Here is a 68,711-nt window from a genome sequence, read left to right as displayed (position 1 = left end):
GCCTGCCTCCCAGCCTGTGTGTGCACCCCTCTCACCATGCCCCCATCCCCACCCCCAGGCCCTCAGAGGCGAACACCAGCCTGGTGGAAGGCTGCTTCTGTCCGGAGGGCACCACGAGCTATGCCCCGGGATACGATGTCTGCGTGGAGCTGTGTGGTACGCTGCCCGCCCACACGGCCCCCCCAAAACCCACCCCAGTCCTGCGGCACCAGGACTCCGCTAACAGGACTGCTTTTCTCTCCCTTCCCAGGCTGTGTGGGACCTGACGATGTGCCTAGAAAGGTAGGCCCTGTCCCTTGGTGCTGGGGTGGGGTTCCCCCATGAACCTGGAGATTTTGGGGTTACAGTGGGATGCTCACGAGAATCCAGGAGTCTCAAACCCTGAGTCATGTTGTTTGAGTCCCAGGAGGCTGAGCCAGCAGGGGTGTCCCCTTCCTTCCCCCTTCCTCTTTCTTTCCTTCCTCCTACCCACCCACACCCACACCCTTTGTTTGTTCAACTGTCTATCTGTCCATCCACCCACTGATCCAAACGTCCATCCACCCCCTTCATGCCACCCACCCATCAGTCATCTGATGCTCTGTCTAAACCCAAGATGACACCTTGGCCGCTGCCGTGTTGTCTGTGTCTCTGTTGCCGCGGGCCAGGCCGTGGAGGCGAATGCTGGGAGCCGGTCACGGCTGTGTGACCAGCGACGTGGCCTGAGCGAGCCTGCCCTGAGGACTGGGAGGCGGGGAGGGCACAGGTCTCCCACGGGACCCCCGCTGTGCTGCCCACGGCGGCGCCTCCTCCGCCTGCGCCCCCTGCCCACCCACCTCCTCCCTGCAGTTTGGAGAGCACTTCGAGTTCGACTGCAAGGACTGTGTGTGCCTGGAGGGCGGGCGCGGCATCGTCTGCGAGCCCAAGGAGTGTCGCCAGGAGCCCCTCGAGTGCACGGAGGACGGCACCTACCCGCTCACGGAGGTCAACCCCGCGGACCCGTGCTGCAACATCACGTCCTGCAGTAAGGCCGCCCCGGGGCAGGGGCTGGGCTGGCACTGGGGGGCCCCGGGGTCAGAGCGGGCCTGGGGGCCTGGGCGTCAGGGGGGCTGCCGCCCACAGGCCCTGCCTGACCTACTGGGTCTCCTCCCTCCCTCCAGAGTGCAACACCAGCCTGTGCCAGGAGACGCCGCCCAAGTGCCCACTGGGATTCGAAGTGAAGAGCGAGACCAGACCCGGGAAGTGCTGCCCGTCCTACTCCTGTGGTAAGTGGGGCCCGAGGGCCCACGGTGTCCGGTGGCTGGGCGTCAGCCGCAGGGCCAGCCTGACCCATGTCCCCACTCTCTCTTCCAGTGCCCAAGGGGGTGTGCGTCCACGGGAATGCCGAGTACCAGGTGAGCCCTGGGCCGGGGGGTGGTGGGTGCCCGCCCTGGGGGCTCCGGGGCAGGGGCCAGCCCTCCTGTGGGTGGGTGGGAGGCGTGGGAGATGCCTTGCCTCACTCACTGTCTGTCCTCAGCCGGGTTCCCCAGTTTACTCGTCCAAGTGCCAGGACTGTGTCTGTACCACCAAGAGAAACAGCACCTCGCAGCTCAACATCATCTCCTGCTCCCACGTGCCCTGCAACAACTCCTGCAACCCCGTAAGCCACACCCCACCCCGGGAGCACGGGCTGCCCCCCACCCGCCCCCAGGGCACCTCTCCTTCCCGCCAACCCAAGTGGTGCGTGTCCTGCAGGGCTTCGAGCTGGTTGAGGTTCCCAAGGAGTGCTGTGGGAAGTGTGTGCAGACCCACTGCATCATCAAGAGGCCAGATAAGAACATCATCCTAAAGGTAGGTGAGGCGTCCCACCTGCTGACATCCTGTCTCTTGACACGGGAGGAGCTGGCTGGGAGCCATGGGCAACACCTGGCTGGCTCTCCTCAGCTCTGGGCACGGCTGTTCAAGTGTCCTGGGGTGGTTATGACAAGTGAGAACAGACTAGGGCTGGAAACACCAGGAGCCCTCAGAGCCAGAGTCCAAGATCCGGGTGTCACAGGGTTCTGGGGGATCCTCTTGCCTCCTCAGCTCCTGGGGCTCCAGGCGGTGCTGTGCTTGTGTCACCCATCCACTCTGTGCCTCATCTTCCCTGGGTCCCTCCCCTCTATGGGCCTGTGTGGATTTAGGACTCTTGTCGTTGGATTTAGGGCCACCTGTGTGATCCAGGATGGTCTTATCTCTAGATCTTTAACGTAATCACATCTATAAACATCTGCAGGTGCCGGGGTTGGGTGTAGGCATGTCTGTGCACTAGGGGCTGATGGCTGTCTCTGCGTCACCTGCCCAGGGCTCTGGGCCCACAGGCTGGACCTCCTGTCTGAGAAGCTGCCCTCAGCTGGTGGTGGGAAGCCTTCCAGGCGGTTCCGGTGTCTTGCCGGCCGGGCCTCCTGCTGGGCCTCACCAGACTGTCCTGTGCCCTGCAGCCTGGGGACATACATTCTGACCCCAAGAATAACTGCACCTTCTTCAGCTGTGTGAAAATACACAACCAGCTCATCTCCTCTGTCTCTAACATCACCTGCCCCGACTTTGACCCCAGCATCTGCATCCCGGTGAGTGGGGGTCCCCAGGACTGGGACCTGTCCCTTCCCACTCCGTGGCAGGTGGGGGTTGTTCATGGTTGGGGGGCACCCAGGGGCTCCCAGGCTCATTCTCCTTCTTTCCAGGGCTCCATCACACTCATGCCCAATGGATGCTGCAAAAAATGTGAGTATAAGCTGGTGGGAGGCTGGCTCCTGGGCACCAGGTGCGGCTGGGCAGGGGATCTCCATCTGGGGCCCTCAAGGGGAAGAGACACAGGGAATGGTGTCATGGGGATCCTGTGCCCTCTGTGCCACTCTCAGCCAGATGTTAAATTTGAGGGTGTCACCTGGGGGATGGCCGAGGCCAGGCCCGCTGGGGGAGGGAGAAGAAGCCACCGGGGAAGGACCTGTGGGCCCCGTGTGAAGGTGTGGAGTCCCCACCCCAGAGCTCCCGCCCCCTCTTGCCAGGCATCCCTCGCAATGAGACCAGGATCTATTGCTCCACCATCCCCGTCACCAAGGAAATTTCTTATGACGGCTGCTCCAACAACATCACAATGAATTACTGCTCTGGGTCCTGTGGGACCTTTGCCATGTGAGTCCGAGGCCCCGAGTGTGCCCTGAGTGGGGGGGGTGCCCAGGGAGCAGCTCCTCACTCCCACCCTCCCCCAGGTACTCGGCCGAGGCCCAGGGCCTGGACCACAGCTGCTCCTGCTGTAAGGAGGAGCGCACCAGCCAGCGGCAGGTGGTGCTGCAGTGCCCTCAGGGCGGCTCGAAGACCTACACCTACACCCACATCGAGAGCTGCCAGTGCCAGGACACCGTGTGTGGGCTCCCGCAGACTCAGCGCAGTGTCCCCCGCCGTGCCAGGCGCGCCAGTCCCCGGGGCCTGTAACCAGAGAGGGACTGAGCCGGTCCAGCATCCAGTGCCCCCTGCCCCCGAGCGCCCTCCGCGCACCCACCTCCCGCTGACCCTCTCAGCCTCCTCGCCTAAGCGGACTTCCTCTCTGCAGATATTTATTTTCTGAGTCTTTGTTTGATTTCTTTGCTTTCCAAAATAAACTTGGGCAGACGCTGTGCCGGTGTGTTCAGTTGTTGCCAAGGGTCTGGGTGGTCGCTGTGCACGGGTGGGGAAGGGCCCCTCCAGCCCGTGTGCGGCCTGACCCCGGCCTCTGCACTGGGACGCAGAGATGCCTGGCATGCATGCCTGGCCTGGCCTCCCCAACCTTGCTGGGCACGGTGCAATCCCCAGGGGCCACCTTCTCCAGGGCTCCCTCCCCAAGGCCCCGTCCAGCGCTGTCCTGCCCTCGGCGTGTGTAAAGCCCTGTCTGGGCCTTCACGAGGCAGGTGCCCTGCCCCTCCGGTTGGACTTTCAGCTCTGAGTTTGCAAAAAGGGATCCTTGGGTGGCTTTCCTCAACTTTCCCCTTGGTGAGGGTTTTGTCCTGCCCCATGGGGCTCGACAGCTCAGCACGTGTGTGCACCTGGATGTGTGCACGTGTGTGCACGTGCAGCTTGAGTGTGAATGCACACACGTTTGCGTGTATGTGTCTGAAATATGCCTCACCCTGGTTCTCTCCACTGGCAAAAAGAACGTTCGTAGTCCACGGGTCAGGAGCAGCAAGCCAGCTCCTGCTGCAAGGGTGACCTGATGGATCCTTCCTGTCTGTGATGTGCCCGCAGGGCCAGCAGATGCTCAGACCCACTGGCAGAAGTTCTGGTTGGTCCTGTGGCCCCGGATGGGAGGCCAGCACTGTGTGTGCGTGTGTGTTGGTGTACAGGCATGTGTCTATCTACCTGTCTACCTGCCTGTGTGTATTTGGGGAGCTGATGCATGAGCAGAGCCACCCCGATGAGAATTTTAGGGAAAGGACTGGACTCCTCTAGTCCTTTTATGACACAGATTGCCAGGCCGGTGGTCTCCATCTGGGTGGCCATGGGGCCTGCTGGACAAGAGCTGGAGCTCACAAGAGGGGTGAGGAGCCAGGTGTCTGTTCTGAGGCAGCACAGCCCCAGCCTGACCAGCTGGCAAGGGGGTGGGAGCCCTGGGTCCCTGGCCTGAGGACCCCTGAGTGCAGGCACCCTACCTGTGAGCATCCTCAGAAGCCTGAGGGGAGGGTGCTGATGGCTGCCCCAGGGATCCCAGCTTGTCCTTGCCCAAGATTCTCCACTACATTTTACACTTGATCGAATGGGGGCTCTCAGGGAGGGTGGTACCCACACCAGGCTCTGAAATGCTGGGATCCAGCGAGGGCTTGCACCAGTGGGGACTGTAACCCCTCTTCCTCGTATTCGCTGTCTCCCAAGGGACTGAGGGCTCGGCTGTCCCTCAGCTGAGCCTGCCCCAACCTGCCCCCATCTGACAGCAGGGAGGGCACTGATGGCCAGTCAGGACCATCAGCACCACCCTGGGACCCAGTGCCTGGGGTCTAGCCAATGCCGTCCTGGCCTGGGAGGACTGCATAGCCTGCATAGCCCCCTCCGGCAATCTCAGGAGCCCACAGTGTCCCTGGCAAAGACCGGTGGACTTTCTAGATGGTCTGTTGGCCTGGACTGGCCTTGGATCCCCCAGATGACCTCCTAGAGCAGAAGATTTGCTGAGGGGATGGGGGGCTCACAGCCTCTGCCATGTGGTCTGGTGGGGGTTCTGGGTGCTTCAGAGCCAGCCTTTCTGTAAGAACGTCAATGTGCCTACCCCATGACCCTCAACTATTCTGATGCCACCCTCCCTGGCCACGGAGGCCTTGAACCCCAGAAGTTCTGAGTGTGTGGTGTGTTTCATTGACGTGGAGCTGAGCTCCTGGCCCATCCTGGCAATAGGTCACTTCTGCTCCACCTGCCTGTGCCTTTGATGGGGCAGCCCCAGCCCAGGCCAGGTCACCTACAAGACAGGAATGGGGGGGAGGCTCGAGAGGGGTCAGCCTTGGGCCGGTGTTCTCATCTGCCTCCTGGCCCTGAAGCTGTGAGGTGGGGGCTCAGGGGCACCAGGGGTGAGGGTGCAGCTGGGCCCTGCTTGCTTATCTGGGCGGTGCCCCGATCCCCACCTGAAGCAGCATAGCCAGGGTTTCCTGTTTGACACAGGGCGGTTTCCATGAGGCTTTGTTTGGAAAGAGGTTTTTGGCTTAAAAATCACTTGATGACCATTGTCAGATGGTTGCTGAGATGGCCCCCACCACTACCCCCCACTAGATGAAGCAGAGGGGGCTCCCCAGACCCCTCAACTCTCTGGAGGGACGAGTGAGTGATCCAGCGCTCTGCACCAGCCCCACCTGGCCCAGAGGCTGTTATGTATGGGGGCCCCTCCACTTCTTACAGGCCACCTGTCCCACGCCCACTGTTTACATGGGGCCTGCTAGGGACACCCGTGCAGTGGGCAGCCACCCTGCCCTTCTGCCCGGAGGCAGTGGCCTGGCTGCACCCCTCCCCACCTCTCCCCTCTGCCCATTTCCAGCCTCCGCTCCCCAAAAAGTGGGTTGGGTCTGGAGGACAGCCCACTGGCCCAGTGTCTGCTCCGTAGGGGTCCCTCCCCTGCCCAGGTAGGCCTGCTTTCTAGCTAAGGAGAGGTCCCCGTGGACACCCCAGGGTGGAGGCCACACTGCCAGGGGGTGCAAAGCCAGAATGACAAGGCAGATGCCTGCTTTCTGGGCTGGGGCGCCCCCACCATGGTCCCCAGTCTGGGCTGAGCACCAGCCCAGCACTGACATCCATGGGGCTGGTTGGGATGCTGACTGCCCTCCAACCCCAGGCAGAGCAGTGCCCCCTTGTTTCCACAGCTGTTGCCCGGGAGCAGCTGATGACAGGGTCAGGCCTCAGATATTCTCGATCATGTGCAGCAGGGGCTTCTCAGGGAGGGCTCAGCAGAGCAGGTGCCCCCTTCCCCAACAGACCCCACCCTGTCGGCCCAGCCAGGACTGTCTTCTCAGGTTCTCTCTGCCCAGAGCCAGACAGCCAAGTGCCAGAGTGTCATCTCGGTGCAGGTGGAGGAGGTTGTGGGGCAGTGAGGGAGGAGGTCCGGTCACGATGCAGACCACTTTCACGTCCAGCTCTCTCCTCTTCCTCATCTGGCCCACATCTCTGAACTGTGTTGTCTGGGACTCATGGGCATACAGGACCTGGGAGGGGGGTCAGATGGGCAGCTGCCCCTGTAAGCTCAGATGCTGGGCCATATGGTCCCTGCTGCCATCTGAGGGTACTCTGGGGAACGGGGACAGGCCACCCAGGGCCCGACAGGATGCCCAGAGGTTGTGGCCTGTCTTGGCCATGCTGGCCTACCTTGTCTTTCATATAGCATCCTCTAGATTAGACACGTGCCTCACGGTTCTGCTACATCTGGGTCCTGTGGCTGCCACCACACACCGAGTGTCTGGGTCAGTGGGCACCTGTGCTCTCAGGAGCTGGGCCTTGTGGGCTAGGTGTGGCCTCCAGGGGTCAGTCTGGCTCAGAATCTGGCTATGCTGGCAGGTTCGGGCTGCCAAGGGCCTGAGACACCCTCCTGCCCTTGCCTCGAAGCCAGATCGTGACCAGAACAACAAATGGACAGTGGCCAGCCTGCTGCCTACTGGGCTTCCCGGAGGCTATGCTCATTCTTCATGACAGGGGAAGGTGGCAGAGCCAGGACGCCCACCTGGGCCCAGAGAGGGAAGGGGCCTTGGGGTTGCCCTGCTGTGATGTCAGGTCCAGTCCAGACCCTGGTGCTACTCCCTCTGGGCTGTGCAGGGCACCACAGGCTAGGTGAACCCTGGGTCCCACCGTCTCACCCTCAATCATGGGGTCTCCATGAGCAGCGGCTTTGGGGAGGCAGGGCGGGGGTTGAGAGGGTCCACCAACTGTCTCCCCACCTGCTTTTCCTTGGGGAGCACTTGTGTGGTATCAAAGGCGAGTCCACCATCCAAGGGGTGAAAATCCATCTACAGGGAACACGAGCTGATCCTGGCTTACACAGCACGGATGAATCTAGAAAGCACTAGGACACCCATCAGTGTACAGACACACAGGACTGCACGAGTCCATACCGTGGATTCTGGAAATGACAAAGCAAGGGAGCAGAAAGCAGAGCCGTAGTTTCCTGGGACCACGGGCTGCCACCAGCTGCCGCGATGTGCACGTCCACAGATTTCAGGAGAAAACCCGTGAACTTCTTAGTAGATGCACAAACAGCAAGTGATGAAAGTAAACAACTAAGCAGGGCACTTGATGGGATGAGCCCTGGGTGTTATACCAAGTGTTGGCAAATTGAGTTGAAATTTAAAAAATTAAAAAAAAAAGTAAACAGCTGGTCTTGATTGTTTAAAAAAATAAAACCAAGATCACAAGCAACATTCTTACCATGTTCAGGTGTATCTGACAAGAAATGGTGGCAAGCATCCGACTTAGTGCTGGGATTTTCAGATCATTCCTATGGAAGTCGGGGAAATGGGACTGTCCCGTGCTTCTGCTCCCCATCTGCGGGCTTCTGGAGGCTCTTGCCAAATCGATAAAATAAGAAAAAGAAATAAAAATACTAGGATGAGAAAGAGATTAGCCTGCCCTGATTTGAAGATGCCATGACCACCGAGATGAGGCAAGCCGAGAGAGCACGCTGCTCCGTCCGGGGCCAGAGGGCTCAGTAACATTGTTGGGTACAAGGTTGATGAAGAAAAAATACACAAAACTAAGCAGCAAAAGTAATAGAAGATTATCTCACTCATAGCAGCCTCAGAACCTGTGCAGATTCCTGAGAGCAAATCTAACGACACGTCCCTGGCCTTGACGAGACAATGGAACTGCTCTGTGGACGGACAAACAGGTGGATCCTTGTATGTGGAGACACGTACGTCACGCTCACGAGTGGTAAGATTGGGTTTTGAAAAACAAAGTCGATTCTTGGCCAATAGCTGTATGAATCCAGCGGCCTGATCCATATGACCGGGGTCCCTACGGAGGAGTCAGGGCACAGACATGCAGAGGGATGGCCCCGTGAGGACCCAGGGAGAGCCTGGCCGTCCACACACACGCTCAGGTCCTCAGGACGACCCCACCTGCCCGCGCCTGGACCCCTGGCCTCGGGCTCCAGGAACGGGAGAGAATCCGTGTCTGTAGTGTGCGCTGTATCACAGCCACCCTGGGATCAACCCCACGACTACACAGTGACGGAGGAGCCAGGCAGGCTGGATGGAAAGCTCAGAGAGGGCCAGCGGTTTGCCACCAAAAACCTTGTCCTGAAGAGCCACGAGGGGTAAAGGGAGTGAGCACAAACTCAGCGCCCTGTGCCGAGGGCAAAACCACTTAATCCATGTGGCAATCATGGGTGGGTGGGTGGGGGTCGGCCCTCACCTTCACTTCACACACTGGCTGGAACGGCTGGTGACCGGGGGTCACACACCGGGTCAGCAGCATCCCCCTACCACCCCGGCCTGGGCGGGAGTGTGGCAGGATGTACCTGCCCTGTCCTGGCCAGAAATGCTCCCAGAGTGTGAAATCTTGCTCCCCCAAGGCGCACCGTGGCCAAGCCACCTCCTCCCTGCGATGCCAGAGGATAATTTGGGCGCTCTCATCTCCTTAAGCACCAGCGGCTTCTATAGAGGCCCCAGGGAGATGGGCTCCTCCTAGTGTCTCCCCTCTTGGCCGTCACCCTGCTGCCCCAGGGCCACGAAGGGCTTGCTCAGCATCTCCAGGGGCAGCGAGCTGTGCAGCCATCGTCCTGTGTCCTGCTCGGCTGAGAGGAGCTCCCGGCCGGCCCAGGAGCAGGGACAGGGCTCAGCCACGGCTCTGCAGGGTGGACAGTGGGCTGAGGGGCCCCTGGGCTCTGGCCAGACCCCTCCCCAGGGAAGCCTGGATGCTGTCCCTTCCGCAGCCTGGGCCCTGAGTGCCTGTCCCCCTACACTGCGGGGGTCCAGATGTCTTGCATGGACAGGGGTGGGGGTGCGGTGGGAGAGGCCCCTGAGGGCATCAGGATGCCGCCACATGGGAGTCGTGCCTGCCAGGCTCTCCCACCCACCCCCGAGCCCTGTCATGGGTCCCCATCGGGCCCCAGCCGCACTCACTGGGCTGCTGTTTAGGGGGCAGCCCCCCTCCCTGCATAGACTTGTCCCCGGGCTGGGCCCATGTGCGGCGTGTCTATGCTGTGGGTCTGTGGGAAGCCCTCGGGGCCTTGGGAACTCCACCGTTCTGTCCTACCGTCTGCTTGATGGTTTGGCTCGACCTGAAACAAAATGGAAAGATCCTTTCTCTCGGGGCTTAAGAAATAGGAAAGTGGTCCTGTCACCAGAGTGCGTGGGGGTGGCCCATCTGGGCCACATTCCAGACTCGCGTCTCCCCCTGCAGCTGGGCTGTGACTCACCTTTGGGGCTGTAGTCTCGCCACAGGCCGTCCTCACCGGGAGCCGCTCTGGGTCGGCGCCCCAGCCCCTCCGCAGCCGGCGGCTCCCCGTCCGGGCCAGGGCTTCGGTCTCCTAGGCTTGCGTGGCTCTGCCTGAGTCCCTCCCCACTGAGGCCTTTGTCTTTTACTGTTGGGATATGATTCCTATTAGTATTTTAATCTTGTTCCTTGTCATGAAAATGAAAAATTTTAATTGTGGTAAAATACACTTAAAAGTACCGTCTTCACCGTCTCTAAGCCACAGCTCAGGGTCATGACGCACATTCACACTGTTGTGCAGACGTCCCCACCGTTATCTCCAGGACTGTCCTTCGTCCCAAATGGAGACTTTGTCCCCCTGAGACACTGACCTCATCCTTCCCCCGGCCCCTGTGACCGCCGTCCACTCTCTGTCCCTGTGAATCTGGAGGGACCTCGTGTGGGCGGAATCCTGCAGGATGTGTCCCTTGGTGTCTGGCCCGTGTCACTCAGCATCACGTCCCCCAGGTCCACCTATGCTGTGGCAGGTGTCAGCGCGTCCCTCCTTGTTCAGGCTGAGTGACCGTCCAGCGTGTGGATGGCCCATGTTTATCCCCTCGTCCGTTGATGGACGCGGGGTGGCTCCCACCCTCAGGCTGTCGTGAGCTCTGTGAACGCGGGGAGCATGTGCTTGTTTGAGGCCCCTTTCTCGTTGTTTGGGGGCTCCTGTGTCTTCTGAAGGAGGAAGGAGGGATGAGCCCCGGCTCTCAGACCCACCTAGACATGTCCCCTGAGCAGAAACCCTGGCTTGGCCCTCACCTGAGCTGGGTGGGCAGCCAGGGAAGGGGAGCCTCTGCGGGTTGACCTACCAGCCGGGGTGCTTGCAGGGGTTTGGAAGAGCAGATCCGGGTGGCCCGGCCAGTGGCCCTGCCTGCTTATGGCCATTATGACACCGATTTTCATCTTCCCCCTTGACTTGCGGGCAGAGCACTGCTGCAGACCTCCGACCCCCATGGCCGGGAGCCTGATGAGGGATGAGGCCGGGAGAGGCCAGCCTGCTTCCCCAGGGCCTCTTGCTGCCTCTCTGGGCTCAGCTGTCACCCAGCCAAGCGGTCTCAGACTTTGTCTCTCCTCATCTCTGAGTCTCTGCATCTCTGACTACTCCCCACTTTGGTGCAGCCCAGTGACTGCGTCATTACGTGAGGCTTAATTAAAACCCCGTAAATCTCATAACTAAATAAGGTGACCTGGCCAGCCCTGTATGCAAACAAGAAGCATCCGTGTGGTCTCCACCCTGTTCAGGAATGTGGGGACCAGTTATGGGGGATGAGACAGTCCTCCCACAAGTGCCAGTTCTGACACATTCCCTGCTGGCTGTCCTAACATATCCGCACTTGGTGTCCTTTCAGAATGCAAGGGGACCGTGGCCCAGCCTGGCTGGGGTCTAGCTGTGGTAACAGGGTAGGGGGCTCAGGGCACCCAGTAACCCCCCTGCAGCCCTGGCCAGGCCTGGTCCCTGGGGTGACTCACCAAGAGGAGGGAGAAGCAGGCCCTGGGAGGGGACAGGCCCTGGGCCCGGAGGCAGTGGTTTGGGGGTGCTGGTCAGGGTGACACACCTGGGGGTTGGGGGCAGCGTGCCTCCGTGCTGGGACCCGCTGGGCTGCACCGGCACCATCTAGGCTTTGGCTCGGTTTGTACTGGGCGCCCTGCAGATCCAGCTCCCCCCAGGCTGTGTGGAAGCAAAGTGCCTGCTTGGGACACCGGCTGCTCATTGCAGTGGATCCCCTGTGTGGCAACCCCATGGGTCACACGACACGGGCACCATGAGGGTCCAACCCATGGAGGCCATACCCCACCGCATCTCCACTGAATCCCGAGTCATGCTGGGGCTGGAAGCTCGGGTCTTGCGTGCAGGGGCCTGGCAGTCGGGGGCTCAGCCAGAAGGGCCATGTGGCCTGCTTCCCACCGCCGGGGCCTGCGCCTCAGTGTCCAGCCGTGGACACTTGGGGAGCCTTTATGGGCGGACAGACGGCTGGTAGCCAATCTGACCCCCAGGGAGGACGTCCTGGGATTTTTCCAGCTGCCATTTTTAACACCTTTTTAAAAAAAGCGCTGACACTCCTTGGAGCCAGGAAGCCACCGCGTTCCTGGACAGCGTGAGCAGCCTCCGCCTGCTGGGGCTTTCAATCCATTGGCAGGTCCACTGGTGCTCACCGTCCTCGGCCCTGGCACAGATGGCAGAAATGTGTTCAGGGTAGCTGGGAACCTGTGTGCCATGCCCTGACCTTGGCCTGTCCCTGCAAATCACCATCTCTCACTGGTGACAGGGCCGGGGCAGAGCAAACCCGGTGACTTTTGGGGGTGGGTCAGCTTCACGGTTTGCTGGGGAGGGCTGGGGTGCAGGGAAGAGTCATGGGGGGACAGCGGCTCTGTCACCGTCCTGCTGAGTCCCTGCTGGGGAGGGACTATGGCAGGCAGGGTCTGTCCCCTCCGAATCACCCCAAAGGGCTGCGAGGTGGATACAGGGGCAACCAAGTGGGCCATTCCTCTGACAGGCTCTTGGCTTCAGCTCCTTAGGCTGGAGGCGGGGCTGCTTGGACCCCCAAACACCATGACCTGATGTCACAGGGCACTTGCCTTTCTCAGACCTGCTGGGACCCCTGGCATCCCCTGTGGGCCCCAGGCAGAGCCAGGGCTCGATGAAGGCCAGGATGGGCAGACCACACTTCCCCTCACTGCTTATGCAAACCCCAAACCTTGCTCTGACAACCACCAGGCTTCCAGATGGACAGGGCCAGCGAGGGCCCTTCCCCCCGGGGCCCCACCTGTGGGTCGTGCATGGGAGCCTCTGGTTGGGGAGTTCATGGCCTACAGGTGGGCTGAGGCCTCCCTCTTGCCCCATGAGTGCCCTGAAGGACATTCTGCCTTAAGCGCCCACCCAGAGGTCACTAAACTGCAAGGGGCTGATCCCCGCTCCTGGTGGGCCAGGCTGGGCAGCTGTTGGGGGCCCCCAGGGGCAGCCAGACAAGCACCCTGAGCCCAGTGTCCTGCCGTCCAGTGCCCTGCATGGGGGAAGCATGGGGCGGTGGTGATTGGAGACTCTGTGCTGACCGTTCTGGTCACCACCTGTGTGACCACTGTCTCATCTTCTCCCTTGAGCTGTGATGTCCAGGGCAGGGCTGCCCCGTGTGTGTGTGTGTGTATGTGTGAGAGACGAGGACAGTAGTGCCCACACGAGAACATCCCCATGGGGCAGGTGGCTGCACAGAGTCCCTGAGGCTCTCAAGTTGGAGGGGCACAGGACAGCTGAGGACGGGGCCATCCCCAGCCTGATACTTGTCCTCCTGCACCATGGCTGGCCCTCCCACATGGCCCTGGGCAGCCCAGCCCCAGGGAGGGTGCATGGAGGCATTCCTGGTATCCTGGAAACCTAGCTTCTGCCCAGAGTGCCCCAAAATTCCAAGAGGGGCAAGAGCCCAGGCCTTGGGGCCAAGCCCAGGCAGCGTGATGGGGGGTCCTTGAGAGTGGGGACCTGGAGACCCTTGGTCCAGCAGGTGCCTCCCAGGCCCCCAGCCCCTCCTTGGCCGAGACATGAGTGACGGCTGCGAAGACAGGGGTCAGCATCAGCAAGCTGGGTGGCTGACGGTGGCTGAGTCATGGAACTCTGTCCCCTCTGTCACCCAAGGACCTGGTCCCTCGAACCCAGAGCATGTTCCCAGAGGTGCAGATGAACCAGGCCTTTGTTTTCCCAGGGAGGAGGGGGAACAGACACGATATTTTCCTTGTCTCTGAATAGACGTGACTCTGGCTGACCTGGTGCCAAGTCCATGGCTCACAGGCCCGTGAACCCCATGGGGCCACGGTGTGTGACTCAGGCTTCACCAGGGAACCCGGATCCGCCTGTGCCCAGGGCCGCGGGCATCCTGGATTAGCCCCAAGGCCGGCACCCCCACTGTGGTCATCATGGGCTGTCACCAAGCTTCCTTTGGGGAAGTGGCGGTGACTGATCCACCACAACATGACAACAAAGCCTGTGGGTTGGGCCGGGCCTCCCTGAGCGGTCCCAGCTGCCAAGAGTGTCCCCTTGGGTGACTCCCCGAGCAGCCCCTCGAGGGTCCCTGCTGCAGGCAGCAGCACAGGGTGAGCACTCCCTGCGGGCACCGTGGGTCTGGGGCACACTCCAATCCAACAGGTGTTTGCTGAACAAGGGAGGGAAAGAATGGCCCCATGCGGCCAGCTGGATGCTTGTCACTGCGACCCCAAGGTCCCCAAGCCTCTTGACCTGGAGCCACCTGGGCACGCCCTCCTGTGTGAGGCCCGAGTGCTGAGTGGAGCAGGTTCCTTCCCTGCCCTCTACCCCCGCCTCAGCCCGAGTTGGGGGTCAGGCCTTCGCTCGCTCTTTCTCTCTCTCTCTTTCTCCAATTATGGCGAAAGCCACTTAATGTCAAATTTACCAGCTTAACCGTTTTTAAGTGTGGATTTCAGCCGCACTAAGTACACTCATGGCGCCAAGGGGGAGGTAGGTGGTTTCGGTCCATAAGCCCCCCAGCAGCACCACAGTTTTCATTGGGGGGAGACTCAGAAGTGTGGTTTTTGTCCCCACAATTCTTACTGTCATTTATCCATTAGGGGCTCACGCCACTGGCCGACGGGACTTGTGAGCAGGGGCAAGAGAGATGCAGGCTTCCGGCAGGCAGCCTGATGCGGGACTCAATCCCAGGACCCTGAGATCATGACCTGAACTGAAGACAGATGCTTCACCCACTGAGCCCCCCAACATTGTCCCCCTTAAACCAGGTTGACCCCTCTACATATCTTCCAAAACACATGTCAAAAGTGTTCTTAAAAAATTATGGTAAAATACACATAAAGGTACCGTCTTCACCACCTCTAAGCCACAGCTCAGGGGCACTACCCACATCCACATTGTTGTGTGGCCGTCCCCACCGTCCATCTCCAGGACTGTCCATCATTCCCAAATGGAGACCCTGTCCCCAGGAGACACTGATCCTATCCCTCCCTCGGCCCTGTGACCACCGTCCACTCTCTGTCCCCCTGAGACACTGACCCCATCCCTCCCCCAGCCCTGGGCCCACCATCCACTCTCTGTCTCCAGGACACACTGACCCCGTCCCTCCCTGACCCTGTGACCACCGTCCACTCTCTGTCCCTGTAAACCTGGAGACTCTAGGGATCTCATGTGGGTGAAATCCTGCACGATGTGTCCCCTGGTGTCTGGCCTGTGTCACTCAGCATCACATCCCCCAGGTCCACCCATGCTGCGGCCCATGCCAGCATGTCCCTCCTTGTTCAGGCTGAGTGACCGTCCAGTGTGTGGCGATACTCATTGTGTTGATTCATTTGTTTGCCGATGGACGCCCTGGCTGTGTCCGCCCCTGGGCTGTGTGGCGAAGGCTGCTGTGAACGTGGGGTGCCAAGGGCTGACTTTCTGGGGCAAGCAGGTGCGCGTGGTCTGTGAGGCGGCCCGAGGAACAGCAAAGGTCCCACAGCAGCGGGCCTGCAGCCCTGTGGGGCTTTGGAACATGCGTCCATCCTGGCTCGGGCTTGGGGGCTGGAATTTGGCCTCAAGCCTGAGGACTCGCCTGGGTCAGGTCCCACTGCCCCCAGTGCCGCCCCGCACCTGCCCCTACACGCTGCTGCGTCAGTGCCTGGACACAGTGTGTCCCCAAATCCCAGTGAGCTCCGGAGGGCGGGGACCCAGAAACACCTTGGAATCAAGGAACAAATGACGGAGAGCGTGGAGGCGAATGGGAGCGAGTGATCCGACGAGAGGCACACGCTCTCAGGCCCACAGCCGGGCTCTGGTGTCCCTGGGTGACTGCAGAAGGAGGCCGCGGTGGTTACAGGTGTGACCTTCGTGCACCTGCCCGCTTGGTGGACGCGGCGCCCCACAGCCTCTCAGGGCAGCTCACATGGCGCTGTCCCGGGGCGCACAGGCGGAGTAACCCATCCAGCACCCTCCCAGCACCGAACAGGCTGGGAGGGAATCCCACCCGGGGCCAGGGAGCCCAGCAAGCCCCAGGCAGCAAGGCCAGCAGGCTCTGTCCCCAGCCGTGCTGAGTACTGGCCGGTGGCCCCCTCTGCTGGTGGACACCCCTGAGTCCAGGCCACGTGCGTGCACCGGCTCTCCCAGGTGGGGGCTGCCAGGAGCACCCCGAGACCACTCTGCGGCAAGCGCGGAGATCCGTCCTAAGCCGGTTCTGACTTGCCCGAAGACACCCTCACCTGGGACGTACTGGCTCCACCTGAGGGCAACATCCAGCAGTTTGGTGTGGACGACGTCCCTCCAGGGGCCTGGCCCTGCCAGGTCACCAGCACATCTCCCATGAGCCCCACAGCACGTGTCCTGGGGGGCAGGTGGCTAAGGTCATTCAGGCACTGGCCATCGGGCCCCTGGGGACGGTTGGCTCTTTGACACCTTCTGGTTTGGCAAACAGAATGCGCCCCGTTTAGCCCTATTTACTTTTGCATTCAGGAGAAAATCCCCGATAGTCAGTGGTCGCTGCTGCTGGGAGCCAGGCAGGCCTTTGTCCGGAGACAGAGAGACCAACAGATCACCATCCTTCAGGAGGCCCCAAGTCTCACTGAGGAGTGGGAACAGGGGTGGGTGGGCTCTGGGGAGCACCACCTTTGGGGAGGGGGCACCTCTCCAGGTAGAGGCACCACCACTCCCACCCCACAGCCAGGTGTGGACTGGGGATGGGGCCTGGGGCGTTGGGGCATCAGAGCCCGGCTGAGGGGCTGGGCTCAGGGACCCCTTCTGGACCAGGCTGTGGGGGCAATGGCCTGCTTCCAGGGAGGACTGGTCCAGCCTCATAGCCAACTCTTCCAATGGGGCCCAGGTGGCACTCCATAGTGCCCATCACACTGGCCACTTCTCATTGCCCTCCTTGTCTGCTCTTAAGTAGCTTGCAGTGTGCATCACGCCGGCCCCACTCCCTGATGGTTTCCCTGGGACCTGTCCAGCTCCAGCTCCCATGGTCACAACCACTTCCTGCCCTCACCAACCTGCTGCATCCTACAGGGAAGGGGCAGAGGTCCTCACCTTCCCCACTACCTGTGCCTGGGCAGGCAGTCTCGTGGGCAGGATCTCATTTCCCTCCCTCTGGGTGCCCAGTGCCCAGCTCCGGGGAGGGGTTCAGGGGCGCAATGTACCTGCCCCAGTACTCTCAGTGTCCAGCCAGAGAACTGAGGCCCAGAGTCACTCAGCAAATGCCTCCCTGCTACCCTGCCCAGAGCTGGCTGATGCAAAGGGACCAAGGGACCTGGTCCTGGTTGCAAGCCCAGGGTGTACAGACAGAGTCCAGCCTGCCAGGAGAGGCTTTAGGGTGTCCTGAGCCTTTCCTACCACATATGGGTGTCCCCCAGCCTGGAGCTTGACCACTACCGTGGATGGAAGTCATCTCCTGGCCCAGCTGTCCTGCAGGTGGGCATGACTCCCCAGTGACCCTTCCAGGGAAGGGGGAGGGGACCCTGCTGGACAGCTAGATGGGGCAGTGGAGCGAGCCCCTCCCTCCTCTGCTGTCATAGCGCAGTGTGGGCTCCTCTTGGCACGGCCTGGATGACCTTGCGGGTAAGCAGATTAGTGCTGTGTGCACCCTGGTGCTTGAAATCGGCGTTATCGGGCCAGGATGTTGTCTCAGGTGGAGCTGGCAGGCCCAGGTGAGGCGGGCGTTCCCAAGCCACCAACGGGCAGCATGGCTCGCTCTCAACCCACAGCCAGGGGAAGGTTGGGGACAGGGATCTGGGAGGGTGCAGGCGTACAGATGCTGGGGCTCCGGGCTGAGACCTCCCCAGGGCACCCAGCTACCCCTTCCTTCTCCCATTCCTTCATTCCCTGACCATGCCCATTCTGAATGCCCTGACCTGCCCAGCTCCAGCCCCATGTCTACCTCTAAGTCGTACCCTGCATCCCTGCCAAGCCAGGACACCCCTCCGTGAAGCCCTCTGCGCCCGCTGCAGGCAGAGAAGCTCCTGGAGTACATTCTCAGCCTCCTGTCCCCCTTGCTGTGTCTGCAGAGAGGGGTTAGGCTCCTGAGGTCAAGCTCCCAGATAGGGCCCTCTGGCTGAGCCCTGGGAGCTCGCTTCTGGCCTCTGTCACTCCGGGAGAGTGGGCCTGGGGCCCCAAGGTTGGCCCAGAGCCAGGGTGAAGTCACCAGCTGGGGAGAGGAAAGCAAACACCCCTTTGTCTGCAGCCTTGGCTTCTGTTTGAGGGGTTCAGGGGACAAAAGCCAGGTGGGCTGAGGAGCCTGCAGTCTAGACAGGCCCCACCCATAGGCAGTGGGGGAGGGGGCTTGGACAAAGATGTAGAGTGTCCCCAAGACCTCTGGAGCCCACAGCCAAGGCCATGGTGTTGGGCCTGGACTCAGGTCCCACCCCACCATCTTCATCCCACAGTGAGGCTCCAGATGACATGTCTAGATGGGGCCACTTCACATCAGGAACTGCCCCGTGGCCTCCATCCAGAAGGCCACGTGGGACCCACGCTTCCCACCCCTGTCACTCCCACCTAGAGTCCCAGCCCGGTGTCGGCCTGTTCCCCCTTCTCCCAACTAGCACCAGCCCTCCTCCAGTGGGGGACCTACATGCCTGGCTTCAGCTAAGAGAATGGGCCTGTGGCTGAGATGTGGTCATGTCAGATGTCTAAACTGGCTGAGAAGCTACCTGCCTGGTGAGTCTGGGGGCCCATAGAACCCCTGGCCCGCATCACCAGAGGTCAGGAGAGCCACCTCAAGGCAAGTGAGCAACAGACAAGTGGGGCTTGCGGACAGATTCATTAGCTCTTACAATAAACATTTCCCTTGGGGGTGGGGTGGGGCGAGGGGAACATAATTTGGTAAAAAAATAAATAAATAAAAGGGGAAATGAAGTATATTTTAGAAAATATTAATTCAAGAAACGTTGACTCAGTGAAGCAAAATTAGTGAAAGATGGATGAGAAAGGTAACACAGACTTGAGATTAGGGTGGGTGAACTTCAGGCAGGTGTGTGAAAGAAATAGGTGACAGGGGTGGCTGACACGTCCACTAGGGTCAGCAGAGAGCGGATGGCAGTGCACAGCCTGGAATGAGTAATGTGGAAGATATAAAAGGTTCTCTGGGAATGAAGAAGAAAAGGATAAAGAGATTAACCAGCGTGAGTGGCCTCTTCAGTGTTTTCGGAGCAGCTCATGTCAGACTCGCACGGCCGCCAGTACGGATGACGAACTCAGGATAAAAGATAAAATACAATGGTTTTAAGTATGGGGTGCAACCCAAAGCAGATGGCAATCAGAAGGGTACTGCCCTAGAGAAAGAGAAGCAAGAGGAAGGTTCCAGATTTTGGTGGCTCCTGCCAGAAGAACCTCCCTGGGTTACAGGCACGCTGGGCAGAGCTGAAGTGAATGCAGCAAGCTCACAGGGCTCAGGAGTCTGGAGGCCAAGCTCAAGGCTTCTGGAGAGACTGGGGGTTAGGAAGGAAGATATGGAGGTGATGTAGCCACAAGTCACAGGCTGAGTCCTTCAACGTCGCACCTGGTCAGGTGCAACTCCAAATCACGTGGAAAGAAACAGTGGAAGGGTGAAAGACGTAGCAGGGAGCAGAGTTTGGAATTCAGGTTGGCCACCCAGAGACACTTGATAAACGGCTTGCACTTTCTGTTAAAACTCCATCAACACCGTGTTTCTGGAGTAAGGACTGTGTCCCAGGACCAAGAGCTGTGCCCAAGAATAACTGAAATCTGACACAAAACTGAGAGAGGTCCAGATATCAGAGCCTAAAGCATCTTCCTCAAGATCATCAATCCACCAATAATTAAACTGCTAGCACCACACAGAACACTCCTGTGGTGAAGACAACAGAATCTAAAGCCTCTGCTACGTACCATGCACAAGGTCCAGCGTCACCTGGCATGAGAGTGTGACCAACAGCCAAGAGGAAGGAAGTACCCACAGAGATCATGTTTTGCAATTAGAACATAAACTTTTTAAAGTAGCTTTTATAAAGATGCTAAGTAACTTCAGATGAAAATGGATATAATGGAAGGGAAAGAGGTGAGGAACTTCAGGAGAGATACAGAAACTCTGAAAACCAACCAAATGGAAATCTTAAAACTGAAGGAAGAGTATCTGAAATAAAACAGTCATTCAATGGCTACTAATGAGTGGTCATTAACAGAAGATCGGGTAGTGTGAGGAAAGGATCGATGGACTAGGAGGAGGTGAGTAGAAATTATCTGCACTGAGGAAGAAAGAGGAAACGGTTGTTCTAAGAGGCCTCAGTGACCTGAGATTATGTCAGAAATTAAATTAAGTTGTTTGAAGATGAGAAAGGAAAAAGGGAGTAGAAAACATATTTGAAGGGACAACTGGGTGGCTCAGTGGTTGAGCGTCTGCCTTCAGCTCAGGTCGTGATCCTGGGGTCCTGGGATCGAGTCCTGCATTTGGTCTCCCCACAGGGAGCCTGCTTCTCCCTCTGCCTGCGTCCCTGCCTCTCTCTGTGTTGCTCATGAGTGAATGAATGAATGAATGAATGAATAAATAAATAAGAAAAAAGAGAAAACATATTTGAAGAAAAAAATGGCCAAATGTCTTCTAATTTGACTAAAAATTAAGGATCTTAGTTCCAAGAAACAAAACCCAAGAAGAATAAATATTTAAAAAATCATACCTATGCACACAATAGTCAAAGTGCTAAAGAGACAGTAGGAGAAAATCTTTAAAGCAGCCAGAGGGGAAAAATACATAGAGCGTACAGAGAAACACATAATAAATTGGTCGCTATAGATCCAATCATATAAAAATTCACATCAACTGTAAGTGGACTAAGCTCTCCAATTAAAAAAGCAAATATTGGGCAGCCCAGGTGGCTCAGTGGTTTAAGCACTGCCTTCAGCCTGGGGCCTGATCCTGGAGCCTGGAATCGAGTCCCACGTCAGGCTCCCTGCATGGAGCCTGCTTCTCCCTCTGCCTCTCTCTCTCTCTCTCTCTCTCTGTGTTTCTCGAATGAATAAATAAAATCTTTTAAAAAATTAAAATTAAAATTAAAAATTAAAAAAATAAGGCAAATATTTTCAGATTGGATACAAAAAGAGTATAAGCCAACTGTGAACGTTGCCTGCAAGAGATGCATTGTAAATATCTGTATGCAGAGGGGTTGGAAGTGAAAGGATGGGAAAATGTGTGCCACGTGATCAGTAATCCCAAGGAGGCCAAAGTGGCCATGTTAACCTCAGAAAATGTAGATTGTCTCAAGACAAGGAGGTTTACCAGAGATAAAGTGCCAGTTCACAGGAAAGCATAGCAATGTTAAATGTGTACATGCCCAATAACAGAGCTTCAAAACACACAAAGTAAAAATTGAAAAAATTTAAGGGAGGAACGGGTACATCCACAAAGTTTGCAGACGTTAACGCTTTTTTTTTTTTCTCAGTAATTGATAAATCAAGTAAACAAAAACTCAGTAAGGCTATCAAACATCTGAAAGACACTATGGGCAGACTTGACCTAGCTCGTGCTTTAGACACTACCCAGGAACTCCCAATACACCTTCTTTACAAGTCCAGGTGGACCGTTCATTAAGATCTTGAGAACAATGCCAGGCAACAAGTCTCAGTAAGCCTCTAAGGACTCAAATCATCAGTCTGTTTTCTCACTAAAAGAAATATTGACTAAAAACCAGTAACAATAAGACAGCAAGAAAATATTTGAAAATCAAAAAGTAGTGAGTTCTAAATCACCTACAAATCAACAAGGTAGACATGCCAGAAATGATAATATGTGGCTAAACAGAAATAAAAAAGTGTAGTTTTCTTACTTTCTTTAAAGGACTATTAACTAAGTTAAACAATTAATTGTAGGGTTTTATGACACATGTAATAGTTAAATATACAACTAATAATATCAAGGATGGAGGATAGGGACAGCCCCAGTGGCTCAGCAGTTTAACGCCACCTTCAGTCCAGGGCGTGATCCTGGAGACCCAGGATCGAGTCCCACGTCGGGCTCCTTGCATGGAGCCTGCTTCTCCCTCCGTCTGTGTCTCTGCCTCTCTCTCTCGCTATATATATATATCTGTGTCTCTCATGAATAAATAAATAAAATCTTTAAAAAAAAAAAAAAGGATGGAGGATAAATGAAAAGAGCCTGTTCTAAAGTTTTATATTTCACATCGAGTGGTATAATGTGTTTTTTTAAAAGTAGATTCCATTCCCAGCTTGGAGTCCAATGTGGGGTCTGAACTCATGATCATATACTTTCCTAGAAACTAAAAGCAGTCAGAGAAATACTTCAGTCTCCCGAAACACAATCTTAGCAGAAAACCCAAGCATGGGGAAGTTGTAATATAAGAATCTGTTTTGAGCCCTGAATGCTCTGGTTCAGGGGTCATTCCAGAAAAATGTGCATTATGGCAACAACGTAGATTACAGAGATCACAAATAATAATTGAAAGACGGAACACAGGCACTTGAGTGGCTCAGTGGTTGAGTATCTCCCTTTGGCTAAGGGTGTGTGATCTTGGGGTCCTGGGATCGAGTTCTGCATCAGGCTCCCCATAGGGAGCCTGCTTCTTTCTCTGCCTGTGTCTTTGCCTCTCTTGCTCTCTGTCTCTCATAAATAAATAAAATCTTATGCCTTCGTGGATGTATCTTGCAAGAAGTTACTATGGCCGAGTTCAAAAAGGGTGTTGCCTGTGTTCTTCTCTAGGATTTTGATGGAATCTTGTCTCACATTTAGATCTTTCATCCATTTTGAGTTTATCTTTGTGTATGGTGAAAGAGAGTGGTCTAGTTTCATTCTTCTGCATGCGGATGTCCAATTTTCCCAGCACCATTTATTGAAGAGACTGTCTTTCTTCCAATGGATAGTCTTTCCTCCTTTATCGAATATTAGTTGCCCATAAAGTTCAGGGTCCACTTCTGGGTTCTCTATTCTGTTCCACTGATCTATGTGTCTGTTTTTGTGCCAGTACCACACTGTCTTGATGACCACAGCTTTGTAGTACAACCTGAAATCTGGCATTGTGATGCCCCCAGATATGGTTTTCTTTTTTAAAATTCCCCTGGCTATTCGGGGTCTTTTCTGATTCCACACAAATCTTAAAATAATTTGTTCTAACTCTCTGAAGAAAGTCCATGGTATTTTGATAGGGATTGCATTAAACGTGTATATTGCCCTGGGTAACATTGACATTTTCACAATATTAATTCTGCCAATCCATGAGCATGGAATATTTTTCCATCTCTTTGTGTCTTCCTCAATTTCTTTCAGAAGTGTTCTATAGTTTTGAGGGTATAGATCCTTTACATCTTTGGTTAGGTTTATTCCTAGGTATCTTATGCTTTTGGGTGCAATTGTAAATGGGATTGACTCCTTAATTTCTCTTTCTTCAGTCTCATTGTTAGTGTATAGAAATGCCACTGACTTCTGGGCATTGATTTTGTATCCTGCCACGCTACCGAATTGCTGTATGAGTTCTAGCAATCTTGGGGTGGAGACTTTTGGGTTTTCTATGTAGATTATCATGTCATCGGCGAAGAGGGAGAGTTTGACTTCTTCTTTGCCAATTTGAATGCCTTTAATGTCTTTTTGTTGTCTGATTGCTGAGGCTAGGACTTCCAGTTGGTGGGAATGTGAAATGGTGCAGCCACTCTGGAAAACTGTGTGGAGGTTCCTCAAACAGTTAAAAATATACCTGCCCTACGACCCAGCAATTGCACTGTTGGGGATTTACCCCAAAGATACAAATGCAATGAAACGCCGGGACACCTGCACCCCGATGTTTATAGCAGCAATGGCCACGATAGCCAAACTGTGGAAGGAGCCTCAGTGTCCATCAAAAGATGAATGGATAAAGAAGATGTGGTTTATGTATACAATGGAATATTACTCAGCTATTAGAAATGACAAATACCCACCATTTGCTTCAACGTGGATGGAACTGGAGGGTATTATGCTGAGTGAAGTAAGCCAGTCGGAGAAGGACAAACATTATATGTTCTCATTCATTTGGGGAATATAAATAATAGTGAAAGGGAATATAAGGGAAGGGGGAAGAATGTGTGGGAAATATCAGAAAGGGAGACAGAACGTAAAGACTGCTAACTCTGGGAAACGAACTAGGGGTGGTAGAAGGGGAGGATGGCGGGGCGTGGGAGTGAATGGGTGACGGGCACTGGGGGTTATTCTGTATGTTAATAAATTGAACACCAATAAATAAAATAAAATAAAATCTTAAAAAAAAGAAATCAAATAAGACAAAGGGGAGCATTTAGTACCACCCCAGATCCTGAACATTATATACAAGACAAACATAAGGAGGTGGAAGAGTGATGAGAAAGGCCTTGGGGCCGAAAGTGCACCCCAGGGGTGAGTTCTCTGGGCTTTATCTTTGCCTCATATCCTGGGCATGGAGCTGGTGAGGTGGGCAATGGGCCAGCAAACTCCCAGCAAAACCTACTCACTTGAGCTAAGATGGTTGAGAGAAGGGCAGGCTGGCAGAACAGAGCACTTTTAGGGTTTTATTTATTTATTTATTTATTTATTTATTTATTTATTTATGAGAGAGAAAGAGCATGGGGGAGCAGCAGGGGGAGGGGGAGAAGCAGGCTCCCTGAGGAGCAGGGAGCCCCACGTGGGACTCAATCCCAGGACCCTGACATCACGACCTGAGACGAAAGCAGATGCTTCACTGATGGAGCCACCCAGGTGCCCTCAGGGCACTTCTAGATGCCAGCCCAGTAGCTGCCCAACTACAGGAGCAAACTGTGTGCCAGCCCCCAGCACAGACTGAGGGGCGCCAGCCTCCCACCCCTGCCAGACTGCCAGGGGGCACCCCAAGCTCCGGCTAGAAGTCCAGCAGAGTCAGGGCCATCTGCACAGCCTGCTAGTGAGAGGACCCCTTCCCCTGGGGTCAGGGGAGTGGTGCCGACGTAGCCTTGCTCCTTCCAGCCAGGGGTGCGTCAGTGGAAGGAAGACAAATGTCCTCCAAGGAAGGAACAGAGATCCACTCACAGGAAGATGTCCCCGAAAAGCTGCAAAATATGTGAACTGAGCATTAATGAAACCGAAGGGGGAAATACGCAAACTGACAATTACTCATGGGGACTTCACAGCCCCTCTCCATGGCTGATAGGACAGCTGGGCAGAAAATCAACAAGGATATGGAGGAACTTAATACTGTCGACCAACAGGACCTGACTGACATTCACCGAACACGCCACCCACCAGCGGCAAAGCACACATGCCTTTTGGGCACCCAAAGGGCGTAGACCAAGATGGGCCACATCCTGGTCACGGAACAAACCTTAACACGTTTGGCATAATTGAACCTGGGCAGAGTTTGTTCTCTGACAACAGAATCAAATTAGGAGCCAGGAACAGAAAGCACGGAAATCTCCAAAGGCTCAGAAACACATGTCTAAATCATCCAGGGACCAGGGAGGAAGAGTCAAAAGGAGCATAGAGATAGACTGAACCGTGTAACCATGAAAACACAATGTGTCAGAAATTGAAGGCCAAGCTCACGTAGGGGGAATTGATATTGTTGGGAGAAATTGTTTCCCAGATTTGAAGACCTACTAAGGTGCAAGGATCAAACTGTGTGGTGTTGGTAGAGGGGTGGAGATGCACATCCGTGTGGCAGCACCGAGAACCCAGGAACAGAGATGCGTAATACACCTGACTGATTTGTGGCAAATCTGCCAAAGCAATTTGATGGAAGAAGGACTGTCTTCTCAACAAGCCATCAGGGCAACTGGACATTCAGGAGCAAAAAGGAGCCCACATCCAAGTCTCCAGCTTATATGAAATTTAACTCAAATGGATCACAGTCTTGACAGTAAAATGCAAAACTGTGCAACTTTTAGGAAAAGTAGGAGAAAATCTTGGGGCTCCAGGGATGGTCCAAGAGTTGGTGGCCCTGACCCAGGTGTCCAACCAGACTGCATCCCAATGAAAAATCTTTGCTCCATGGAAGACCCTATGAGGACGAAAAGACGAGGTGCAGCCAGCGAGGAAATATTTGCAAACCACACATTCAACAAAGGATCAGTATCTAGAATATACAATCTCAAAACTCAGCGCTGATGATCAAACAAACCAATCACAAGTGGGCAAAAGATATGGAGAGTTGGTCCCCTGAAGAGGGCTACAGATGGCCGAGAAGCATGAGGACAGATGCTGGACATCATGAGCCCGGAGGTAGTGCAGATGGAAACCACAGAGGCATGTGGGGACACTGACACCAGAATGGCTGTGGGAAAGCCTGGGGCACCGGGTGCTGGTCAGGACGCAGGGAAGCAGGCGTGCTCGATGTCTGCTGACAAGAATGTCCAGGGACAGCCCCTCTGGAGGTCAGGTTGGCAGGATCTCCAGCAGTTATGCTCTTGGGTGTTTGTCCCAGACAAAAGCGAATGTTCTCACAATGTCTATAGCAGCTTTATTTCTGGAATAGCTGAGAACAGAAAGCGGCTCAGTTGTCCTTCCACAGGTGATAGGTTACACAAGCGGTGGGATGTCCATACCACCCGATGCCACTTGGCAGGAAGAAGCCACAGCTCTCAATCCACAAAACAATCTGAGGTGAATCTCCGGAGAATTATGCTGGATGAAAAAGCCAATCCTTGAAGATTGGGGACTATTCTTGAAACAACAAAATGATCGAAATAGAAAACGGAGGTGTGGTTGCCAGGGGTGGTTATGTAGCTGGTGGGCGTGGGGAGGGGTTCGGTAGAGGAACGGCATGAGGGTTCCTTGTGGGGTTGGCAAGGTTCCTTGTCCTGAGTGTCAGCGTCAGAGCCTGGCTGAGACCTCCTGCTACGGTTTTGTCACCATGGGGAGAAGGTTGGGTAGAGGGGACATGGAACCTCTGGATTATTTCTTACAGCTCCATGGGAATCCACAATTATCCTTGAATAAATGGCTTCACTGAAAAAAAAAACGTTGAAATATCTTAACCTGTCTTTTCAGCAAATGGTGTGGAAATAATTGGACATTGACGTGTAAGAGAAAGAAGAAAGAAGGGAGGTGAGACACAACTCCAGCCCTACCTCACACCACGTTCACAAATTCCCTCAACATGGACCTGGACCTAAATATAAAACCTAAAGTCATAAACTTCTAGAAGATCTTGGTGGCCCGGGTAAGGCAAGGTCTGTTAGCTGCATCTCCAGAAGCAAGACCCATGAAAGGAGTCTGGAAACAGCCTCCTCGTGGTGAAACCTGCTGCTTCTTGGCTGGGCCCGTGAAGCGGATGCGATGAGCGGCCATTGACGGGAGACGTTGTTGACGGGTCTCAGATCTGGGAAAGAGCTTGGATTCAGAAGCAAAGATAAAGCCAATGGCTCAATTTAAACATCAGCAGAAGTTTTGATGGAGGCGTCAACAGAGAAAACATGCTCCTTCTGGAAGCTCAGGGGAACCTGCCCCCTGCTCCACCCATCTCCTGGAGGTGATCGTGTTCCCTGGCTTGCGGCCTGTCCCCCATCGGCACCCCCGTTGATGGGTCTTCTCCCCCCGACCTCGCTTCCCCCGCCTTTTTCCTGCTGCTTCCTTTCAGGTCTTCCTGCCTCCTTCATATAAGGGCCGTGGACCTTGTCACACTGAGATCCTGAGACCCTCCAGGGAAACCCCATGCCCCATCCCATGAGCTTTAATAACACCTACAAAGTCCCTTTCACCCACAGGTCGCATGGACTGGGGCCTGGGTGTCTTTGGGGTCAGGATCCAGCCTAAGACTGTCAACACACAGGAAAGTATTCCCCGACAATAATGCTGAAACCAGCGACTGGAAATTAGCGCTAAAAACTCTTCAGATATAGGGCATCTGGGGGGCTCTGTCTGTGAAGCGTCTGCCTTTGGCTCAGGTTATGATCCCGGAGTCCTGGGATGGAGTCCCACGTGTGGGCTCCTTGCTTCTAGGGGAGACTGCTTCTCTCTGCCCTTGCCTTCCACCAGCTGTTGCTCTCTCTCTCTCTCTCTCAAATAGAAACTACAGAACACTTCTGAAGGAAATGAGGAAGACAAAAAGAAATGGAAAAATATTCCATGCTCATGGATTGGAAGAATTAATATTGTGAAAATGTCAATGTTACCCAGGGTAATTTACACATTTAATGCAGTCCCTATCAAAATACCATGGACTTTCTTCAGAGAGTTGGAACAAATCATCTTAAGATTTGTATGGAATCAGAAAAGACCCCGAATAGCCAGGGGAATATTAAAAAAGAAAACCATAGCTGGGGGCATCACAATGCCAGATTTCAGGTTGTACTACAAAGCTGTGGTCATCAAGACAGTGTGGTACTGGCACAAAAACAGACACAGAGATCAATGGAACAGACTAGAGAATCCAGAAGTGGACCCTCAACTTTATGGTCAACTAATATTTGACAAAGGAAGAAAGACTATTCACTGGAAAAAAGACAGTCTCTTCAATAAATCGTGCTGGGAAAATTGGAATCCTCATGCAGAATGAAACTAGACCACTCTCTTACACCATACACAAAGATAAACTCAAAATGGATGAAAGATCTAAATGTGAGACAAGATTCCATCAAAATTCTAGAGAAGAACACAGGCAACACCCTTTTTGAACTCAGCCACAGTAACTTCTTGCAAGATACATCCACGAAGGCCAGAGAAACAAAAGCAAAAATGAACTATTGGGACTTCATCAAGATAAAAAGCTTGTGCACAGCAAAAGAAACAATCAACAAAACCAAAGACAACGGACAGAATGGGAGAAGATTATTGCAAATGACATATCAGATAAAGGGCTAGTTTCCAAGATCTATAAAGAAGTTATTAAACTCAACAGCAAAGAAACAAACAATCCAGTCATGAAATGGGCAAAAGACATGAACAGAAATTTCACCGAGGAAGACATAGACATGGCCAACAAGCACATGAGAAAATGCTCCGCATCACCGGCCATCAGGGAAATACAAATCAAAACCACAATGAGATACCACGTCACCCCAGTGAGAATGGGGAAAATTAACAAGGCAGGAAACCACAAATGTTGGAGAGGATGTGGAGAAAGGGGAACCCTCCTGCACTGTTGGTGGGAATGTGAACTGGTGCAGCCACTCTGGAAAACTGAGTGGAGGTTCCTCAAAGAGTTAAAAATAGACCTGCCCTACGACCCAGCAATTGCACTGCTGGGGATTTACCCCAAAGATACAGATGCAATGAAATGCAGGGACACCTGCACCCCTATGTTTATTTTTATTTTTTTTAATTTATTTTTTATTGGTGTTCAATTTATTAACATACAGAATAACCCCCAGTGCCCGTCACCCATTCACTCCCACCCCCCGCCCTCCTCCCCTTCCACCACCCCTAGTTCGTTTCCCAGAGTTAGCAGTCTTTACGTTCTGTCTCCCTTTCTGATATTTCCCACACATTTCTTCCCCCTTCCCTTATATTCCCTTTCACTATTATTTATATTCCCCAAATGAATGAGAACATATAATGTTTGTCCTTCTCCGACTGGCTTACTTCATTCAGCATAATACCCTCACCCCGATGTTTATAGCAGCAATGTCCACAATAGCCAAACTGCGGAAGGAGCCTCGGTGTCCATTGAAAGATGAATGGATGAAGAAGCTGTGGTCTATGTATATAGTGGAATATTACTCAGCCATTAGAAATGACAAATATCCACCATTTGCTTCGACGTGGATGGAACTGGAGGGCATTATGCTGAGTGAAATAAGTCAATCGGAAAAGGACAAACATTATATGGTCTCATTCATTTGGGGAATATAAAAATTAGTGAAAGGGAATAAAGGGAAAGGAGTGAAAATATCAATGAAGGTGACAAAACATGAGAGACACCTAACTCTGGGAAATGAACAAGGGATAGTGGAAGGGGAGGTGGGCAGGGGGTTGGGGTGACTGGGTGATGGGCACTGAGGGGGGCACTTGGTGGGATGAGCACTGTGTGTGTTATGCTAAATGTTGGCAAATTGAACTCCAATAAAATTTTTTTAAAAAAATTAAATAAATAAATAAATCTTTAAAAATAAAAAACTTTCCAAATACTTAGGAATAAATCAAACAAGATATATGCACGATCTCTCTGGAAAACCACAGGGCATTGCTGGGAGTGACCTCAAAGGAACACAGTAGATGGCGAGACACATCACGTGAGCAGACTGGAGGACGTGGCGCTGGTAGGATTCTGCTTCCCCTCCGACCCGTGAACTCCGTCCTCATCCAAATCCCAGCTGCTTTTTAGGCCTCGACAAGCTCGGTCTAGGGTTTGCTGGGCCACATAGAGACCTCGCGCAGCCACGGGAGCTTCAAAGGGCCACCCTGAGGAATTACCACCATTCCCTAGACTTTGTTAATCAAGATCGAGGGACAGGGGTAGAGAGGCAGACCACAGGTGGGTGGGACAGAGGGGCCCAGAGCCAGACCCACGCACGCGGCCACTCCATCTATGCCAGACGCACCAGGAATGCCAGCAGCGCTGGGGCAATTGCAGGTGGGACACACGTGAGGCTGGCATCTGTGACACACCACACGTGAGGAACGTTTCCAGGCGGGTCGCTGTCCTACATGCAAAGTGCGTGGTATAACTTGTAGAAGCACTTCTGGGAGCATATCCTTAGGACTTTGAGGCAAAGGCTGCCAAGCAGGACACAGACACATCAATTACAGAAGATAAAATGAATAAATTTGGCTCCATCAGAATTAAAATTTCATGAAAAGATGCAATGAAAAAATATTCACGGTGGAAACTTAAAAAAAAAAATTATTTACTCAGGCAGCCCGGGTGGCTCAGTGGTTTAGCGCTGCCTTTGGTCCGGGGCATGATCCTGGAGACCCAAGATCGAGTCCCACATTGGGCTCCCTGCATGGAGCCTGCTTCTCCCTCTGCCTGTGCCTCTGCCTCTCTCTCTGTGTGTGTCTCTCATGAGTAAATACAAATTTTTTAAAGATTTTATTTATTTATTCATGAGAGACACACACACACACACACACAGAGAGAGAGGGAGAGTGGCAGAGACACAGGCAGAGGGAGAAGCAGGCTCAATACAGGGACCATGATGCGGGATTCGATCCCAGGACCCAGGATCACACCCTGAGCCAAAGGCAGATGCTCAACCGCTGAGCCCCCCCAGGCATCCCACAAACTTCCGACAAATAACTTGTATCGAGTATATAAAGGCATCCCTACAAATTGATTAAAAAAAAAAAACCCAATCTAAAAAAATCCAAATGCCACGGACACACAGAAGTGCTCAGTCTGAAGGTCACCAGGGTGTCTCGAATGAAAATTCAGGACCCCACCTTGCTCCCACCAGAGTGGCCCAAACCCAAGCCTGATGGGAATGCAGTTGCCCAAGGGGGTGGACTCCATGGGTCCCAGGACAGAGCCCCTGGAGCTTCCTTCTGCCCAGGCCCATGGGTGTCGGCAGGGTGGGCTGGGCTGACCTGCCCCACTGGAGCCGAGGGCCACGCGTCTGGGTCCTGGCCACCGGCTTCAGAGCAGGGGACTTCTCCCGAGGTCCCCAGTGCCTGCCTGCCCGGCACCTCGTGGCTTTCTGTGTGGTCGGCATGAGTCCGCATGAGTCCCGTGGGCAGGGCCAGGGTGGCTGGCTCTCCTGGGTCCTGGGGAAGAAAGAGAGTCCTGGGACTTTCAAACTGAAAATTGGGGCAGCCCCAGGCAAAGGGGAACTGTTGGCATCCTGGGGGAGCCGAAGTGTGGAAGGGGGAGCGCATAGGGTCTGCCCCAATGTGGGCTCGTTCCCCCCCCAACTGGAGGCCAGGTGGAGGGAGGTGGGGTATCACAGCCCAGCCGTGGTGCAGCGTGGGGGGCGGGTGCCGAGCAGGTTGGCACAGAGCACCGGGGCTGTTCGCCCTCAGGGACGTCCTCAGGGTCCCGGGGCCTGGTTTGCTGAGCGGGAGCCCCAGGCAGGGTGGTTCCTCAGCACCTCCAGGCTTCTAGCCCTCACGGAGGGTGCCCCAGGGGCGCTGGTCCAGCCCCCAGCCTGGCTCAGCAACCACCAAGCCATTGCTGTTGTGAACATACCCAGAGACACAGCCTGTTTATTTGTATTTTATACAAACCTGGGCAACTGGGGCAGCCGAAGCCCCTCTGGCTAGGACGGCGGGAGGGGCCGTGGGGCAGGAGGACCCCTGGGCTCCAAACAGGCTCGGAAAGTTTGCTGCAAATGCCTCCTTTAGATCTGCCAAGGTCTACCTACATTACTCACGGGTGTTTTCTCAAGGCGGGGATTTTGCTTTAGTTTTTATTCCAATTAGAAAAATCACGCGTAACAAAATGTACCGTCTTCACCGTCTCTAAGCCACAGCTCAGGACCACTATGCACATTCACACTGGTGTGCAGCGTCCCCACCATCCGTCTCCAGGACTATCCATTGTCCCAAACGGAGACTCTGGCCCCCTGAGACACTGACCCCTATCTGTTCCCCGGCCCTGTGACCATCGTCCACTCTCTGTCCCTAGGAGATGCTGACCCCATCCCTCCCCTGGCCCTGTGACCACCATCCACCCTCTGTTTCCAGGAGACACTGGCCCCCATCCCTCCCCGTGACCACCGTCCACTCTCTGTCCCCAGGAGACCCTGACCCTGTCCGTCCCCCAGCCCTGTGCTCATGGTCCACTCTCTGACCCTGTGAATCTGGAGACTTTAGGGACCTCGTGTGGGTGGAATCCTGCAGGATGTGTCTCCCGGTATTTGGCCCGTGTCATTCAGCATCACCTCCTCCAGGTCCACCCACACTGTGGCAGGTGTCAGTGCGTCTCTCCTTGTTCAGGCTGAGTGACCGTCCAGCGTGTGGATGGCCAGGTTTATCCCCTCCTCTGTCGATGGACACTTGGGCTGCTTCGCCTCTTTGCTGCTGTGACTAATGCCGCTTCGAATGTGGGTTGCAAACATCTCGAGACCCTGCTTTCAAGTCTTTTCAGGACATACGCAGAAGTGGTGCTTTAATTACTGCAAATACGATTTTATACTGAGAAAAAGACTTTTTAAATGTGCTGATAGTATTAGACGGACCCTCGCCCCCACAGCCCCGTGCAGCGCTGGTGTTCTTCTAGTCCTCACATCAGAGGGGCTGACCGGTGGCCCCCGTGCCCTGGGGAGCTGCGGAGAAGGATGTGAGGATGACAGTGCATTCTGTCCCCGCTTCCTGTGACCAAGTGGCCTGGCAGGTCCCCGTGCCCGGGGTTGGGTGGGGGACAGCACTGCCAATGGTGCTTGGTGGGGCTGGTAGTCCCTGGGGGCAGAGGAGGGGGAACGTGTGAGCCTCTCCCTGACCCCTAGGACACAAACATGCTTGCCTTCGGGGAACAACCCCAGTGGGTGGTGCCCCCTGCACTGTCACTGACCCCTGGGGCTCTGGGGTTAACGGGGTGGGAGTGGGGGTGCGAGGCCCTCACCTCACCGGGCGTGGGGGTGCAGGGGAAGCTGGTCCTTGCGGGCCAGCCCAGCTTTCTGGAGGAATTCTATTTGTCCAATGATTCAGATAAATAAACACACGCACGAAGGTTTCAAATCAGTGCGGCCCCACCGTAAAACCAAATTTACTCTCCGCTCCCTTTCTCTCGCGTGGAGAGAGCACGCCCCTGACCCCCAGCCCATCGGGCTGTGAGATTCTCACCCTGTCAGGCCCAGGACGCTGACCCCCACTGCGGGCATTGCCCGATGCCTCTCCTGGGGCCCCCAGGGCAAAGCAGGGACGGCCGGGGTCGTCTCTGTCCTTATCAAGGAAGCTCCTGGCCTGGAGACAGCGGCTCAAGCCTGCCCTTTCTGTCAACAGCACCCATAGATAATCCGGCCTTGGTATCAGCGGCTCCCAGAGCCCCAGCCCACTTCCTCTTCACGGCCTGTCCCTGCTGAGAAATCCTTCCCTATCGCCCGGGACGCGCGGTAACCCTCCTCCAGTGCCCATTTCCCCATCTGTGACGCCAGCGAGCATAGCACCCGCTCCCTGGGTGGGGGCTGCCGGCGCCCCACCCGCACCCTCAGGACATCCTGTGCAGCAGGCTCGGCCGCAGGCGGGGCCGCAGGTCCCTGAGTGCTGGGCCGCCGTGGGCCGGGAGCTGCACAGTGATTTAGGTACCGCCTGTTTAACCTCCACAGTGCAGGGCGTGACATCCTTCGGGGGTGCCACCATCCCACACTCATTAATGTGCAAAAGTCCAAGAAATGACACAGCACAGGGTTGTCAGGTCGTTTCAGGGATGAGGAAGTGGGAGCTCGGCCAAGGCCCTGCTAGCCCAAGTCTCAGGGGCCGGGCTGGGGTGGCGGGCCCACGGGGCAGTGGGGACACTTCTGGGGACCAAAGGAAGCCGAGCGGATGCTTCTCTGATTCACGTCTCTGAGCAGCTGGTCCCGTGGTCATTGTTTCCCAGAGGAGGAAGCTCAGGCCCAGGGAGGGTGACTTGCAGGCCTGGGGCACACAGCTGGGGGGTGACCACCTTCTCCCCAAGTCCAGATCGCCAGCCCCGGCCAGGTGCCCCCCACCTGTGTCATCCTCAGAGTCGGGTAACCACCTCCTGCCACGCTGCATGCTCTCCGTGTGTTGGAGCAGCCAGCCAGGACTTGGGACCACCCGAGAGGGGGCTGGTGAGCAGGATCCTGTGGCGACTGAGACGCTCTCCACTCCCCTGCACAAAGCGGGAATGTGACCAGCTCTGCTTTGAGATCATGGCAGGTCTGGCCTGACTCCTGGGGGGAGAGGGGTGCCGACTTCTGGGTTGGAGGGTGGAACTGGGGTGTTTCCCCACAGCAGCCCCTGGAGGGCACCAGGCCGTGGAGGGAGGCCTGGCTCCCAGCTGCCTGGGCGCCCTGGCAGGACTGTCTGTGCTCATCTCCTTGTCCTGGCGGGAGAACACCAGCCCACGGGGCCCCAGTGGGGAAGAGCTGTGAAGCTGCCTCCTTTCTTGCCCAAAGCTGGGCCTAGATAGAGCACCTGCTGAGGCCCCGTGGAGAACGGCTGGGGAGCAGCCGCAGGGGTGCTCTGAATGACTAGAACCAAGTGGGTCACCTGCTATGGGGCCCTGGCTGTGCCCTGAAGGAAGTGACAAGCCCAGGGTAAGAACCCCGACGTTCCTAGAGGGGGGGACAGGCAGCATGGAAACCAATGTCCTCTGTCCTGGTCACCTTGGTTGAGACACCTGGGCTGGGCAGGGGCGGGGTTGGGGTCAGGCCAGGGCTGGGTGCCCAGAGTTCCAGGACCGTGGAGAAGTCAGCTCCAGTACCCAGCACCCTAAAGGACCCAACGCTCACATGCGTGTGGCCTGGGGCTGGGTGTCCATGACACCACCCTGCCTCTGAGCCCTCTCATTAGGGCGATTACTGGGGTAAGCCAGTCAGCAGCTCCCTAGCCCAGTGGGTGCGGCCACTTGCACCCCTGGTGGCCATGGGCTGGCCCGGGGCTGCCACTGCCCATCTGCCTGGGTGACTCAGCCCAGCCTTGTCTGTGCAGAGCATGTCCCAGAGGGCCAGGCTGGTGACTCAGAGGACCTAGGGTCGCGTGTCCATTCAGGCTTGTGTCCAGTGCTGGCAGGACACTGCTTGACCGGTTGCTTCCCTGCCTTTCTGGGTGTGTGAGGAGGGCAGGCCTGTGTGTCCCTCACCCTCCCCTACCAGGGTCTCGCCCACGGCCTGGTTCCCACCGTTCACTCTCCTGACCATCAAAGAAAGACCATCACAGTCCTTTGGAGCCAGACCTGTCCACCCTGCCTGTTCCTGGGGACCCCCCCCACCAGGCTTTCCCCTTCCAAGGCTGAGCAGGGGAGCCTGGTGGGCACACTCCCCCCCTCAGCCTCCTGCTCCCACACGATCCATCACTCATAACCCCACTCCCCATACTCCCCCAATGCACACACGCAGTGCTCTCTTCTAGGTTCCAGGGCCAAGCCGGGGTACGGGGAGGGGATAGGTCAGAGACAGAAAATCAGGTGACCATGAGGAGCTTGGGACAGGCCCCCAGAGCAGGAAACCGGTGCTGGGAATGGCCCGGCCCAGCTGCTCCCACTCCCTTTGCAGCTCCCCGCCGTGCCCGGCTGGGACTTCCGGTTGGGCTGCTCGCAGGCAGTGGAGCTGCTGGTCATGGTGGGTGTGTGGCCTCCCTGTGGGGGAGAGTTCAGTCCAGTGTCCAGCACCCCTACAGACCCGACCCTCATATGTCCGTGACACCACCCTGTCTTCTCAGCCCTCTCATTGGGATGATTTCTGGGGTAAGCCAGTCAGCAGCATCCCAGCCCAGTGGGTGCAGCCACTTCCACCCCTGGTGGCCATGGGCTGGCCTGGGGCTGCCCACTGCCCATCTGGAGCCAGGAACTGGAACATGGCTGGGTCCAAGGCCAAGCTGAATGGAGGTCAGGGTCCTGTCACTGGAGGTGCTGCCCCCTGAGCCCATGTCCAGAGAGGGGGTGGCCCTGGCAGTCCCAACAGCCCAGGGAAGTCCAGGCTTTCGAGGTATGGGGATCTCAGGGGTCCGGCCACACAGAAGCCGTCCAGGGGCATGGCATGGGGATCCCTCCAGGCCAGGCCTCAGGAAGCCCTCGGGAAGCCAAGCCCACCTGGCAGCTATGCCCGTCTCTGCCAGTCTTGGGCTGCTGGCCAGCCCCGGGTGAGTGCCCACTGTTTACCTGGGTGGGGGGAACGGCAGGCCCCGCCCCACCCACCCACTGGGGCCTGAGCCAGCTCTGAGGCTACAAAAGGCTCCTGCCCACTCAGGTCCTTCTTCAGACGCTGCCCCTGGGGACCGCTCTCCTCCATCCGCAGGATGGGTGTCAGCTGGAGGAGGCTGGCCCCACTCTGGGCCCTGGTCCTCACCCTGGCCTGTGCCCGGGGCACAGGTAAGGCTCCCGCTGAGAGGCTTTCCCAGGCTGGCCGGGCCCTGCCCTGGCCTCCCTGTGGATTCCCTACATCCTGGGGCAGCTCTGGCCCGGGGAGGGCAGGAGGCAGCTCAGAGTCCTGCCCTGGCCTCCAGACGAGCTACAGCATGTCTGGGAGCGGCTCCTGGCTGCGTGGCCCCTGGCCCTCACATCTTGGGGGTTCTGGCTTGTGGGGCCGGGGAGGAGCTCTCGGGGCTGCAGGGGTCCGAGGTGGGGCAGGGACCCCTGAGGTTGGGCTGCTCCCCTGATGTGGAGAAGCAGGAACCTGGTGTCTCCAAGCCCTGGCCTGCCTTCCCAGTGAGCAGGCTGGCCTCCGGCTGACACGTCCATCCACGTGTGTTTTCCAGCTGCTCGCTGCCTCTGCCCCCTGTTCCGAGCAGGTCCTGGGGCCCCTGGGCCAGCAGAGCTGCCCACCTGACCCTGGGAGCCTCTCACCACGTGTCCCCATTGGGGCCTCAAGGCGGGGCTCCCGGGGATCTCGGGCTTGGGGGAAGGTGTCATAGTGAGGTCCATGACATGAGGAGGCAGGGAAGAGGCTCACAGACCCTCTGAGGTCCCTTCCCACCAGGGTCTGCACCTTGTGGCCTCTGCGTCCCAGGGGACAGCTGGGTCCTGGGCAGGTGTTGGGGGGACTGTGCCCCAGGGGATGCTGTCTGGGCCGAGGGGGCACCGTTCCCGAGGTGCTCAGCCTCCAGCCACCGTGTGCTGGGGGGTTCCCTGGGCACCTGCGTCAGGGACAACTGTAGACAGTCCCTGCAGGGCCAGGCTGTGGGCCAGGCCACCCCTCCCGCTCCACACTCTCCCCCAGAGCCCTGGTGACGGGTCGGCTGACACGTGGCAGCCAACCCATTGCTTTTACCGTCTGATCCCCCCACGGGCTGGGTCTCCCATGTCCCAAGTGGGGAGATGTTCAGTATGAATGAAGATGGGAGATGCTGTGACAGGGCCGCCAGGCAAGCTGGGGGAGCTCACAGAGGGTCGTGGCCCTGACACGGGCAGTGTCCCCAGCCCTAAACAGACAGGACCCCCACCTGCCCCGACCCTTCCATCTGCCCATCCTTCTGTCTGTGCCCTGTCCGCCTGGCTCAGGCCCCGCATCCTCTTCTTCCCATAGGCCGGGCCCAGGACAGCTCTGCGGAACATGGCAAGTCCCAAGTCCTCCTTCCCGGCCCCCAGGTGCCTGGTGGTGAGTCGATCCCCACCTGTCAGGGCTGCCCTGCCCCACTCCCCGGGGGCCAGAGTCTGGGGGGCCGGAGGACACCTCAGTCAGTCACCTGGTCACGGTAGCCCCCCTGAAGGCTGCTTGTCTCTGCATCGCAGCTTCAGACGGGCAGACAGGCGAGAGGCCCGCTGACCTCACAGCCATGTCCTCTCATCTGCCCACGACTCCTGATGTTGTGGCCACATATGCGTGCTCTTGGCCTGGGCGGGGCTGGCGGGGTGGCCTCCCCAGGTGCTTCTGTGCCACCACGCTGGGCGTGCCGCTCCAGGAGAGTCATTTCCCCAGCTGGGCTCGGGAAGGCTGGCATGTGCCCAGAACCCCAGGTGTTGTCCTGAGCCCCTGGAGTTGCCTCAGGTGTTTCTGAGACTCTGGATGCAAGGACGGTCCACGAGCAAGGAGAGTCCCGGGCCTGAGGGCTCACAGCCCCTTGGGGTGCCCGGGAGGGGAAGCTGCTGCCCCTGTGGACCTGATCCAGACTCGGAGCTGGGCCTGCAGCCAGCAGGGTTGGCGAGGGCGGTGGAGATGCCCAACTGCAGCCAACACTGGGCGGGCAGGTGCTGTGACACCGTGTCCCTGTTCCCACAGGCCACTCGCTCCACTTCCTCCCCCCGTTGCGGATGGCCCCCGTGGTTCGAGGTGAGTGAGGGTCCGTGAGGTGAGGGGGCTGGTAGCGCAGCCTGGAGGGGTCCCCATTCCCCGGAGCATCCTCCCTAGACGCCCAGCTCTTGGGCGGCAGCGTCCCTGGCGTGGGCACAGGGCAGCACTCTGAGGACCACCTCGGCCCGCAGCCCTGAACCCAGCGCACAACGGGCGAGTGTGCAGCACGTGGGGCAACTTCCACTACAAGACCTTCGACGGGGACATCTTCCACTTCCCGGGTCTGTGCAACTACGTCCTCTCTGCACACTGTGGGGCTGCCTATGAGGACTTCAACATCCAGCTCCGCCGCGGCCTCGAGTCCAACGCCACCACAGTCATCAGAGTCACCATGAAGCTCGACGGCATGGTCATCCAGCTGACCAAGAATGCCGTCCTGGCCAACGGGCAGCTGTGAGTCTGGGGGATCGTGGGGGGATGGGAGGCTGTCCCCAGGCCTCTGTGCTGGGCCCCCGGCCCCTGCAACGGTCCTCTTCCCAGGCCCTCATGATACCCGTGCTCCAGGGTCCCCTGTCCTTCTCACACCCGCTGGCACCATCCGAGGGCACAGTGGTCTTGTCCCATCTGCCTGTAGGCGCCCCCCCCATGCCTGCCTCCAGCCAAGGGTCAGAGCTCCATGGCCCATCCCTGTGAGCCCTCGGGGCCTCAGTTGGACCCTCTCTCCACAGAATTCAGCTGCCCTTCAGCCAGTCCGGGGTCCTCATCGAGCACAGCAGCAACTCCCTGAAGGTGGTGGCCAGGCTGGGCCTGGTCTTCATGTGGAGCCAGGACGACAGCCTCCTGGTGAGGCTAGGGCCCAGGGTTGGGGTGGGGGGCACTGCCAGCCCCACAGCCTCCCCAGAGAGGGAACCAAGTGCACTGGGCAAAGGTGGGTGGGCCAGTGAGGAGGGGTGGCCCAGAGGCTGGGGGAGAACTAGGATCCCCCACCCCCACCATGAGACCCCACAGGCATGCGGTGGGGAGCGCGGGGAGGGGTGGAACATCCCATACCTCGTCCGTCCTCCGCATCCTGAGATGTCTCTGTGGGGTCGGCGTCTGACATGGGCTCTCACTGCAGCTGGAGCTGGACGCCAAGTACGCCAACCAGACCTGTGGGCTGTGTGGAGACTTCAATAGCGAGCCCGTGTTCAACGAGTTCCTCTCCCATGGTAGGCCCCTCGCCATGGCTGCCCAGTGGCTCCTGGGATGTTATGGGCCCACGTCCTGGTCAGATGTCCCCAGCTTACATGCTATGCACACACACACACACACACACAGAGCTGCACACGGACACTGTAGACATGCACACAGGTACACACAGAGGCACCTGCACCATCCCCGTGCACACACGTACCCACCTGTACACTTGGCCACCAACCTTGACGCACGGCCTTTGCATGGCCTCCTGTTCCCATCATGACCACACATCCCTGTGGGGAGTGGCAGTCCCGCCTCCAATCATACCCTGTCACTGTGTCCTGGGCCTCTGGTCTTTGTGGCCAAGACGTGGCATTTCATGTGACCCACAGCAGCCCAAGTCCCCAGCCCCATCCCCTTCACCTGGCCCGTGAAGCCCATGAAGCTCACCCATAAGGCGCTTTTAGCCGTGGGGGAGTGGACCTGCGCAAGTGTCCGGTGGCCCTGGCCCGGCAGGCTGGGCTCCAAGGGCTGCCTGCCTCAGTTACCAGGCCTTAGGCCTCTGCCTGCCACCCCTTGTGGCCACTGGCTAGCCCCGCAGTGTGGAAGGTGTGTGTGGGGGTGCGGTGGACAGCCCAGGTGTCTTGGGGGATGGTGCAGAGGGGCTGGGAACCCAATGGCCTGACATCGGGCTTCCCGCAGGTGTCAAGCTCACCCCAATCCAGTTTGGGAATCTGCAGAAGATGGACGGCCCCACAGAGCAGTGTCAGGACCCTGTCCCTGTGCCCATGATGGACTGCTCACCTGGCTCTGTAAGCCCTGTAGTGAACGGGCGCCTGGAGGGGCCAGACTGGGTGGGGCTGAGTCCAGGACTCAGTGTGGACTCCCGGCTCCGCCCCCAGAGCATCTGTGAGGAGATCCTGAGCAGCAGGCTGTTCTCGGGCTGCAGCGCCCTGGTGGACGCCAGCAGCTATGTGCAGGCCTGCCGGCACGACCTCTGTGCCTGCGAGCACGCCAACCCAAGCAGCTGCATCTGCCACACACTCGCCGAGTACTCCCGCCAGTGCGCCCACGCTGGGGGGCTGCCCCTGGACTGGAGGGGCCCCGACCTCTGCCGTGAGTGCCCCAGCAGGCCCCGGCCCCGTCGTGTCCCTGCCCTGGCCCGGAGGCGGGGGCAGGACATGACGTGGCCCCGCACTCTGCCCTGCAGCCCAGACCTGCCCCCTCAACATGCAGTATCGGGAGTGTGGCTCGCCCTGCGCCGACACCTGCTCCAACCCAGAGCACTCCCAGCTCTGCGAGGACCACTGCATGGCTGGCTGCTTCTGCCCCGAGGGTGAGAGGAGCCCCCAGCCTCGCCCGCCCCCCTAAGCCTCACACAGATGTGCTCTGGGCCCCTGGGTCTGAGGAGCCCCTGAAGGTCAGGGTGACCTTGGGCAGAGGGCCGGCCCCCTCCACCTGTCCAGTGGTGGACACAGCCTGGCACCTGCCATATGGCCTGCCTGCTTCTGCAGGGATGGTGCTCGATGACATTGGCCAGACCGGCTGCATTCCTGCCTCCCAGTGTGCCTGTGTGTACAACGGGGCCACGTACGCTCCGGGGGCCGTCTATTCCACAGACTGCACCAACTGGTAGGACCCCAAGCCCCTGCCCTCCTGTACCCCCTGGACACATCCTAGGAAGGTTGCTCTGGGGGCCATGGCCCCATGCTGGCTGTCACCTCTCACTCGGGGCCCTGGGCATAGGCCGGTGGCTCTCCATGCAGATCCTGATGGGCCCTGGTCTGTGCAGTGATGTGGGTGGGCCTCGGCAAGACCCCTGTCCACCTGCCAGTGCGGAGGTTGGGGCTGGATGCTCCAGGGGCCGCACACACATGGGCTGTACCTGTACTCAGCACCTGCTTGAGAGGCCAGTGGAGCTGCCAAGAGGTGCCGTGCCCAGGCACCTGCTCAGTGCTGGGGGGCGCCCACTTCTCCACGTTTGACGAGAGGCGGTACACAGTGCACGGGGACTGCAGCTACGTGTTGGTCAAGGTACGGGCCCCAAGGTCCTTGCTCCCGACGGAGTGGCTTTCGGCCACGAGTCTCTGACCAGCTCACCCCCTGCCTGGGCTGCATGTAGATGCTGCGTCTGCGGCCACCCTGGGAATGTGCCCCCTAGGATCTTGGGGGGAAGGCGGGGAGGCGGGGAGGACTCCGTGGGCTGGCACCTCTGGGCAGAGGGTGAGGACCCGTGTCTGCAGCCCTGTAACAGCAGCACCTTCACTGTGCTGGCGGAGCTGCGCAAGTGTGGCCTGACAGACACTGAGACTTGTCTGAGGAGCTTGACGCTGAGCCTGGGCGGGGGACACACGGTGAGCATAGCCCTGGGGGGGCTGGGTGGGGGGCACAGTGAGAGCAGACCCGAGGGGGTGGGGGTCACAGTGAGAGCAGACCCAGGGGGTGGGGGGCAGTGAGAGCAGACCCGAGGGGTGGGGGGCACAGTGAGAGCAGACCCAGGGGGTGGGGGGCAGTGAGAGCAGACCCAGGGGGTGAGGGGCACAGTGAGAGCAGACACAGGTTGGGGGAGTCTGTGCCCCTCATGACAAGTGCCCTTTGCCCAAGCCCTTGACCCTGGCTTGGGTGGCGAGTGACCAGGGTGCAGCCTGAGGACCCTCCCACCCACGGGTTCCTGCCTGGGGAGGGCCACCGGGGTGTCCACGCCTGCCCCAACCAGGCCTGGAAGGAGGGACCAGGGCACGTCCGGTAGCTCCACTTCATTGAAGACAACTTCCCTATTTTATTTTATTGTTTATTTATTTTTGTTTTTTCTTTTTATTTTTCCATCTTCCCTATGTCATAAAATGACTTGGGTTTTTGCCAGAGAGAGTGTGTGATCCTGAGGGACACAGATAAGCTGAGCCCGGGGCGGTGCTTGGGTCGTCAGCCCCTCCTCATGTGTACCTGGGGTCCCCATGGGCAGGGGTCACGGCCTCTAGAGCCCCCCGGGGGTGCTGGTGGAGCCCCAGCCACCCTGACCCCGCCCCCTGCTCTCCCAGGTCATCACAGTCAAGGCCAGCGGGGAGGTGTTTGTGAACCAGATCTACACCCAGATGCCCATCTCAGCAGGTGAGGGCACCGCCCTGGCCCCCCAGGGTCCCGCCCCTCACAGCCCACTGAGGCCTTGACCCCTGTGTCCACAGGCAACGTCACACTCTTCAGACCCTCCACCTTCTTCATCATCGCCCAGACCAACCTGGGCCTGCAGCTGGACATCCAGCTGGTGCCCATCATGCAGGTGTTCGTGAGGCTGGGGCCCGAGCTCCGCGGGCTGACCTGCGGTAAGAGGCACCGCCGTCCCTGGGAGCCCGGAGCCCACCCGGGCTGCAGGGCTCGCGGGGCCTCACACCGCCCTCCCGGCCCCTCCCGCCCCCAGGCCTGTGCGGGAACTTCAACCAGAACCAGGCCGACGACTTCCGTGCCCTCAGCGGCGTGGTGGAGGGCACGGCCGCCGCCTTCGCCAACACCTGGAAGACCCAGGCCACCTGCCCCAACGTCAAGAACAGCTTCGAGGACCCCTGCTCCCTCAGCGTGGAGAATGGTATGTGGGTGCTGGTGACCCCTGGGGCCACAGAGGTCCCCTCTGGCCCCAAAGGAGGGATTCAGGAGGTAAACAGGCAGACCTTCCAACGCATTGCCCATTACGGCCGTGGTAACTTCTGCAAGAACAGGAACAGGGTGTTTCTGGGGCGGGGGAGGCCCGGCCTCTGCATGCCTGCCGACCTAGCAAGGGTGCTTGGGAAGGAGCCGGGACCCTGCAGGGGGCTGACCACCCGGCCCGCCGACCGCCCTGGTTCCTCTGTCCACAGAGAAGTATGCTCAGCACTGGTGCTCCCGGCTGACGGACCCCCACGGCCCCTTCGCCCAGTGCCACACTGCCGTGAACCCTGGCACCTACTATTCGGTAATCTGCGCCCACCGGCCTCAGCCCTCTGGCCATGCGGCTGCCCTCAGGAGGCGGGGGCATCTCTGCGAGGACCCAATGATGTCCCGAGGCCTCGCCTTCATCTGTGCTTCCAGCCGGGATGACATCCCCTGAGGGCTCGTGGCCCGTGGACCCTGGAGTCCAAATGGGACCCCTTAGTGGTGGCTGAGATGCTCTGGGCTCTGAGCTGGCACCTGTCCAGAGATGAGGGGCCATGGTCCTTCCAGCACCCACCTGGAGGGGGGTCAGGTGCCAAGACGGTCTGCTGAGGGCATGGGGCCCTGGCGCAGACTTGAGGAGGGGTCCTGGGGGTCTGCAGGCTCTTGGGGGATGCTCACCATGTCCTCAAGGCCCCGGCCTCTTGCGTCCATCCTCGGGGCGGAGCTCCCAGCCCAGGTGGGGGTCCCAAGAAGGACACACAGGGAGAGGAGGGGCCTGGGTGTGCGGGGGTCCCTAATGGCTCCTGCGTCCCTGTCCCTAGAACTGTATGTTCGACACGTGTAACTGTGAGAAGAGCGAGGACTGCCTGTGTGCGGCCCTGTCCTCCTACGTGCACGCCTGCGCTGCCAACGGGGTGCTGCTCAGCGGCTGGAGGGACAGCGTGTGCAGTGAGTGTCCCCCTGCACTGGAACATGTGCTGCATGGCCTCCTCCCCGCGTGGGGCTCAGAGGCCCAGAGCACCCAGCCAGCACAGCCTGGGACCCTGCGGCAAGGGGCAGGCCTGCTGTGCACAGGGGTGGGGTGTGGTGACGGCTCCCCTTCATCCTGACTGCCTCTTCCTGCCTGGCGTCCTACAGCAAAGCCCATGGCCACCTGCCCTAAGTCGCTGACCTACCAGTACCACATCGACACCTGCCAGCCCACCTGCCGGTCCCGGAGTCACGAGGACATCACCTGTGGCATCAACTTTGTCCCTGTGGACGGCTGCACCTGCCCCACTGGCACCTTCATGGATGACACGGGCAAGTGTGTGCCGCCAACCAGCTGTCCCTGCTACCACGGAGGCTCCATGGTCCCCAACGGGGAGTCGCTCCACGAGCGTGGGGCCATCTGGTAAGAGCCCCTGTCGGTTGGGCCTGGTGGGCAGGGCAGTTGGGGTGGGCAGACCCTCTGACCACCCTCTCCTCCCAGCACCTGCACGCAAGGCATGCTGACCTGCATCGGAGGCCAAGTTCCCACCCCAGGTGAGCCCGCAGAGAGGGAGGGGCTCTCATTATCTCCAAGCTTCTGGGTGACCCCCACCCCCCACCCCGTCAGTGTGTCTGGTGGGTGTGCATAGGTTTCCCTGTCTGCGGTCTGTGCCCTCTGGGCTCAGTGAGGAGGTGGTGAGCATGTGAGCACTGTGCACAAGCACACACCCCGCTGGCCGTGCCCCAAGGAGGCACAGACTCGGCTGCTGGGAAACACACTGTGTGCAGCTGTGTGTCTCAGGGCCAGCCTGGTGGGTGGTGTTTGGGGACCCCTGAATGGCCTCTTCCTCCCCAGTCTGCACCCCACCCATGGTCTACCTCGACTGTCGCAATGCCACGCCGGGGGCCACTGGGGCCGGCTGTCAGAAGAGCTGCTTCACCCTGGACATGGACTGTGTGAGTCCCCCACACCCCAGGGACCCTTCACGGGCACCTGCCGAGTGGCTGTCTCAGGCTGGTCCCTGGAAGACGGCTGACCGAGTGCTCTCCAGACTCACTGCAGGTCGTGGGAGGCGGGGGGCTCTGCTGTTGATCCCCAGCCCACTGAGCTGTGTCCCCTGTGCCCCACAGTACAGCTCCCAGTGCGAACCTGGCTGCGTGTGTCCCGACGGGCTGGTGTCCGACGGTAAAGGTGGCTGCGTCGCTGTGACAGACTGTCCCTGCGTGCACAACGAGGCCAGCTACCTGCCCGGCCAGACCATCTGGGTGGGCTGCAACACCTGGTAAGCAGGGGGGCCTTCCCTGCACCGGGTGGTGCAGCCCCAGCCCCCGAGGCCTGCTTGAAGACCCTGCCCCAGTCAGGCCCCTGCAGGGGCTCGTCCCCGACCCCAACTCCCCGCGCCCAGCCTGGGCCTGACTGGCCCTGTCCCTGCCCCTAGCACCTGTAAGAACAGGATGTGGAAGTGTACGGACGAGCCCTGCCTGGCCACCTGCGCGGTGTACGGGGACGGCCACTACCTCACCTTTGACGGGAGGCGCTACAGCTTCAGTGGGGACTGCGCGTACACGCTAGTTCAGGTACGTGGTCCCTGGGGCTCCCCAGCTGTCCCGTGGTCCTGCAGTGCTGCTTTGGGTGCCCCCCAGCCTCCTTGCTGCCGGCACAGCCTCCCCCTCTCCCCAGGACCACTGCGGCGGGAACAGCACCGCCAATGCCACCTTCCGCGTGGTCACTGAGAACGTCCCCTGCGGGACCACGGGCGTCACCTGCTCCAAGGCCATCAAGCTGTTCCTGGGGGTGAGTGGGGCTGCCAGGCGGGGATGGGGCACCCCTTGGAGCACCCCTGGGAATGTGGGGAAGGGAGCAGGGACAGGTCCGAGTGACCCCTTCCCGCACAGAGCTACGAGCTGAGGCTGAGTGGTGGCAGTGTGGAGGTGATCGAGAAGGGTGCAGGGCAGGCGGCTCCCTACTCCATCCGTCAGATGGGCATCTACCTGGTGGTGGACACTGAGGTTGGCCTGGTGTTGCTGTGGGACAGGAAGACCAGTATCTTCCTCAAACTCAGCCCTGAGTTCAAGGTAGGCCCCCACCCCCACCCCGGGATGGCCCTCCCTCGCCCTAGACCAGCTGGGCCAGCTGGGATGGGTGTGGGGTGACTGGGCAGACGCAGAGGGGGGAGTCAGCTGGCGAGCCTCGAGGGGTGGTGGGGAGGAGGCCCTTCACCGTGTCCTGGGGCTGTTGGGACACCGGCAAAACTCGCGGCTCCTTCTAATGGTTCTGGATGCCGGAAGTCCCACCAGACTGTCCCAGCGCTCACTCCCTCCAGAGCCTCTAGGCCCCAGGTGTCCCCCCAACCACTGCCTGCACAGACTGTCTTCACTGTCTGTGCCCGAATGTCCCCGGGGTCACAGGCCCTGCGCTGTCAGCCCACCCCAACCCAGGACATCCTTGTGGGAGCTGGATCCCCACCTGCAGTGGTCCTGTGTCCACGTGAGGCCGTGCTCACGGGTCAGGACTGGAGCTGGTCTTCAGGGGACACCAAGCAGCCTGTGGTGCCGTCTCGCCTGTGCCCTTGTCCCCCAGGAGGGATGCCACTGTGACCCTGTGTGCTGTGGGCAGCCACACACGGTGAAGGCAGAGAGCCCCCCTGCACGCTTGGGCCCCCCTCCTCTTGGGGACGTGAGGGCCAGGGACAGCAAATGGGGTCACAGGAGGCAGGGGAGAGCTCCGGCCCCTCCTGCACAGCCCCAGCGCTCTGTCTCCTGTGCCCCCCTCTGCAGGGCCGGGTCTGCGGGCTGTGCGGGAACTTTGACGACAATGCTGTCAATGACTTCACCACGCGGAGCCAGTCCGTGGTGGGCAGCACCCTGGAGTTTGGCAACAGCTGGAAGTTCTCCCCGTCCTGCCCCGATGCCCCGGCCCCCAGGGACCCCTGCACCGCCAACCCCTACCGCAAGTCCTGGTCCCAGAAACAGTGCAGCATCATCAACAGCGCCACGTTCGCTGCCTGCCATGCCCACGTACGCAGCTGTTCCCCAGGGCACCCAGGGGGAGGGGACAGAGGTCGGGCACCGGCATGGCCTCCTACCCTCTTGGCCAGCCTGTGGTCGGCCCTCGGCTCCCCCTGAGCTCTGGGGGAAACCGGCCCAGGTCGGGGCACACTGCAGGCCTGACCGCCGGGTGCCCCGGGCCCCGAAACCCAAGCCTCTTCCCCTCACCCCCCAGGTGGAGCCCGCCAAGTACTACGAGGCCTGTGTGGGCGATGCGTGTGCCTGTGACTCAGGGGGCGACTGTGAATGTTTCTGCACGGCCGTGGCCGCCTACGCCCAGGCCTGCCATGATGTGGGCGTGTGCGTGTCCTGGAGGACCCCGGACATCTGCCGTGAGTATACACGATGCGTCAGGGTGGAGCGGGCCCACGGGGAGTGTGATAAGGCTGGTCACCCACGGAAGGGAGAGGATGGTGGAGAGGAAACTGAAACGGATAGGTGTCGTCGGTGGGGAGAGGGAAGGGTGTTCTGGAACTGAGAGGGGTAAGCAGAGCCCCATCCCCACCCAACTGGAACCTGGCTGGGGGGAACGTGCCTGGGGAGCTGCTCTGGCCGTTGTCCCCCACCCCAACGGGTGGCCTCCCCAGGGGCCAGGCGCCCACGCTGCAGGTACCGCGGGCATTTGTGGCCTATGCCCTCTGAGGCCCTATCCAGGAGGTAGAGGGGAGCGAAATGGCTGGAGAACAGCCCGCGGGACTGGGTCGAAGGTCGGGGTGCAGGGGGAGCTTGTCCGGCCCGTGTGCTGTCCTGCCTGGGGCCGCTGGGTGGCTCGCTCCAGGCTGGTGCTGGGCCACTGAGCCCCCCACCTGCCTGCAGCCTTGTTCTGCGACTACTACAACCCTGAGGGCCAGTGTGAGTGGCACTACCAGCCGTGCGGGGTGCCCTGCATGAGGACCTGCCGGAACCCCAGCGGCCGGTGTCTGCACGACCTGCATGGCCTGGAAGGTAGGCTGCTGCCTTGGTGGCCAGAGGGGCGGTACTGGGGGTCCTGGGACCCTTGGCTGGGCTGGACTCTTCCCGCACCCTGAGGTGCCTTTGTGGGTGCTGTCCCATGCTGCCACCATGCTGCGGGTGAGAACTAGGGCTGGGTCTGAGCCGAGGCCATGGGGCCGAGGCGGTCAGAGAGGCAAGCTGGCTGGGACTCAGGCCTCGCTGGGCTGCAGGCTGCTACCCCAAGTGCCCGCCGGAGGCCCCCATCTTCGATGAGGACCAGATGCAGTGTGTGGCCACATGCCCAACCCCACCCCCGCCGCTGCCCTGCCGTGTCCAGGGCAAGTCCTACTGGCCAGGCTCAGCTGTGCCTTCTGAGGAGAACTGCCAGTCCTGGTGAGTCCTGGGGCAGAGGGGTGAGGAGCCGGGAGAGGGAGGGGGTTCCACTGGCTCCTGCTCTTGGGGAAAGGCCCCCCTGGCCACCTTTCCCCAGGGCCTCAGCCCTCGGGACAGGGAGGGATGGGTTGCCACAGCCTGGGGGTCCTGGGGTCCAGCTAGCCGCCTCCCTGTTGCAGGGTGGGGGTGGGCAGGGGTTGCAGTGAAGCTGAGTCATGATGCCACCCCGAGGACCCCCCAGGCAGCTGCCCTGGAGCAGAGATATCTGTCAGAATGTCTCCAGGGTGTGTTGTGTGCTAGACGCCTGCCTCCGTCACTCACTGATTGTCAGGGGCTCCCTGAGAGGGTGTGACCTCGGGCCCCATGTCCACCATTTGGGCTGAGGGGCGGCTCTGGCACAGCAAGGGTGCCTTGCACCTTCGGACTCACCTCTTCCCTCCTGCCACCAGTGTTTGCACTGAGAGCGGCGTGCAGTGTGTCTACGATGCTGAGGGTGAGCAGTGGGTGGCCTTGCTGGGGTCTGGGGTCTCAGGGTCCCCACCTTCCCCCCAGCCCCTCATGTGCCCAACCCTCCCCCCACAGCCTGTGTCTGCACCTACGACGGGTCGCACTTCCATCTGGGGGATGTCATCTACCACACCACTGACGGCACAGGCGGGTGCATCTCCGCCCGCTGCTCAGTGAACGGCACCATCGAGAGGAAGGTGTACACCTGCAGCTCCACGACCCCCGCACCGCCCACCACCTTCTCCTTCTCCACGCCTTCACTCGGTAAGGCAGACACACTGGGCACCGTGCAGGGCTGTCCTCTCCCCGAGAGTCCAGGAGGGGCCCAGGACGGGCAGCCTGCCGTCCCTGCGGCTGGGAAGGGCCAGCTTTTTCAGTCTCCCTGGAAGGATGGGCGTCCTCAGTTGTACCATCAGAGCCAGGGCTCTCAGCACAGGGCAGAGGCTTGAGTGAAGGCACCTCGGCTGGCCTCCCTTCTTTGGGGGGCATCTTAGAGCCTTATCAGAGCATCCCCCAAGAGTGCAAATTCTGCTCAGGGCATGCCTGGGGAGCCAGGTTCCCCCTAAATGAGCTCAATTCACCTCTATTCAACTGCCATGAGCTCCACACCTGCCCTGTGCCAGGATTGTCTGCACAGGTGGAGACAGTCACACAGATTGACCTGGTGAAACCTGCAAAGCAGCTGGTGGACAAGGGGACAGGGATGACAGGGACCCCAAGAGACTTAGCCCTTCCTCCTTCTCTTCTGTCCTCAGGTGTGAGCTCAATACATCCGCCCCGCACATGCCACAGATTTACCAAGAGCACAGTGCACACAAATACTCCAAGCAGTGCCCTGTCCTCCACTCTGGTCACAGCCTCTAGTCCAATGTCTCACAAAACCTCCGTCCAGCCCCATGTGACCTGTGGAGAGGAGTGCCTGTGGTCACCGTGGCTGGATGTCAGCCATCCCGGACGGGGCATTGACAGTGGTGACTTCGACACACTGGAGAACCTCCGTGCCCACGGGTACCACGTTTGCTCAGTGCCAAAGGAGGTGGAGTGCCAAGCTGAGGGTGCCCCAGAGGTGCCGCTCCAAGTCCTGGGGCAGCATGTGGAGTGTAGCCCGACCGTGGGGCTGGTGTGTTACAACCGCAACCAGACATCCGGGCTCTGCTACAACTACCAGATCAGGATTCTGTGCTGCTTCCCTGGGACCTGCTCCACCTCCAGCACTCCACCTCCACCACCAGCTTCCACTCCTACACCTTCCAGGATTACAGAAATGGTGCCCACATCGGGGGTTATCAGGGTTACACCTGTGCCAACACACAACAAACCTTCCCCAGCCACTGTCACCGCAACTGGCACAACCACTCTCTCTACAACTAGCAAAACACATGCTCCAGGTACCACTACACCTACTCCAGGTACCACTACCCTTGCCCCGAGTACTCCTACACCCCTGCTGGTTACCTCTACGATTATCCCAAGTACTTTTACCCTTGCCCTGAGTACTCCTTTATCTGTCCCAGTGACCACTGTGACCATCCCAGGTACTCCTACACATGTCCCAGGTACCACCACCACCACAACAGGTACTCCTACACCTACCCAAAGTGCAACTACAACCACCCTAGGTTCTCCTACAACTGTGAAAAACACTACCTTCACTCTGAGGTCAACGCCAGCTTCAACAACCCCTGCGCCTTGTTTACAAAACTTGTGCAGCTGGACCCACTGGCTTGACGGTAGCTATCCCGAGCCTGGTATAAACGGTGGGGATTTTGACACTTTTCCTAATTTGAGAGCCACAGGATATAAATTCTGTGAAAAACCCAGCAATGTGGAATGCAGGGCGGCATTCTTCCCAAACATCCCACTGGATGAGCTGGGGCAGGATGTGATTTGTGACAAGAGTGTGGGGCTGATGTGCCTGAATAAGAATCAGTTTCCTCCAATCTGCTATAACTATGAAATCCGCATCCAGTGCTGTGAGTTGGTGGATGTGTGCACAAGCACAACATCTCCTGTGACAGCTGAGAATACACACACCACCCCAAGGACAACCCAGACTCATACGCAGCTTACCTCAACTACTGGAATTCCTTTGTCTCCCACACAACACAGTGAGGTCAGCTCAACGCAAGTGCACTCTTCAACCAGCAATGTGCTCAGCACAAATTTGGTCTCTGTACCCACAACTATCAACTGCCAGCCACGATGCACGTGGACCAAGTGGTTTGACGTGGACTTCCCATCCCCGGGGCCCCATGGAGGAGACGTGGAAAGCTTCAGCAACATCATGAGAAGGGGAGAGAAAATCTGCCGCCGGCCAGAATACATCACACAGCTGGAGTGCCGAGCTGAGAGCCACCCTGAGGTCAGCATCGACAAGCTGGGCCAGGTGGTGCAGTGCAACCTCACCAAGGGGCTGGTGTGCCGGAACCAGGACCAGAAGGGCAATGTCGGGATGTGTCTTAACTATGAGGTCCGTGTGCTGTGCTGTGAGACCCCAGAGGGGTGTCCTCACACCAAAACTGTCACAGTGTCTCACACCCCAAGTGTGAGCACCAGTAGTCTAAAAGAGACCACCACTCACCTGGTGACATCCCACTCAACATCTGTGCCAACAGCCAGCCCAAAAAGTGTGTCAACAACAACCTCAACCTCTATGCCAACAACAGGCCGAACATCTGGGCCAGAAACCAGCTCAACCTCCGTGCCAACAACTGCCCCAACCTCTGTGCCAACAACGAGCTCAACTTCTGTGCCTCCATCCAGTCCAACGTCTGTGCCAAAAACCAGCTCAACCTCTGGGCCAACAACAGGCCCAACAACAGTTCCAACAACCAGTTCAACTACTGTGCCAACAACTGGCCCAACCTCTGTGCCAACAACGAGCTCAACTTCTGTGCCTCCATCCAGCCCAACATCGGTGCCAGAACCCAGCTCAACCTCTGGACCAACAACAGGCTCCACAACAGTTCCAACAACTGCCACAACCTCTGTGCCAACAACTGCCCCAACCTCTGTGCCAACAACGAGCTCAACTTCTGTGCCTCCATCCAGCCCCACGTCTGTGCCAGAAAGCAGCTCAACCTTTGGGCCAACAACTGGCCCAACAACAGTTCCAACAACCAGTTCAACTACTGTGCCAACAACTGGCCCAACCTCTGTGCCAACAACGAGCTCAACTTCTGTGCCTCCATCCAGCCCAACATCGGTGCCAGAACCCAGCTCAACCTCTGGACCAACAACAGGCTCCACAACAGTTCCAACACCTGCCACAACCTCTGTGCCAACAACTGCCCCAACCTCTGTGCCAACAACGAGCTCAACTTCTGTGCCTACATCCAGCCCAACAACTGTGCCAACAACGAGCTCAACTTCTGTGCCTCCATCCAGCCCAACATCTGTGCCAAAAACCAGCTCAACCTCTGGGCCAACAACAGGCCCAACAACAGTTCCAACAACCAGCTCAACTTCTGTGCCAACAACTGGCCCAACAACAGTTCCGACAACCAGTTCAACTACTGTGCCAACGACTGGCCCAACCTCTGTGCCAACAAAGAGCTCAACTTCTGTGCCTCCATCCAGCCCAACGTTTGTGCCAGAAAGCAGCTCAACCTCTGGGCCAACAACCGGCCCAACCACAGTTCCAACAACCAGTTCAACTACTGTGCCAACAACTAGCCCAACCTCTGTGCCAACAACGAGCTCAACTTCTGTGCCTCCATCCAGCCCAACATCGGTGCCAGAACCCAGCTCAACCTCTGTGTCTACCACAGCCCCAAGATCTGTGCCAGCAACCAGCTCAACCCCTATGTCAACAACCCGCCCAATACCTGTGCCAACAACTAGGTCAACCTCTGTGCCTACAACCAGCCCCACATCTGTGTCCACAGTCAGCACCACCTCTGTGCCAAGAAGCAGCTCAATTTCTGTGCCAATAACCAGCCCAACCTCTGTGCCAACAACCAGCCCAATCTCTGTGCCAAAAACCACCAAAACCACTGTGCCAAAAACCAGCCCAACATCTATGCCAACAACTAGCTCAACATCTGTGCCAGCCACCAGTCCAACATCTGCACCAAAAACCAGCTCAGCCTCTGTGCCAACAACCAGTGCGACCACTGTGCCAACAACCAGCCTCACATCTCTACCAGCAAGCAGTCCAACGTCTCTGCCAAAAACTACCACAATGTCTGCTCCTACAACCAGCACAATCCCTGTTCTCACATCTGAGACAACTCACTCCCCATATGTGACTGTCACTTGCCAGCCACAATGCACGTGGACCAAGTGGTTTGATGTGGACTTCCCATCCCCAGGGCCCCATGGAGGAGATGCGGAAACCTTCTGCAACATCAAGAAAAGAGGAGAGAAAATCTGCCGCCGGCCTGAATACATTGCACAGCTGGAGTGCCGGGCTGAGAGCCACCCTGAGGTCAGCATCGACAAGCTGGGCCAGGTGGTGCAGTGCAACGTCACCAAGGGGCTGGTGTGCCGGAACCGGGACCAGAAGGGCAATGTCGGGATGTGTCTCAACTACGAGGTCCGTGTACTGTGCTGTGAGACCCCAGAGGGGTGTCCTCACACCAAAACTGTCACAGTGTCTCACACCCCAAGTGTGAGCACCAGTAGTCTAAAAGAGACCACCACTCACCTGGTGACATCCCACTCAACATCTGTGCCAACAGCCAACCCAAAAAGTGTGTCAACAACAACCTCCACCTCTATGCCAACAACAGGCCGAACATCTGGGCCAGAAACCAGCTCAACCTCCGTGCCAACAACTGCCCCAACCTCTGTGCCAACAACGAGCTCAACTTCTGTGCCTCCATCCAGCCCAACGTCTGTGCCAAAAACCAGCTCAACCTCTGGGCCAACAACAGGCCCAACAACAGTTCCAACAACCAGTTCAACTACTGTGCCAACGACTGGCCCAACCTCTGTGCCAACAACCAGCTCAACTTCTGTGCCAACAACTGGCCCAACAACAGTTCCAACAACCAGTTCAACTACTGTGCCAACAACTGGCCCAACCTCTGTGCCAACAACGAGCTCAACTTCTGTGCCTCCATCCAGCCCAACATCGGTGCCAGAACCCAGCTCAACCTCTGGACCAACAACAGGCTCCACAACAGTTCCAACAACTACCACAACCTCTGTGCCAACAACTGCCCCAACCTCTGTGCCAACAACGAGCTCAACTTCTGTGCCTACATCCAGCCCAACAACTGTGCCAACAATGAGCTCAACTTCTGTGCCTCCATCCAGCCCAACATCTGTGCCAAAAACCAGCTCAACCTCTGGGCCAACAACAGGCCCAACAACAGTTCCAACAACCAGCTCAACTTCTGTGCCAACAACTGGCCCAACAACAGTTCCGACAACCAGTTCAACTACTGTGCCAACGACTGGCCCAACCTCTGTGCCAACAACGAGCTCAACTTCTGTGCCTCCATCCAGCCCCACGTCTGTGCCAGAAAGCAGCTCAACCTCTGGGCCAACAACAGGCCCAACAACAGTTCCAACAACCAGTTCAACTACTGTGCCAACAACTGGCCCAAACTCTGTGCCAACAACGAGCTCAACTTCTGTGCCTCCATCCAGCCCAACATCGGTGCCAGAACCCAGCTCAACCTCTGGACCAACAACAGGCTCCACAACAGTTCCAACAACTGCCACAACCTCTGTGCCAACAACTGCCCCAACCTCTGTGCCAACAACGAGCTCAACTTCTGTGCCTACATCCAGCCCAACAACTGTGCCAACAACGAGCTCAACTTCTGTGCCTCCATCCAGCCCAACATCTGTGCCAAAAACCAGCTCAACCTCTGGGCCAACAACAGGCCCAACAACAGTTCCAACAACCAGCTCAACTTCTGTGCCAACAACTGGCCCAACAACAGTTCCGACAACCAGTTCAACTACTGTGCCAACGACTGGCCCAACCTCTGTGCCAACAAAGAGCTCAACTTCTGTGCCTCCATCCAGCCCAACGTTTGTGCCAGAAAGCAGCTCAACCTCTGGGCCAACAACCGGCCCAACCACAGTTCCAACAACCAGTTCAACTACTGTGCCAACAACTAGCCCAACCTCTGTGCCAACAACGAGCTCAACTTCTGTGCCTCCATCCAGCCCAACATCGGTGCCAGAACCCAGCTCAACCTCTGTGTCTACCACAGCCCCAAGATCTGTGCCAGCAACCAGCTCAACCCCTATGTCAACAACCCGCCCAATACCTGTGCCAACAACTAGGTCAACCTCTGTGCCTACAACCAGCCCCACATCTGTGTCCACAGTCAGCACCACCTCTGTGCCAAGAAGCAGCTCAATTTCTGTGCCAATAACCAGCCCAACCACTGTGCCAACAACCAGCCCAAAGTCTGTGCCAGAAACCAACTCAACCTCTGTGCCAACAACCAGCCCAATCTCTGTGCCAAAAACCACCAAAACCACTGTGCCAAAAACCAGCCCAACATCTATGCCAACGACTAGCTCAACATCTGTGCCAGCCACCAGTCCAACATCTGCACCAAAAACCAGCTCAGCCTCTGTGCCAACAACCAGTGCGACCACTGTGCCAACAACCAGCCTCACATCTCTACCAGCAAGCAGTCCAACGTCTCTGCCAAAAACTACCACAATGTCTGCTCCTACAACCAGCACAATCCCTGTTCTCACATCTGAGACAACTCACTCCCCATATGTGACTGTCACTTGCCAGCCACAATGCACGTGGACCAAGTGGTTTGATGTGGACTTCCCATCCCCGGGGCCCCATGGAGGAGATTCGGAAACCTTCTGCAACATCAAGAAAAGAGGAGAGAAAATCTGCCGCCGGCCTGAATACATTGCACAGCTGGAGTGCCGGGCTGAGAGCCACCCTGAGGTCAGCATCGACAAGCTGGGCCAGGTGGTGCAGTGCAACGTCACCAAGGGGCTGGTGTGCCGGAACCGGGACCAGAAGGGCAATGTCGGGATGTGTCTCAACTATGAGGTCCGTGTGCTGTGCTGTGAGCCCCCAGAGCACTGTGGTCACACCTCTGTGACGCCCCATGTGACTTCATCTACCAATCGCTCGCCTCCTCCTGAATTTACCTCCGTGGTGTCCACTGTGTCGTTTCCCAGCTCCGTGGCACCATCCACCACGACATGCTACTGCAGCGTGTCTGGCAAGCTCTACCCTGCAGGTATGTGAGTACTGATTCCAGGTGTGGTGTGTCCTTCCCCCGGCCTCTGCTATCTTGTCCACAAAAAAACAGTGGCGTATGGAAGAGGAGAGGGGTCCCTATCTCTGTGACTAAGCTACAGAGTGGGACACTGAGTGGGACACTGAGCCCCCTTTGAGGATGTATTCTGTTTATTTCTGGGTAGGAATAAGTCCTACCAGGTCCGTCCCTGATGTCAATGCCAGGCTGGAAGTGCCCCTCTGGGCTGTGACTATTTCCCCAGCTCAGGTCTGCTCTTTGCTGCCTGACCCTTTCTCTTGCAGGATCCATCATTTACCAACAGACGGACCTCGCTGGTCACTGCTATTATGCCATGTGCAGCCTGGACTGCCAGGTGGTCAGGTGGTCGGACCAGTCCTGCTCCAGCAGCGTGCCACCTCCTGCCCCAACCACCTCCCCACCTGGACCCTCCTTGTCGGCTTCTGTGCCTGTCACTATGCACGGATGCCCAAATGCAATCCCCCCGAGAATGGTAACTGCCCCTCTCTGCCCTTCTCAGAGGCTGGTGCCATGACCCTCCGCTTCTTTCCAGTTTGGTTGAGAGCAGGAAAATCAGTCACTTATGGGCCGAAGCAGGCTGACCATTGTGAATTGGCTAATTCTGGTCCCACCTAATTGCCAAGAGGGGTACCGGCCTGGTAGCTGGGAGTGTGTGCCACCAGCAGATGATGGGGTGCCCAAGAGGGTGGGCAAGGCTCCAGACCAGGCCAGGCAGCTGGGGAGGGGGTGTGTGGCCCATGCAGAGCACCAGGAGAGGAAGCCACATGTGGCAGGGGGTAGGGAGGGCAGGGGAACCCCCTAGCCAGGCCGGCCCCCTCTTGTTTCCTATGGCTCCCCTCTTGGGGAGACTGCAGCATCATGAGGCTGAGAGCTGTCCTTCTTCCACAGAAAGGCGAGACGTGGCCCATGCCCAACTGCTCTCAAGCCACCTGTCAGGGCAATGGTGTCATCACCGTGCACCCACGATCGTGCCCACAGACACAGCCACCCACCTGCACCAACGGCTTCCCTCCTGTGAAGGTGACGGACCACGATGACTGCTGCCCGAACTACCAGTGCCAGTGTGAGCTGGGAGCCAGATGGGGCGGCTGGTGGGATGGGTGGGGATTCCCCTGAGGGGGCAGCATGGACTTGGGTCAGACACCAGGAAGGACTTCCCAACGGTGAGGCAGGGAATGGTTCGCGCCAGGCCCCACCAGGGTGCCAAATGGAATCCTTCCTGAGCCCAGGGCCTGAGCCCCAGGACTCCCGGGGCCATGCCAGGTGGGAGGAGGCCAAGAGGGCCTGGCCACATCACTCAGGCCTTATCAGGCACCCACTGGCAGAGTTCAGTGCTGGGCACATGGGTCCTCAGGGCCGACACACCCGTTGGGAGGCCCCACGTAAGGCTGCTCTGTGCCCGCAGGTGTGTGCAGCGGCTGGGGCGACCCCCACTACATCACCTTCGATGGCACATACTACAGCTTCCTGGACAACTGCACCTATGTGCTGGTGCAGCAGATCGTGCCCGTGTACGGCCACTTCCGCGTGCTCATCAACAACTACTTCTGTGGGGCCGAGGATGGGCTCTCCTGCCCACAGTCCATCATTGTCGAGTACCAGCAGGCCCGGGTTGTGATGACCCGCAAGCCCATCCTCGGGGTGATGACCAACGAGGTGGGGATCACCCCCACGAGACAGCTCCACACGGACCAGGGCCTGCGGGGGGCACTGCCTCATTCTCACTGTCTCATCCTCGGCTGTGTCTAGATTATCTTCAATGATCAAGTGGTCAGGCCCGGCTTCCAGAAGGACGGTGTGAGTGTGTCCCAAATTGGCATCAAGATGTATGTGACCATCCCTAAACTTGGCGTCCAGGTCATGTTCTCCGGCCTCATCTTCTCAGTGGAGGTGCCTTTCAGCAAGTTCGCTAACAACACAGAGGGGCAGTGTGGTGAGTGCCCGTCCCCACCGGGCTCTGGGGACACTGGGCCCTCTCTCTGCTGGTCGCATGTAGCTGAGATGCTCGGTGTGGGAAGGATCTTGCTGGGGGTGTCCCCTGGGGACCACGTGCAGTTGGCACACCACAGGGCCCTGGGCAGGGGTCCACATGACCACCCTCCACGGGAACTGCCTGGCTCTGGTGGCCAGGGTGGGGGGAGTGCTACAGTCGGCTCCCTCAGCCACCCCATCGAGTCCCCACCCCCCAGCTCCAGGGCCCATGAGTGGGGGGAGCTCTGCTGTCGCCGTCAGCCTGACACCTGCCTTCCCACCCCAGGCACTTGCAGCAACGACAAGAGGGATGAGTGTCGCCTGCCTGGGGGTGTGGAAGTGGCCTCCTGCTCTGCTATGTCCAGCCACTGGAGGGTGACCACACCCGACCAGCCGTACTGCTACGGGCCTTTGCCGACACCCACCGCAGCCTGGCCCACGCCCTCGCCCTCCTCGTGCCCGCCTGCGCCAGTCTGCCACCTGATTCTGAGCAAGTGAGATTTTTGGCGGGGGGGGCGACAGTGACTCCCGGTGGGGAGGAGAGCCACTGTCCCTGCGTCTTGAGCAGGGTGGTTGCTGGTACACTGGGTGCAGGGCTGGACGGGCGGGTTGGCTTTGGTGAGCTCGCGGTGGGTCTGCGCCCGCTCAGCACCCCAGGACAGAGTACTTGGGTTTCTGGGCTGAGGGGGAGGCCCAGGGGAGAATCCTAGGGAGAAAAGCAGGCCGTCCCCCAGGGCACACAGACCGTGGGAGAAAAGCCCGAGCTGCCCCACGACCTGGTGTCGCTGGCCGTAGGGTGTTTGGGCCGTGCCACGCTGTGATCCCCCCGCTGGCATTCTACGAAGGCTGTGTGTTCGACCACTGCCACAAGACCGACTCGAACGTGATGTGCTCTGCCCTGGAGCTGTACGCGTCGCTCTGCGCCTCCCGCGGCGTGTGCATCGACTGGAGGAGCCACACCAACCACACGTGCCGTGAGTGCCCACCGAGCCTCGGGCACCTGGTCCCACCATACAGCAGCCGCTGCCAGCGTGTGGCCGGGGGATGGGCACGCTCGGCTGGCAATCAGCAGCTGGACTTCCTGGAGGAGGGAGGGAGGGGGAAGGGGAAGGGAGTAAACCCCAGGGCCCAGTGCACTCAGCTTCTGGGGAGAAGGTCCTGGTGCCCAGCGTCTGGGGCTCAGGACACGCAGGGGTGGGGCCCGAGGGTCCGGCTTCCCAGCTGCAGAGCCCCAGCAGGTGTCAGGCCCAGGGTAGGTCTGGGAGGTGGCTCTGGGCTGGTGCCCTTGGCCTCAGCTGTGGCTTCTGTCCCCACACAGCATTCACCTGCCCTGCGGACAAGGTGTACCAGCCCTGTGGCCCCTCCAAGCCCTCCTACTGCTATGGGAGTGACAACACCAGCCTCATGTATGCACCTGCCCCTCCCTCCTGGACCTGCCCCAGAGCTCCCAGGCTCGGCCTCTCCTGCCCTGGGAGGCACGGGGACCAGACCAGCCCTCTGTTGTCCCCACAGGGCTCTACAGGACTCTGGGCCCATCACAGAAGGCTGCTTCTGTCCAGAGGGCATGAAGTTTTTCAGCAGGAGCTCCGAAGTCTGCGTGCCCATAGACTGCCACAGTAGGTTCCCGTGGGTGGGGCTGGGGGCTGACGGGAGCACGGGACCAAGTGCCCCCCAGGAGCTGTCCCTGCCAGCCAGATCCTGGGGCTTTCTACATGGGACTACCTGTGCCCCCAAACTGGGTCCTGCCCCTGGAAGGCCAGGGGCCAGAACTGTCCCCCTGTGACCTCAATCTCTCTCCCTCCAGAGTGCCTGGGGCCCCACGGGAAGCCTGTGGAGGTGAGTGTGGCCAGCTGGGGTGGGGGCGGGCACCTTCTCAGTCCAGAGGGTCAGAGGAAGGGCAGGGAGGGGTCAGGGCTTCTCTAGGCACACTGTGGGGCTTCCACATGGGGGTGCCCACCCCTGGGGTGGCTCTGCCCCGTTCTCTCCTGGGATCCCCTTCTGTTGCACTTGGACACTGTGAGAATGGAGGTGGTCAGGCTGCTGCCCCATCTCTGTCCCCGTGGCCACCACCTGCACACCCCCTGGCTCCCCTGCCAGCCATCAGTCGTGGGCCCCCGGCACCCTCTGTCCTTGGGCCAGACAGCCTCCTCCTGCAGCCTGGCCACATGTACCTCCTCTGCAGCCCGGCCACTCCATCACCGTGGACTGCCAGTGGTGCACGTGTGAGAACCACACGCTGACGATGAGCTGTCAGAGGCAGCCCTGCCCTCTGCCACCAGCCTGCCCCTTGCCAGGCTTCGTGCCCGTGCCTGCGGCCCCACAGGCTGGCCAGTGCTGTCCTCAGTACAACTGCGGTAAGCCTGGGGTGGCTGCCCCCCATGCCTACTAGGGTCCACTTTTGCATGGTACCTTTGGCCAAGTGCCCGGGGACAACTTCCTGGGAGGTGCTGGGGTGCTGGCAGGGGGTGGGCAGCACAATCAAGGGGGGAAAGTGCCCTCCCGACCCCCACTAAGACCTCGTCCAGTGATCTTCCCCAACAGACATGCTTGGGGGAAGGTGGCAATGCCAGGAGGGCAGGGGGCCATCCAGAAGCTTCACCTCCCAGAGTGGCCATGCGCCCCTTGGGGAGCCTGCCACCTGCCCACTGGGCAGTTGGTACTCCTAGAGACCCGGGGGGATAGCACATGGGTGGGGGCGGGAGCGCACGGAGCCGGACACTGGCCCTGAACGCCTCCTTCCCATCTGCTGCAGCCTGTGACACCAGCTACTGCCCCAAGCCTGTGGCTTGTCCCGAGGGCTCCCGCCCGATCCTGACCTATGAGGAGGGCGCCTGCTGTCCGAGCCAGAACTGCAGTGAGTGTGTCCCCCCTCCTCACCACCGGCACTGGGTGCTGCAGGCTGGGGGGCCCAGCTCCCTCAGGTTCTTTGTGGCTTGGGGTAAACCTGGGTGAAGGTGCGGAGGGAGCACTCCTGTCCAGAGCCTGGGGGCTAGACCACTGTGGTGCTAAGTGCCATAAGAGGCTGGGGGCGGCGGTGGCCGGGGTGGCGGGCTGGGCGGCAGGTGAGGGCGGGTCCATGAGACGGCGTGTCTCCTCTCCAACAGGCTGGAGTGTGTGCAACGTGAACGGCACCTTGTACCAGGTAAGAGCCAGGTGGACGTCAGGATCCCCATGGCACACAGGAGGCTGAGTGGTCCCCGCCTCTGCCCGCTTCTCCCTGCACGGCCTCCGGGCTGTGCCAGGGCCCCGTGCCAGCTCATATGGACCTCGAACAGCTGTGAGCTCTCTGGGGACCACCACCCACAGGCCCATGTGGCTGATGCCCAAGGTCGGCCCTGTGGCTTTGCCCCTCCTCAGCATCAGCGGGGTGGGCGAGGCACCGATGCCCTGGCTCTCTCCTGGATGTGATGAGGACCCCGACCTCAGTGTCCTCTAGCTGGGCTGTCTAGAGCATGTGACCTCCCTGGGCACCCTGGCCACCGAGACACAGGCTTTGGGCTCCCCGCAGCCCCCCTACCCACCAGGAGGCACAATCTAGGGTCACCAGAGGAACCGGTCTGCCCAGCGGGGGCCAAGCTTGGCGGGGGTACATTCTGGAAGGCAGGGGGCCCTGGCACGGCCCTGAGCTCACCGGCTCTGGCCACCCTGACTCTCCCCAGCCTGGCTCCGTGGTCTCCTCCAGTCTGTGCGAAACCTGCAGGTGTGAGGCGCCCAACGGTCCCCACTCGGACACAGTCATCATCAGCTGTGAGACCCAGATTTGCAACACCCACTGCCCCGTGGTGAGTGCCTGCCGCCCCCGGGGCCCTGCGGCCCACGCAGCGAGTGCCGGGGCTCAGGCGACACATCTGGCTCTCCCCGCAGGGCTTCGAGTACCAGCCGCAGAGCGGGCAGTGCTGTGGCCTGTGCGTGCAGCAGGCCTGCGTCGTCAACAGCAGCAACAACTCCACTCACCTCTTCTACGTGAGTAGTGGCGGCGGGGCCTGGCTCGGGGGCCCCAGGGCTGTGGAGGGAGTCCTGGGGTAGGGGTGAAGCCACCACGCCCCTCCCAGGAGCTGCAGGGAGGCCGGGGCTCAGGGCCAGGGTCCACCCCTGCCTGGACAGAGTTGCTGGGAGGTGCTCGGTGACAGCAGGGCAGGGGAGTGCCGAGCCAGCCGGGGGTCCTGGGGCCCCTGGGGAGCCGTCATGTCAAGGCAGGCACCTGGCGGAGGCCGGGAGGGCTCTGGAAGCCCACAGGCTGGGAGGCCCACTCAGACGCACAGGTGCACGAGGTTCGACCTCTGCTGCCCACTCACCCCGCTGGCTGGCTCCTCCTTGCAGCCCGGCCAGTCCTGGCCAGACCCCGGGAACCCCTGCATGACCCACGAGTGTGAGAAGCACCAGGACGGGCTTGTGGTGGTGACCACGAAGAAGGCGTGTCCCCCCCTCAGCTGTCCTGAGGTGAGCCCACCCTGGCCTCACAGGGGGCCACGGTGAGATGCGCCCGGGTTGAGGGTGGGGGTGGGGAGCCAAGGCTGCCCTGCGTAGTGCCCGCAGGGGCACCACCCCCTGTGTGGGGCCCCGTCCCCTCCAGTCCGTTCCCCCACGTCCGGCCCAGCTGCTCTGGCCCTCAAGGAGGCCCCTTTGTCGGCACAGGAACAGGCTCTGCCAAGCAAGGACGGCTGCTGTCTGTCCTGTCCTCTACACCCACCCCACACCAGTGAGTGCGGGGTGTCTACAGGGGGTGGCTGGTCCTGCCCGCCTGGGGGGCCAGGGGTCCTGGCCGGTCCTGACCCCTGCACTGCCTCCTGTGGCCCCAGGTTCAACGTGCGCAGTGTACCACGAGCAGCAGGTCATCAGCCAGCAAGGCTGCAGCTCCCCCGGGCCTGTGCACCTCGCCTACTGCCAGGGCAACTGTGGAGACAGCTCCTCCAGGTACGGACCCCCACTCGGCCCGGGCAGGACCAGCTTCCGTGGGGCGACGTTTGTATGGGGTGCACCCAGGCCTCAGGGTGCCCAGGCAGACGGGACGTGCAGGGCGAGGGAGGAGGGACAGCAGGGCCCTGAGGGTCCGCCAAGGCACTGGGACTGGGGGTTCAGAGGCCGATGGCCCACTGACCATGTGAAATCAGACTCAATGGCCCCATTGGTGATGTGGCTGGGGGTCAGCAGTGGCACCCTAGTGGCTGGTCGGCCACAGGAGTAATGATGCCCTGCGGTGGCCAGAGTCATTGGTCAGAGCGCCCCTGAGTGCAGCTGGTGGTGGGCCCCCGGGTGGCGCGCTGGGGGCACCAGCGCTGAGCAGCCCCCCTCCACAGGTACTCCCTGGAGACCAAGGCCATGAAGCACACCTGCCAGTGCTGCCAGGAGCTGCGCGTGTCACTGAGGAACGTGACCCTGCACTGCGCGGATGGCTCCAGCTGGGTCTTCAGCTACCCGCAGGTGGAGGAGTGTGGCTGTGTGGGGCAGCACTGCGGCTCAGAGGAGTCCAGGCCTGAGCAGAGTGGCGAGGAGCAGAGCGAGGAGATAGAGCGCACGGGCTGGCGGAGGAGGCCCAGGACCACAGGCTCCCCCAGCAGACTGACCCGCACCCGTCCTCGGGGCTCCCGCCCACCTTCCTCTGGAATTCAAGGATAAGACCATCCCATCCCATTTCCTACAACCTTGGCTCCAGGGGCCTGAGCCCTGGTCCAGGTGGCCCGAGACCAGGATGCCCTGCCCACCCACCTCTTCCCTCCCAGGGTCCACTTGGCCCTTGGACGAGTGCTGGTGTCCAACCTGCAGCCTCTGCTCAGGACCAGCCTGGGGTGCATGGGCTCCTCTTGCCGCGGGTCCAGCCCACTCTTCCCAGGACTGAAGTTCCACATAAGGGTCCTATCAGTGACGGTCACTTGGACTCGGTGCCGGTGGTTTGGCCGGCCACCAGGAGGCACGGTTTCAGCCCTGGGCCTCAGGAAATGACCAACTGGATTGACAAATACACTTGGAGCATTTTGCAACGTGTGGACTCTGTGTGATTTTTAAGCTTGTCCGTAAGACCCAGGAATGAGGTGGGGACAGACTGGGTGCCAGCAGGCTCACGCCACACTCTCGGCCGGTCACTCAGGACTGGGCAGGCCAGGGAAATCCACCTGGGGGTGCCTGCTGCCTCCCACGGCTGGGTGAGAGCACCTATCCATTCAAAGGATAGATGGAGGGTGGCCCTGCCCATCCACTCAGCTGGCCACACTGCACACCACAGACCTTATGGGAAACCTTCTAGAAGAGGGCTCCATCTTTTTCCCACAAAGCATCAGACCCCTCATCACACTGTCACTGGGCTCGGTGTGTGTGTGCAAGGGTGGGTGTGTGTATGGGTGCGTGTGCACAAAGGTCCACCACAGACCAAACCCTTGCCCCCCCATCCTCCCTGCCACCCTCAACTCTGCCCTGAGCACCTCCAGGGGTGCTCCTAAACCCCTTCCTTGGAGGCCCCGGGGAGCCCCCAGACCCTCCCACCTCCACCCTGTACCATGCAGACCTCAGGCTGGACTCAGCCCCACAACCTGGGGGGTGGCTGGGCCGGCCCTTGCCCTAAAGGCCTGGCCAGAGCAGTCCTGGGTGGGGGGCAGCCCACATAGTGTATGTGGTGCACCCACTTGCACGGTGTTGCCCCTGCCCCTGTGAGTGGAGCCCGGGTCCAGCGTCCAGCCCTGCCCACCCCAGCTCTTGCTGCAGCCACTCAGCAAGGGGAACCGACCTCAGAGCCTGACCCCTCCTATCAGTGACCAGCTGGTGGGGAGGCGTCCCTTGGGTTCAGGAGACCACCTGAGTGTGAGATGTCAGGGCCACACAGGGGCAGGGAAGGGGGAAGGGGACACCCTCCGTGGGAGCAGCAGGTTCTCGGCCCTCTGGCTTCGGGAGCCACTGTTCCACTGACCGGTTGACCCCATGCTGTGGGCAGCGCCCACTGACTCCCTGGGGTGGATCGGGTGTCGGAAGCAGCCGCCTCTTCCTCAGGGTGCAGGGCGTAGAGACTAATCTCCCACCCCCTGGGGAGAACACAGCACCCCTCCCCCCGCCTGGATCTGTGGCTGGCGGCAGGAAGTAACCAGATAGCGGGCCCTGCCCGCCAGCCCCTGCTGCAGCCACCCTGGCCAGATTACGCAATGGGTTTCTGGAAAGAGCTACAAGCTGGGTGTGGTCAGCAAGGCCACCAGGAAGCTCTTTCCACAGGGGATGCTCCTCCAGGCCACAGGAGGCCGTCGTGGGCTCCAGGACAGTGTGGGGGATGAGCTGTCATCTCTGGGGTGGGGTATGTGACTGGAAGGGGCCCCCATGGGCCTGGGCTGTCCTGGGCAGCTTGAGACCCCACCTCCTGCAGCCTCTGTCAGAGTCTGGCCTTGGAGAGCCTTCGAGAGCTGGGTGAGATGCTCATGGCTCTGGCAGGGAAGGGGTCCTCCACCCTCACACTTGGAGAGGCCAGACTGTCCAGAGAAAAGGATGCCAGGTGCTCCCAGAGATGGACACGGGGAGCTGGGGAGCCCGTGACCGTGCAGGCAGGTCGGGCGGTAGCTGCCTCCAGAGCCTGAGCTCCAAGGTCCCAAGGCTGGGCCTGGTCCTGGGAGCACTGGGGCTGCGACTCTGACCTTTTGGCCACAGACCTGGGCCCTGGGTGTTGGGCTGGCTTCCCGGAGAGATCAAGGGGCTTGGGCAGCTGTCTGGCCCAGGGGCAGAGTGATGGACACAGTGGCCTTGGGGGCGACCACCTAAGCTTTGGGAACAGAGACCAATGAAGGATGATTTGGGGACAGAGTGAAGATTTCTGGGTGTGGTGCTTAGGCAGGAAGGTGGCTGGTGGGCACAACTCCTGCTAGATGCTGGACACACAGGTGCTGCCCTCGGGGTGCCCCCTTCCAGATGGGCAAGGGAACAGGGGACGCAATGTGCCAACGGTGGGCTGGCCCCTGTGTAAGACGGGGTGACATGCTATGTGGGCAAGAAGTGTCACCTGCAAGAGAAAATCCAGTGGAATCAACAGAAGCCACCAGAACAAACTGGGGCAAGGGGCAGTTGTGTCTGGCTTGGCGATTGGACCCACAACCCTTGACCCCTCTGGAAACGTCTGCAGCGTCAGGGCTGTGCTATGTCCTGGAGCGGATGGCCGCACCCTGGACAGGGGACACGGGGGACATGGAGCAGGCTCGGAAGGTGCAGCGTGCACAGGGGTGCACCCAATCGGAGCCGCTGCCGGCTGGCCTGGGGAGGACGTTGGCAAATGCATCGAGGCCCTCAAATGTCTGGTGTAAAGTGACTAAGGTGACCGAGAGGGCGCCGTGATGTCGGACCCAGGGGCGCATGCTGTGCCAGCTGGCTGGGCTTTGGGGGGAACCCCGAGGGAGCCCCTCCTGCTCCGGGTCTGGCTGAGCTGTGCAGAGTGCACAGACTAGTCAGGAATAAGGCGGAAAAGCCCAGGAGGTCGAGCTGGGGGATTCTGGGGTCTGCGGGCAGGGGACCGGTGTGCCCGAGGTGAGCCAGGAGAGGGGCAGCCGAGGGGGGCGCAAGGGTCGGAGAGGACCAGGTTCTGGTCCTGGGGGCCTGAGTAAGGGGGCGCTGGGGGTCTGGGCAGAGGTGGCCCAGCCCTGCCTTGTTGTTCAGACCCTCACTGCTATTTGAGGTGGGAAGAAGTGGGAGCCCAGCTGGGAGCTGGCTCAAGGCGGGTGGGGGCAGTGAGGAGGGTCAGAGGTAAAGGTGACAGGTCAGCCGATGGACGGCGGGAGGGGCGCTCGAAGGCAGGAGCTCTACGGGGCCAGGCTGCCTGTGACCATCAGTCGCCTGGTGGGGGTGTCAGATGGCAGGTGGGTGCGTGGGGCAGGCACAGGGTGCCGGCCGCCCTTGCTGACCTGTATAGATGGGGTGGCCTCCAACTGGGGAGTCAGGTCATCAAATCAGTGAGTGAGGATAGAAGAGAAAGGGTGCTGTGGAGGGGAGAGAGGGCAGGGGGAGAGGAGAGAGGGAAGGGGTCGGGGGTCACCTCGCTGTACTCCGGACACTCAGGACCCTGGAGGGGAGGATGGGGAAGCCAGAGGAAGACATGGACATGGGCCACATTTAAGCTACTTGTGCCCAACCGCCGAGGATGTTCGTGGCGTGAAGTCTGGATCCCCGCCCACGTGGACAGGTGACCAGAAGGGGAGAGGCCGGGAGAGGGTGTTGGTAGATTTGACAACCGGCGCAGGACACCCGCGGAAACGGTGGCCTCTCACAGCTCGTAACACTCACTAGAGGGTCACACCCAGGTTTTTATTTCTTTAGAGGATGGAGTTAAAGCAAGACATCAGGGTCACCGTTATAAAGCCCATGTGCCTGGTCTGGGAGGAAAATGCATGGATGACGCGGGCTTCCGGAGATCCCTGTCCACCAGGGCCGGCCCCAGGGTCTCCGGGGCCTGAGCAGGGGCTGCCTGGCAGGTCTGGTGGGGGGTCCTGAGAAGGGCGCCCAGGACAGGTGGGAGCTGATGCAGCTCAGTGAGGACCCAGCGCTCCTCCAAGGGAAACAGCCTGGATGGCCCCACAGTGGTGCTCAGGGACATGTGCCTCCCTTCCCCCCATAGGTGTCCCTGCCAAGCTCAGGGCCGCCTTGTCCCCCTGTGAGCGCCGCAGCCCCCGTCCCCCATGTGATGACAGGGCAGGTTGGGTGCCCTCAGGGGGACCCAGCCTGTCAACAGGCACAGCCCACTGCAGGGGCTCTGTCTGAACAGGGGGACCCAGAAAGTGCCCGCCTTGGCCCCTGCCCTTCATCCTCCCAGGGGAACCAGCCCAGGAGTACCCCACAGAGCTTGGAGCCGGAGCCCTAGGCAGCCCGGTGTCTGGAGTCTGTCCCCAGGCAGTAGCTTTGGCCTTGCATTTTGGGGATCCCAAGAAGAGCCCAGGGGTGGGAGGCTCCTCCCTGTGGTCCACCCCCACAGCCTGGCCCCAGGACACTGCCTAACCTAGTCTCAGCAGGAAGCCGGGGCCTGGAGCTCACGGGGCGGGGGGGTTCCCCATTCCCCAACAGCCCCAGCCTGGACAAGTGTCCTCCTATCCAGCAGACTTGCTCTGTCCTCAACAGATGACTCCTAAGCTTCCCCAGGTCCAGGAGAGACCAGTCAGCACTTCATGGGAGCTGACAAGAACCCAAGCTTCGCAGAGAGCAGCCCCGGGGAGGGGGGGCCCACACCCCAGTGGGTGCAGGACCTGCGCTGGCCCCTAGGGCCCAGTCACACTGCCGGCACTTCATCCACTGTAGCAGGAATACGCTCTGCTCAGGAAGCCGACTGTGCTCTCCCTCCCCACCAGGGTCATCACAGACAGCTGTCCCCG

At 59.1% G+C, this 68,711-nt stretch overlaps 2 protein-coding genes across 2 annotated transcripts in view; both read left to right on the top strand.

The window, feature by feature from the left end:
* MUC2 (mucin 2, oligomeric mucus/gel-forming) overlaps positions 1–3,614 on the top strand; it is a 26,441-nt gene extending 22,827 nt beyond the window's left edge. Inside the window, exons 40-50 of the mRNA XM_072790473.1 lie at positions 59–156; positions 251–282; positions 829–1,003; positions 1,140–1,244; positions 1,333–1,373; positions 1,496–1,618; positions 1,714–1,809; positions 2,439–2,567; positions 2,682–2,721; positions 3,006–3,132; positions 3,210–3,614. Of these exons, the coding sequence (XP_072646574.1) occupies positions 59–156; positions 251–282; positions 829–1,003; positions 1,140–1,244; positions 1,333–1,373; positions 1,496–1,618; positions 1,714–1,809; positions 2,439–2,567; positions 2,682–2,721; positions 3,006–3,132; positions 3,210–3,432 (1,189 nt within the window). The 3' untranslated portion in view covers positions 3,433–3,614. The remainder of the gene's footprint in view (positions 1–58; positions 157–250; positions 283–828; positions 1,004–1,139; positions 1,245–1,332; positions 1,374–1,495; positions 1,619–1,713; positions 1,810–2,438; positions 2,568–2,681; positions 2,722–3,005; positions 3,133–3,209) is intronic.
* A 32,981-nt stretch (positions 3,615–36,595) lies between these two features.
* On the top strand, positions 36,596–64,370 carry MUC5AC (mucin 5AC, oligomeric mucus/gel-forming). Its single transcript, XM_072790472.1, has 49 exons — positions 36,596–36,693; positions 37,847–37,918; positions 38,540–38,590; positions 38,743–39,004; positions 39,280–39,394; positions 39,669–39,759; positions 40,430–40,539; positions 40,630–40,843; positions 40,938–41,063; positions 41,242–41,359; positions 41,623–41,761; positions 41,971–42,081; positions 42,766–42,835; positions 42,910–43,047; positions 43,143–43,307; positions 43,576–43,670; positions 44,173–44,299; positions 44,489–44,744; positions 44,823–44,875; positions 45,177–45,277; positions 45,452–45,603; positions 45,760–45,898; positions 46,002–46,115; positions 46,217–46,396; positions 47,099–47,338; positions 47,544–47,700; positions 48,185–48,313; positions 48,532–48,694; positions 49,144–49,187; positions 49,277–49,465; positions 49,957–56,382; positions 56,685–56,893; positions 57,310–57,484; positions 57,827–58,077; positions 58,171–58,354; positions 58,679–58,886; positions 59,188–59,366; positions 59,711–59,798; positions 59,905–60,008; positions 60,197–60,228; positions 60,575–60,746; positions 61,145–61,246; positions 61,497–61,534; positions 62,052–62,174; positions 62,257–62,355; positions 62,713–62,832; positions 63,028–63,091; positions 63,192–63,306; positions 63,690–64,370. The coding sequence occupies exons 1-49, from the start codon at positions 36,621–36,623 to the stop codon at positions 64,006–64,008; spliced, it is 13,002 nt and encodes a 4,333-aa protein (XP_072646573.1). The 5' UTR covers positions 36,596–36,620; the 3' UTR covers positions 64,009–64,370.
* Positions 64,371–68,711: the final 4,341 nt, after the last annotated feature.

This window comes from Canis lupus, chromosome 21 (assembly GCF_048164855.1).
Source record: "Canis lupus baileyi chromosome 21, mCanLup2.hap1, whole genome shotgun sequence".
NCBI lineage: Eukaryota > Metazoa > Chordata > Mammalia > Carnivora > Canidae > Canis > Canis lupus.
Note: the sequence above shows the minus strand (reverse complement) of the source record. Positions and strands in the feature narration are given on the sequence as shown.

What these genes read in the sequence shown, in the direction of transcription:
- MUC5AC (XM_072790472.1), top strand. Translation starts at nt 36,621, where the DNA reads ATGGGTGTCAGCTGGAGGAGGCTGGCCCCACTCTGGGCCCTGGTCCTC. An exon ending in TGCCACCTGATTCTGAGCAA is followed by an intron (nt 58,887 to 59,187) that starts GTGAGATTTTTG and finishes CGCTGGCCGTAG; the next exon opens with GGTGTTTGGGCCGTGCCACG. An exon ending in TCTACACCCACCCCACACCA is followed by an intron (nt 63,092 to 63,191) that starts GTGAGTGCGGGG and finishes CTGTGGCCCCAG; the next exon opens with GTTCAACGTGCGCAGTGTAC.